The following is a 72089-nucleotide window of genomic DNA, read 5'->3' as shown; positions in this document are numbered from 1 at the left end:
AAATTGCATCCACTAAAATAACATGAAATGGATCATGTTGTAAACGACCATTGTAGCTGGAAACTGCTGATTTTTAATAGAAGGTCAGAGGCCTTTTATCACTTCCATCGCTCCTGTGTTCCAATGGAACGTTGTGTTCGCTGATCCAATGTTTAAGTTTAAAAGGTTAATTGATCGTTAGGAAATCTTTTTACAATTATGTTAAAGCTAGAAATGTATGTTTTCCCATGAAAAGAACTAAGTGACCCCAAATGTTTGACTGTTAGTATGTGTTTCATTTTTGCTTAAAATATTTTACGTAGTTTCCTTATTTTTATAGAAAAAGGTTTAGTCAGACTAGGGTGATCCATATTGTTCAATGTCAAACTAACTTGTTTTAACGTAAAATTATGGTGCAGTTAAGCTCTTTTTTCCCAAACTTAAGAAAACACTTGACATTTTATATTAAGGTTTACAAGAGTTTGAGTCGCTTCACTTACCTTGCGCTGCTCACTGTCGCCTGCCCCTTTCTACCTGCGCTTCTTTGCAGAAACCCGTATCAAACAGTGCAGGAGTCTGATCCTTAAATGTACTGTTAGAGACCGGCTTCTGGAGAGAAGAGCGTTGGAGAAGGCGCCAGATGGACATCAACCTTGGCGGCTAAGGTTTTTTTTTTAAATGTTGAAATATTCTGCAAACCTTACTCTTATTAAGTTTTATTTTCTAAGAGTTAACAAAAAAAAAACAAAAAACTACTTGCGTTGTCTGGGGCTTTAGGCCAACAAAAATAAAGCAAAAATAAAGCACACAACACACATTAGAAAGTTTCTTCTTCGAGACATTTTGGTTAACAGACAGAAGATCAGTATAACGTTTTTTAGTTCAGTACCTGTCACGCTGGTGAAGTATTTTACCTCTGGTATTGCTGAGAAGCATTTCAGAGATTGACGGTAAGTGAAAAGGGTTTAGGGCTTGAAATGGCAGTCAAGAGCAGAGAGCCAAGATACAACTCTCAATGTTAACACTGTCTTACTGTAAACCAGAGTAGTTTTCCTAGAGCTGGTAACACTGGAGCTGGACAAATCACAGGAGGTAGAAAATGCTGCTTTCTTTAGTATATTATGTTGATTCTTCTGGAAATATTGTTTTGTTTTTATTTTTGTATCATGTGATTATTCAATAAAAAAATCTAAACTTTTTTTTTTTTTTTATTACTTATGAATTATTTTTTCATCTGTAGACCAAGAGTCAGGAGAGAAGAGGGAAAATTATATTTTAATCCAAGGACGCAGCAGGCAGGCATTAGTATAGTGTCGATCTGAATTTTATTTTTTTTTGCTTAGTTTCCTATAAGCACTTTTAGAAGCTAAGAATTTTCAGAAATTAACAAATGGAATGATAAATAGCATTAAGCCATATCACCCCTTTAATTCAGCATACATTCTGCATACCTGTTGTGTACATTTTCCATTACGATGACAAAAGTAAGGATCATGATGTAGGTATACCACATTAAACCGATTCATGGTTAATGATGTTTTTATCTATATGTATTTGTGATGACCATTACCTTCCCACACAATGTGCAGAACAGTAAATATTTAGTTACATATAGCCAATCCTGGTCATTGTAGCTGTTGCAGCCTCAACATATTAGCTGTATGTATTTTCCAAAGCACCGTCTAATCCATCCCGGGCTTGTTAGGTGTGATGAAATATTGGAGATCGGCCTTTGCAAATGTGACTTTGCGGATTATTGATTCTAGCTTTTTGGTTAAGGTAACAAAAAAAAAAAGCAAACCCGGAGCATTCTGAACAGATACTTACACTGTAACAGAGTTATGGAGACGCACATAAAGGTCCCTCCCAGGTACTAACCTATTATAGCCAAATTCCAAGAGCCGTGAACATCTGCTTGGAGGTTCTGAAGAGCTTCGCGATGCACTAATTGAATTAGTCTTTTTCTAGGGTTGCAGACTACACTAATTGAATTTGAATCAGCTGTGTGTTTATCTGTGTATATTTGAAATTAGAAGAGCTTAAACCTCAGGGAGCAGGCTGAGTAGCAGACATGGCCGATCAAGTGTACTGTGCTGCTCTCTAATGGCCCAGCCAAGTATTGCCAGTTCTCTGGGGAAAATGTCTTGCTTATGTGCTTGTGTTGTGCAGCAAACCAATTTAATGGGCTTTTTATGGATGCGTGATATGATAAATAAAAGCACGAGATACATCTGTTTTTTGAGTCTTTTTTTTGTATGATATTATAAATAAAAGCATAGCTTATATCTTTTTATGTTTTGTTTTCTTCCCAAATAACCTGTAGATGTTTCGGTGCAAATCCGGACACCATGTTTTTCTTAAAGTTGTTTTTCGGTGCTACTATTGCAGTAGTAAAGAGTGACGAGGAATACATTGGAAGATATATATTAATATGTGTTTATATGTATCTCCTCTTTTTGGGTCTCATCAGGTGTTGATCATTTGTTGTCTGACTTTCACCATAGATGAGAAGCTCTAGATGCAACCCACATTTGAGGTCACAACCCCCTATTCTGTGCACTGCTCAGTCTTTGCTGCTTCAAGAACCCACTCTAGAACCCATTCTTGCTCCAGTGACCAAAATTGCTAAGTGACTACGGGTTGTATAATGGTTGAGCAAAGGCCAATTTTAGAATTGGACGACCTACAGCATTAAAAAGGGCAATAACAATAACATACGTTAAGGCATGCAGGTACAGACGGAGGTAAAGAGTTTATGTGCAGAATCTAAAGGTTACTTTTCCATATGATTATTATCAGTCTGATGCAGATCAAATTAAAGGCTGGTGGGCTTCTTGTATCTGCCGGGCAGACAGTCCAGTTACAGATATGGTCAAATTCCAAATCCTCTGTGTGTGACGCCCCCCTGTGGCAGACCCTTTAAGTCTGGATGATTTGCTTACACCTCTGTTGAAATGTTCTTCCTGGAAATGCAAGTGTCTAAGGAAATAATAAATACACAGATTTCTATACCTGTTTCTGAGTGTTTTCTGAGTGTTGGCGGCTTGGCTGTTCTGCTGTAGTTTTCAGATTCACACAGGCCAGGTTGTTCTGTAAATTAAACACTGACAGCTACCCCGAGGGAAGAAGCCAAAGTATTTATGATGATGTGCTGATTGCACAAAATACAATGCAAGCAGAAAACAGCTGCAGAGAACAAACCTCTGAAAATGATTACAATTAGGAACAGCACCCTCCCTGTTTCCAGTGGTGAAAGTAAAATACAGAACGCTAATGAAGGGTTTCTAGACTTTCCAAGAAAAGAGCTTGCTTGGACGAACTCGCTAATCAAAGCTGTTGCTTCCCGTCATGTGTTTTTATGTGTATTCCTTTAACTTCAGGTATAAAGGATTCCAGGGACAGCCCAGCCATCATTAGCATTTTAATTCAAATGATACCTTAACGTGTCCACTTTAAATTAAGTTTCCCAGTGCAAATGAATGGAGGCATTCAGCAGATCCTGCGCGTATGGACATTTCCCTCCACCCCTAGACTTGTCGGTGAAGGTTTGGTCAAACACATCTGCTTACCAGTACATACATCTCATATGTTTACCGCTAGTAGCCCCTCCAGATCCCAGGGCTCTGAGATGGGTTTAAGAAGGTTATATTAGCTTTTATATTTTACAACTGATATCCATACAAAGTCTATTTGAGTAATTATGCATGTGCATCTTTGCCTGGGCAGACACCATGGTCTTATACTGCGAGCGCCACTGACACCATAAACAGCAGCAACAACAAAAATATATATAAAACCTTGCAGATAATAAAGAAGCTTATTGAAAACCCACTTGCTCAGACATGCGTATAATCTACTCAAATCTTGCACCATGAAAAAATTGGTCCAATTTGGGGATATTCAGAATCTTATGGCATGTAGCTGTGTCTGTCTGCAAGTGCCCTACTGCTGCTGCTCTATCACCCACGTCTGTGGGATCCGTTCATGCAAATGATCTAATTTTTGGCGAGATACAGTCCCATAGCATGCTGCCGGATGTGTCTATCCATTGGTGTCACACTGATGGGCTTCCTAAGCCCTAATATGCTGCTTGAAGTCATTCTTATTGAAATGGGATTCCAGAAGATGACAGGGACCTCTCCCATTAAAAATTATTGCTCCAAATGAAAGAAAAATCCCTTCTGTCCAAACCAAAAGGTTAGGAAATTTGTTGACCAAAAACAAAACTAAAAATGTGTAAATAGGTTTTGCTCAATGTGCAAAAGTCTGATAAATATGCCACGTGTGGGGGGAAAACGCTTTTAATGTCGCAGTGTGTTACTGTCTTGAAAGCTAGTTTTTCAGGGTGTTTTGTCAGATTGGTGTTACCAGTTTACCTCCAGACAAAAAATAAAATCCCTTTTCTATGCATAGGGACCTGGTTAACCGAAACCCAACTTTATGGGTGGATTACCAAAGGTTATTATGTTATTAGATGTTTCATAGACGGTCCCTAATGTGCTGGCTGCTGATTGTTGACATCCATCCCGCGCGGCAAACAGAGTTCCGCGTAATCATCTTGCTTTAATCAATAGAATAATTGATAAACCAGATAAGATTTAAACTGATTAACTCTCTACAAACCTCCCGGGAGGCCCAGACTCACTTAATTCTGACATGTGTGTAGCGTACCCTGCAGATGGAGAGCAAGTTGAATTATCTGTTTTTATTTGCCTAATGATGGCGAGGGTGTTAAAGTCAAGTGTTTAATTAACCCAGCAATGGGTTGTGCTGTCACTTGCACCCACATGCAGCTGATGGAGATGTCTTACCCAGAGCACCAAGCAGGAATGGTAATATGCCACTGAGATGGAAGATTACTTTCTTGGTGCGTTTGCTGGGTCACTGCTTTGAATGTGTTACTAAAGGGGAAAAAAAACATTGAATTAGAGGGAAAAAGGGTTTTGGAAGTTAAGTATGATAAGCAATGCGTATTTAATAATCCTTCCTCACAGACATAAGTATTTTATATGTAACACACATAACACCTTGTTGGTTTATAATACTCCAATAGAAAAGGAGACAGAATTTTTTTATATATATATATATATATATATATATATATAATATATTACACATTTTAAATATAGTTGTCAATGTACGGTCTGTCTGTAGAGACATTCTAAATGCATGGATATAGTATAACATGTTTATCAGGCTCTGCCCACGTTACTGAAATAGCTATTTTTTTCCTCAAATTCCATATAACGTGTATACTGTTTAAGAGCTATGTTTCATAAAATATTTTTTTCCTTTTTTTATTTATGGCATATTTTAAAAGCAATATATATAATAAGTATTATATATTTCATGTGGATTTGTTTCACTGTCCCTCTCTAAGCCGGCATTTTCATGAGAAGCAGTGCTTGGTTACTTACCTCCTGGTATCACGGTTTCAGTGAATGAGCCCAGTTAGGTAGGAGTGGGTCAGTCAGCGTGTGTACAATGAACTTCTTTTCACCCTTTGCCACTGGCATGAATGTATCAGGCAGGCTGTCCTCTCTGTATAGGTTCTTGAATTCAATAGACTGGATTAAGGTTTTATTTTTTTTCATTTCTTTATATTTTTGGACAAATACAGTATGTTCGGGTTACCAGGCGAAGTGGCCTGGTGGAAATTACTCTGGCCAGTTTCTGCCATTTTTAATGGAATTACGAAGTATACCTGAAATGCCTGCCAGTGTTCTTGGCAACCGCAACTGTGATGACCACAAACCAGGAATGTTTACTTTAAATATCTGGTACCACTTAGCAGTAGTGCAATTAAGTGAACTTCAGGGCCAAGTGATGCTTCCTAAATCGCATATTGTTTGAAATGGTTTCATAATTTTGTAAGTAACACGACTGCGGGCAAATGTTTGGTGGGCCACTGGCCTGTATGTGATGTATATCGCCAGCAACCGACCAGGTCCCACAAGTGTATAGCTACCGACAATGTGAACACATAACTTGCAGCTTGCTGGCCTTAAGGCCTGTTTGCACATATTTGAGGTTGTTGGCTCCTCATCAGTCTGGTTGCAGCTTGCTGTCCAGGGGTTAAATGGGAGGAGGTTTAATTGCACCTCCCCCAACACATTAATAAGGTTTTGGTAGCCGTATAAACTGCTTTGTGTGCCCACTATGTAGGAGGTGAGAGTAGGTTCTCACCCTATTGAGAGTGTGCCTTGACGTGGCGGGTGAGCTTAATTATGCTTTGGCCAATTCATATAACCAAAACCTCTCATTTATATTATGTTTATATATTTGTTGCCAACTTTATTAGGGTGAGAAGCGCAGACAGTATTTTGTTTTTTGTATACATTGTACAGCCAACACACTGTATTTGCAGCATGCTCACACTGTTTGGTAGGCCTTATATTATACATTTGTATTATTTGAGCCTGAGACTAGCTTAGCGCACCGACATTTTTTCTTTTCCCTGTTGGCCTTAAGGTAAGTAAGGTTTAAATAAGTTACACTGTCAAAAGAATCTACCAAAATAAATAATATTCTTGGTATAAGTAAAACACCGCAGAACCTCTAGAATAGTTCTGTGCGTTCTTGTAATGTGTTAGTATAAGTGTAATACCTTCCAGTTCTAGAATCTTCTAGGTTCCTTTATTCAGAAGAATATATGCTACTTTTTCATTTCAGAAAATTTCTGTCCTGTGTGTGTGTGTGTGTGTGTGTATATGTGTATATATATATATATATATATATATATATATATACACACATACCTGTTTGCCTTGGTTACAAATATTAGGCTAGACTTTAAATGTCCCGCAACGGCCATTTCCAGGTTGGCTCCTAAGAAGTCCCCTATATAAGGAAATCTCCATAAGGACCCAAACTAAGTGCTAAAAGAGTTGACTAGTTTAATATAAAGCGCGTCTGTATGTGTACATGACTTCTTGTGTTCACTTTTTTTTTTCTATCTTTTCGAGCTGCTTGTATAATTTAAATACCTCCTTCAAACCAACTATTTACAAATTGCATTAGCCAGCACATTGAGGTATATTTTAAATATTAAACAGAGAATATTAAAAATGTTATTTTGCATTAGAACAGTGTTTCAGAAGCAATTGAAAAAATCTCTTGTTAATTGAGTTGATGATACTACGTTGCATGTGTATTAGTCTCTGCTATTAACTGTGGTGACTGGATAAATAAGTAATGCACGTTGAATATTCTTTTAAGAACTCATTTTCCTAAAATGAAAATAATTGCAATATTTTGCCTTCCAAGCTTTTTCTTGATTAAACTGGAACAAAACCGCTGTAGTATTCGTATTAGTTGCCACAGGCTCCACACCAACCCGAGAGTTTAAAGCAGAGTTGAACGTATTAATGCACTGTAAATAGTCAACCTTTGAACCTCTCCTCCAAGAAGGACTTAGGTGACCCTGCATAATGCATAGTTAAATTGGTAAGAAGACTGTCAACAGATCTCCAAATGTTAACTACGTAGTACGTGTCATGCAGGACCAACTTAACTCTTCTTGTCAGTGAGTGGTGTCTTCTGGCAACTGGTTAGCGGTCAGGCTCCTTGATATGCTGCTGCTTCGTGGGACGGTTACATGAGAGATCTCCCCAACTGGCCTGTTTTAAACTGTGGAGGCCTGTGCTGTCTTATTTTGTTAATAAGAATGGAGAACACGCATAGGGTAGGTACTGGGGATGGGGTTTGGGCCTGCATTTTGGACAGACCAAGGGCAGTACCCAAAGTCATTATACTGTTGCTCCTTGTAGAGGAAGCTCACTGGGGTTGGTCCATCATAATGCATAGTCTGAGAGTTGAAATGCTCAGCCCTCCTGCAAACCCCTGGTTTGACCCTTGGATAGATTGTTCCTTTGGTCCTACACTTGGGACGGGGCTGATTGTCTGCATGTCTACTTCAAAGACAAAATCACAGCTTAGTTTCTCACTTCGTAGGTATCCTAATAATTGATAATTTCCCCTTTCCGTCATGTTGTTTAAAAGGGTTTTTTAGTAACGGCTAGCGCCACCCTTCTAGAGCTGTATGTTTATTTATTTCCAGGGTGCAAACAATAGGTGACTTTTTATAGAGCCTCTTCATTCTTCAGCCTGGAATATGCCATTGTAGACTCCAGAATGATTTAAAACTCTTTAACTAATAGCCTGGAAATGTTAACCACTTACTTGTGAAATTGTTATTCCCACCAGAACATGACAATTTAGATCTCTTGTCTGAACGTAAAAACGCACAACTTCTAATAAACAATTAACCCTGTAGAATCACTCTCTTTACACCCAATAAGCTGCATCGATAACCAGATTCTTGGAGAAATTCTTGTAACATCGCGAGTAGCACATATTCTTGTGTCATAATATATATTGTAATTAGACACTTCAGCAAGGCAGCATTTACGATACACTGTATAGTGTAATAAATGGTCTCCTAGAATGAGCAGCTTAAAATATATATTCTTATTTCCTCCCCTTAAAAAAAATGCTGCATACCTACTTTCCCTGGAGCGCCTCATCTTTGTCAGGTTAATCAATAGGCACCGTATGGCAGAGGGTCAGTAATCAGTGTCATCATGGCTTTAAATCGTGTTGAAAATTTGCTTAAAGCCTGGGCCAATTAACATCGAAATGATGAATGGATGGTTAGATAGGAAGAGCCTGATGCTGTGGGGCTTTGTGAGGAGGAGAAGCTCAGCTGTTGAACAGAAGACACTAGCACATAATATGAGCTATTCATGTGAGCGCAGTCCACCCACTCTTAATGATAATGTCAATCTTGCAGAATATACACACATTGGACTTGTCATGACTTAATAAATCAAAGGAGTTTGTCAAAGGCATTCAGATAGATTAACGAGGCAGCGGCAATAACAAGTCAAATTTGCATAGCGAGTTGCCCGAATCTCAGTAAATTATTATCCTGTTTTTCATTTGATTATTTGCTAATGTCTCGGGAGGCTGAATGATATTAGCATGCAAAACCTACTCCGGCAGTACACATCTAAGATATAAAAGACACTCTGCGCGCTGTGATAATCCAGGTCTGTGCAGTAAAAAGGGTGAATTTAACTATTTGGCTGATTTTTTATTTTTTATATTTTTTTTCCCCCCCCACATTCCCCTCCCCGCATCTCCCTTTTTTCATTTTTTTACCGCTTTTACGGAAGCTCCAAATGCTTCAGTTTGACAGAGGCTTAATATCATTTTAACAGTGTTCGGAATTGTGCCTTCAGGCAAAATATAGTTTTGTTGCCATAACCAACCTATCCATCTGCCAAACAGATTGGGGCTCTCCTATCTAAGGCATTATGCTTCACTGACATTTCCAAATAGGATTAAAGATTTCGAAACATGCAAATAACCCCGCTGTCTTTAAATCCAGCTCCTTGCCTTCCTAAACATCGTATGAATGATGCAACAAAAAAAATACCAGTTCGGAATTACAAAAATTTCATGCGTTTGCAATAAAAAGCTATCAGATTAATATACATTGTGTTTGTTTCTTTTATCGTCCTATTGGCTAGTAACTGTATTTATTGTGTTTTATATACGTATTGACAGGTTACTTGATGCTACCGTATTCTCAAGACTGCCAGACATATTAAGTGTCAACATGAGTTGTTGGTGATAAGGCTGTTTAATACCCTTTTTTTTTTTTTTCTAGCGTTCACAACAGACGGTCTAATAGAAATTTAATTAACAGATTATACTACATTAAAGAAACATTTAGAGGACTCGATGTGACACTTCACTTGCAACACAATTTGTGGCAAGGAAAAAAAAAATCCTTAAGGAAAAAAAAAACATAAAAACAGATGGGAGCAGAATTATGGTGGCGACCAATTTAGATTCAACAAACCGTAATTGTTTGAGAAGACCATAATTTAGACCTGAGTATGCACCCTTTTTTTATCATCATTATACATCAAATGACATAATAGAAGATAATTATGACACATGCTAAACAGTGCTGTAAAGTACAAGAACAGAACATCTTGTAAATCATTTGGTCTAGAATGTTCTTGATTGTGGACAGCTTGGTGTTTCTTATGGAAACGGTGGTCCACTTACTACATTGTCACTTTGCATATTGATGTATTCATAATTATATCCTTATTTTACAGTTTTTTGCTGGTGTTTTCACTAATGTTAATTGCTGGGGACAGTGGATTATGCTATATACAAACCAGGGAGCTCATAGTCTTTGGGTAATTTGTAGGTGGCCAACAGTCTCTAGGTTCTTCCTCCGGACAGAGAAACGCCATTAGCTCTCACCCACTCCCAGCGTACTCAAGGCTGTCTTGCGTTAGCTCGACCCCACAGTTGTCTAGCTCCACCACCAACTAAACCACCCCCCAAGAAGAGGGAGTGCTCAACCTACTCTTACCTGAGAAGTTCCCGGGTATGGCCATGTATTCTACCTCCAGCAAGGGACAGTATAAATGAAATAAATGTGTATCTTTGGTGCTTTGCCTTTGTACTACATGTGCGCAATTGGAGCCCACCGTGTGTCATGTGACATTCGCATTCGGCCCCTGCTCCCAAACTCCTTTCCATGGATTTTTTTGTTTTTGGTCTTTCACTTTCCCTCGGAGACCTTTATTAAATGATTCTCTTGTTGGGATACTTGAACTCTCTCGCTTACCAGCATTCTAGGGGATGGATAAGAAATGCGCTTTATTCAGCAACAATCTGGGATAATACATGTTTGCATTTGTTTTAGTCAAAAAAAACATGTATGCTAGAGGCTGCCCGAGTTCCAAATAGTTGATCTAGACTTCAGTGCAATGTTTGTCCGCATCAGTAGATATAGGATTAGAGACCCTTTTTAAAATAGTCACAATTCTACATGCTTCACAAGTCTGCCCTTGAGAAGAATGTGGAATCATTGTTCTGTCTTTAGACTGTATGGCCTATCTCTGAACGCATTAGCGAGCACCTAGGACTTTAGATGACTTTACTTTTTATCTTTTCCAACTAACAAAAGGTCCGTGTTAATAGCAATTGCTATCTTCCTGCTGTCCCATCCTTATCCAGCTTAAAACAATTGCTAACAGTGGGGCACGATCTTCATAACTTGTAATGGTAAGCCATTGTCTCTGTTGTTGGTGCTCCATTTGTTTTTCTTCAAGCTGAGCGAGGAAATAACTACCCTAGGTTGTAGTATATAGCTCTTCTTTGTGATCGTGGAACGACTTCATGTGTTGACCTGCTAGCGAGCAAAAGCATTTTATGTAACAGCATCCATATTGTGTTTCTGTTCCGTCTGATCACACTGTGACTCGTTGTATATAACCATGTCAGCTCTTTAGGAAGTTTGGGGTTTGCATCCAGCCGCACGTTTTAATATTTCTTGTTAAGAGAAAAATAAAGCTTAATTTCCTTTTGCAGATGGCCTCAGAGAGAGAAGACTGTAATCGGTATGAGATTATATCAGAGGAGAGTACACTAAAACAGGTACTGTACATCTGTGGGTCTTCTGAACCCCAGGAAATGAAGGGCATGGAACCCCAAAGACTATGCACAAAGGAACGATGCTGGATCGTTCTTTATTCTTACCACCCTACTTTAGCCATAGTGGGTAGCTTCATAAATAGCTTGTGATTCTTTAGAACACATTGGTCCTCCTAAATGGACAGTAGCACGGTAGTAGATAACTATATATATATATATATATATATATATATACATACATACATACATACATGGAATCGGGGGGATAGGAAGCATAAATATATAGCTAGATTAGATTTTTCTTATGGAAGACTAGCCTACAAGTGCAGATCCGATCGAGAAGAAAAAGCCACCTGCATGATTTTAGGTAAACTTATAATTACAAAAAAGTTGTGCAATGGTTAACAATTCTATTACCAGATGCAGGAGTATCCAATTAAATGGAGTCTGCAAAGGCAAATGTTTTTTCAATTTTCTAGCACCTACTAAAGAAATGTTAGATGCTCGTGTCGTTAACGTTAAAACTAAAATTCTGAAAATATATTTGTAAAAGGAAATTTACTGTTTTATCCAGAAAGGAAAAAAAAAATATTTCCTCACAATTCCAATCCCTATGCCACAGAAATAGATATGTGTGAACATAATTGCAGAAGGGTTTTCTAACAATGAATTAGCCTTTCAAACGTAAACTTGGATCAGCGAATACAACGATTCGCAATTGGAGCACAGGAGTGATGGGAGTGATAAAGACCTCCGTACGTCTATGAAGATATTCCATGAAAAATCAGCTGTTTCCAGTTACAATAGTCATTTACAACATCCACAATGTCAATGGACAAAATTTCCCTTTCTTTCAAAACCAAGGACATTTCTATGTGACCCCAAATGTTTAGGTGTGATGGTCAGGTGTCTACATGCTTTTGGTCACAAGATATAAGTTGCTATTACTCTTTTCTAGAGATCCCTGATTGCATTGATCTAGGTCAGGGGTGTCCAAGTTTTTTCTGCAGTGGGCCACTTCATCAGAATTGTATCCGTGCGCGGGCCGCACTCATTTTTCACTGTGACAAAAAATATGGCCTTTAATAAAATATGCAGATTAAAATAAAGTAAAATGACACAAAACCTTTACTCTTCCTCTCACTGATTTCTGGGCCTTGAAAGTTTTGCAACTACAAATTCAGGATTCCCTAGATTTATTCTAGGGATGAACTAAAATGAAAATTCTGGACCAAAACATTCAGGGTTCACTTAGCCAAAACCGAAAATGACCCCCACCTTTAAAAATACTAATAAAAACTCACATGTTTAATAAAAGTAGGTAACACGCAATTGGACAAAATTAGCAATATGACTTGGCATGATAGGAGTGTGATTGCTGTTAGCCTAGGCAACCAGTAAATGCTGGTACCTAGGCATGATGGGACTGTGCTCGCTGTGATTGCTGTTAGCAATCACACTCCTATCATGCCAAGTCAGCCAGTACATGCTGGTACAGGGTGGCTGTAAGTGATGTGCAGACCCCATACTGCTGGCAGCATCACTACACAAGGGGGGCAGCTAGCTAGGTTTCAGCATGTACTGGCTGACTTGGCATGATAGGAGTGTGATTGCTAACAGTAGTCACAGTCCCATCATGCCTAGGTTCCAGCACTTACACATCCATCCAGTAAATGCTGGAACCTAGGCATGATGGGACTCTGATTGCTGTTAGCAATCACACTCCTATCATGCCAAGTCAGTCAATACACGCTGGTACAGGATGGCTGTAAGTGATGTGCAGACCCCATACTGCTGGCATTATCACTACACAAGGGGGGCAGCTGGCCAGGTTTCAGCATGTACTGGCTGACTTGGCATGATAGGAGTGTGATTGCTAACAGCAATCACAGTCCCATCATGCCTAGGTTCCAGCACTTACACATCCATGCTAACACACACACACTTATTCATATAATCATTAATTCACAGATTCATTCCCTCAATCACACACACTCATTCAAACACCCTCCCCACCCCCTTACCTGTACTGCAGCTCCCTCGATGCCGCTCACAGACTTCAGCAGGGGGCGCGGCCTCCCTCTGCCTTCTCTGCTTAAGCACAGAGGAAGTAGGAAGTCATGTGAACTCCGCTTCCTCTGTGCTGTCCAGAAGACCCTCCCACAAGTAAGTAGCAGGGCTTGAGGTGCGGCTCGTGTAAGATCGGTTGCCCTGGCTGCCGATCTTACGCGGGCCGCACCTCGAGGTTTCGCGGGCCGCATTTGGCCCGCGGGCCGCATGTTGGACGCCCCTGATCTAGGTAATGGTTAAAAAATAACACTTAAACTAAAATCTGTACCCATGAATACTATGATGTATTTCCTCAGCCGCCGTCCTTACTGCTGAGCGTCCGGATATGACGTTATATTCTATGCTCCAGCTATGAAGATACGCGGCGCCCCGGGAACAGCACGCTATGGAGGCTCTGCCAGCTCAGCGCCGTCCTCTATAGTGTAAAGGGGCCGGCTGGGGAGACGAGAGATCCCCCTTACATTCAGGTCACCGAGCAGCGTAACGCCGGCAAAGTCCCGGTTTGGTGCCACCCGTCTATTTCTCAGGTTTTTATTAACTGGCATCAGGTATCAGACCAACCCTGAAGGTACTGAAGTAATGAAGCATGTTATGCAAAAATAATTAAATATAAAGTGGAAAGAAATAGTAAATAATTGTAAATGTATACAGATTTTTGATAAATTGGAAATATTTATGTATATTTTATGTATAAGTGCATGCTTGATTGTGTTTGTAATCTTAATAAAGTGGTTTAATATTAGTGTTTTACTTAAGTTTGATGCGCCACTAAAATTTAATAAAAAAAAACTGGTCTTTTGTGAACTGTTTTTTACACTTGATTATTAAATGCCTTAATTATGTTAAGCTCATTGTTACAATCAATTAATTAACCCCGTTAAGTGCGTCCAGAACCAGCAACCCAGAGAGTGAAGTGTCATTCCCCGACCTGCTTATTCACTAACCAAGGGACTGTGCATTACACAGAAGTCTGAATGACAAGTCAACAACTAAGAGCTGACATTCTTCTTTAGATCTATAGTACAAGTTGTGGGTAAATAAAATTGTGTTTTAATTGGATTCAATTAAGTTTATTGATTGAGAAGCGTGATAAGAGTTGCATCATGGATACCAATGGCTTCCTTCTGACCATGCAGTGCTAAAGATGTCATAATTATGAAGAACAATGGCTTGGACTTCTTACAGTGTTTATTTAAGTACAAAAAGCAGCATTCAAGTACATCTGAGGCACAGTTCACAGCTTTTACCGGATGAACATCAGTGCCTGACCTCACAAATACTTTTTTTTGGCAGAACAGGAACAAATTCCTACACACACTCCAAATCTTGTACAGAGCCTTCCCAATAGAGTGGATGTTTTTATAGCTGTAAAAGCAGGTGCCAACTACATATTAATGCCCGTGATTTTGTAACGGGATGTCCAACAAGCTCATATAAACTACTGTTCAAAAGTTTGGGGTCACATTTAAATGGAGAACAAGGACATTTCTAGCTGTAACATAATTGCAAAAGGGTTTTCTAACGATCGATTAGCCTTTTAAACTTGGATTAGGGAACACAACGTGCCATTGGAACACAGGAGTGATGGGAGTGATAAAGGGCCATTGGAACACAGGAGTGATGGGAGTGATAAAGGGTCTCTGTACGCCTTTGAAGATATTCCATTAAAAATCAGCAGCTTCCAGCTACAATAGTTATTGTGACCCCAAACTTTTGAATGTATTTGTGTGTTGGTATGACTATTGGTTTTTGTACCAGTAATGTATTTTCCTTGAAAGTACTCGGAATAGTGCGTTTTAAGTTGTGAATAATCTTAATTTAAAATCATATGCTCTCATGATCCGTTGGGCATATTTCAGTGTAATTTGCTAAAGCTATCTGTTAACGGTGTTCACTTATTGATGGGTGTCTTTGCTGTGGAAGTTGTAGGGGATCAGAAACCACCTGTTTGCAAGTTTGTTGCCGCTTGTGTAACCGTTTAGGACCGCGGACTTCACTATGCGTCATGAAGGTGTTTCTTATATTAAGCACAATGTGTTGTAAAATTCTCACATGCGCTGGAATGTTGAGCTCACTATACGCTATGAAACGCCGACCCTGCGAGCTTCCTCTGCGAGATGAGGTGGCTGTCCGTAAGACATCTAACTGATTAAGATATAAATGATGCATTACCCCCCAGCCCAGGAGATGCGCGCTCGGATTGACCCCGTATAATGCTATAATTTATGTCTGCAAATTGATTGCTCAACTCACCAGAGTGCTCCCTGTTTAGTGAATACACCATAGTGATATGACATTCAAGAAACAATTATATAGGACCAACTTAGCCCTTCTTGCAGGAGACATTGGAGTTGGCCCTTCATTTCTGGATTTCGAAACTGAGACCTCCCGCACGCACATGCCTGCAGTAACACTGAAGGTATGACTATGGCAGTATGTTTCAGCTCTGGAGCTGCAGCTTCTCCTATAGTTTGGTGAATGATATAAAAGAACTTACAAAGTGCTTTACGACACATTGTTTGCTGGTTGGGCTGCATGGGACATTGGAGTTTCCCTTTAAAGTGATGACCCCATACACTTTTTGTTTTTGACAAGTATCCCCTCGCTCTCTCTCTCGATTTTTATAAGGTTCACTAGCTTATGTTCTAGCCTGGGTCTTAATATAGTAGCCTGATTTATTTTCCAGCTGTGTAATTATTGTTATGTGGATTGTTAAATTCTAAATGCTTAAGACTATATGCGCGAGACTCACCAAACAGGCATTATTTGATAACCGCCCTGAAAAACAATTATAAGTTTTGGCAAGTTGTAAAGTAACAAACATGTTTTTTGTGCGTGTCTGTGTGTTAGGTTATAAATTAATTTTAATAGGATAATCCAGATGGTTCATTTGGAAAATGGATTGTCAGATCAGTTGGAAATTAAACTAAATTTATCTGCATCATACTTCAAAGTGAAGTGTTTGGGAATATTGCGCATTAAGTCCGGGCGCATGCAGATGGACCAGCAGGTCACACGTGAGACTAATTGGATTCAGTTTGAAAATAAGTGATTGAATTTTTGGATCAGTGCTCCTTTTCAAACCAACAATGCATGCAGCACATCTAATTCTCTTGCTCGCTCTTTATCTCCTGTGCTTTCTTTTTCCTTCTTTTACTCTTCTAATCCTATCAGTCTTTCTTTTTTTTTTTCTCTCGTTTTACATTTTTTTCTTACTTGGCAAAGGATTCCTGCAAAATAGAACCATTTTTTTTTTAATTCCCTACTTGAGCATCTTTGATCTGGGAGAATGAAAGATTTTATCCTATAAATATTACATGAGTTTTTCAATTAAATGTGTGGTAAGTGGACTCTAAACTACCATATCTTCCTGGCAGATAGCGAAGTGAATTTATTAAGATTCCTTCGAACCAATGGAGCAGTGATTCAGAGAAGCTCCGCTTTCGTTCCCTTTCTCGAGACGGCCCTATCCAGAAAAGCTATTTAAGAGGCGGACATTAAGGAGTCTCGGGGGGGGGGGGCTCCCAGCCTTTAACTTCTAAATGTTTAGTAAAGTCATGAATACAGCTTTGTAAATTTATTGTGGTGCCATCTGTTTTCCATGCTGTAACAATGGTGATCAGCGTGCTCTCTGAGGCTATTGTGGTGGTCCCTCCCTTGGTGTCTGACCTTTTTCAGGCTTCGTGGTAGCTCTGAATACTATTGCTGATCCTGCGCAGGTCACAGGGCAGCTGTTCCCAGTTACCCTCATCATGACTACTCTAATGGCTTAATAAAAGGCAGTAGCCATGTCACTTGTTTAAACGCCACCTTCATCCTTTGACACATATTGTTACATATAATATTCTGGGCATTTTGTACCAATACAAATATTGGTACATCCTTTGCGCCTCTGGTCCATTATTCGGCACACCTTTACATCAGCCTGATAAGTGATGTTTCTGTATGTTTGGAAAATGTTGTGCATGTTGTTGGTAAATACTTCAAGCATTGATAATTATTAACCATTGTTACCTTTTATCTCTGTGAATTAATACCTTGCTTTATTTTCTTGTTTTGTTACTTTTGTGGTTTCCTTGGTACTTGGACTGAAGCATCATTTATTTTTTTGTTTTTTTCTGGAAACCATGTTGATTGAGTCTACCAGATATTTGTTTTAACCCAGTAGGCTTGCTGCTTCCCAGTTGCTCAAGAAAATGTCTAGGAAGACCATGTTTGAATGTGAAAGCTGGATTTGTATCAAGTGTAAAAAGTGTTTGAATTCAATTATTTTAAGAACGTCGGTAGTTCGAATATAAAGTCACTAGAAGGTTTCCCCCAAATTGGAAAGAGTTAAAGATTTATGGGCAAATATTTGTAGGTATACATTGTGGCTTTATGAGATGTCGCCCATTGATATATTGTCTTAACAGTTGTGTTTTTAAAAGGAAATTTCAAATTTACAACTCTGATGTCCATTACAGTCGTAATTGTTGGGTAGTAGTTCAGGTTCAAAAGGCAGTAGAGATTTCGGGCACATCCTATATAATCTAGTAGTCGTTGGCCTTCTTTAGTTGCTATCACTTTAATATTGACTAAGTTGACTTTCTACTGGAAATCTTTTTTTTTCTTTTCTCAGTCTCCAGACTGTTTTGCTTTTGTAAGGAAGAAGCTGAAATAAGTCTTTTATAGAGACAAAATGAGATGCCACGAGCAGCTATTCCAGATCAATAACACTTTTAAAAAATAATAACCCAAGCGGTTTTGTTTGCTGTAACAATGGAAAACATGACACTTCCATACATTTAAAGGAACACAAACAAAAGAAACACATTTTTCTCGATATTTTACTTCCAGAGGGCCAGTAATCTTTTAGTTTATTAAACTTTGTTTAAATTCACAGCAGCAGCATACCCAAATTGGTGCCGTCTATAATATATAGATCTTTATTATACATAATGCATACCTAATATAACTTTATTTAATATTCTAGAGATAAGTAGGATGTTTCCAAAGAATAGTAATGCTGTTTGTATATTTTATCTGTATGATTGAATTGCTCTAATATTTTTTTTATTTTTACCTTTTGATACTCAGGACTGTTGAGACATAGTGAACATGCTCAATATATAAACATGTCTGTAAATAGTAATTATTTATGTATTGTAAATCAATATTACTAAGAAAATGTGAAGTTACTTAATCTTTCAGGGCCTAAGTGGTCTCTTCTTTAGATGTGATAAGGAAGAGACCTCTGAGGCACAAAAAGCTCATGTGGCTTTACGTGGGCCCCGATTGGCCATCTGAGACTCTGGGCAAATGCTGGCCGACATCACCATATACTCACCCGATCTGCTTCTCCAGGGGCAGGCCAGGTGCTGCAGCATGCGACCAGCAGCTGGAAATGCCTGGCCACACGCTATGTGAGCCGGCTTTAGAGCGCCAGGGCCACCTGGCCATCCAGCCCTGACTCTATGTCTTCAAAAGTTACCTACTTAGGCAAACTTAGCCAAAGACCCCAGGAAGTAACTTGGCATCTGTTGTGATCCTTTTGGCCAGAACATATTTTAAATTCTTAATCGGGTGAAAAGCAACTTGACTTTTCGAAGGCTTGCTGGACGGCTCAAGTTGCAACATATACTGTTCTTTATAGGAATGTGGTGGGTTTTTTTTTCTCCCACTTAACTCTTTGTGCCATGGGGTCAGCAAAACATTGCAGAGCACATGAAGGCTAAAGACGATAAGTAATTGTATTTGCTTTATCCATTGTTGTGCTACAATGACGCTCTGTGCCTTACTCTTAAAGAAGTAGCTTTTTCTCCCTACTGCTGCACGCAGACAGATACCGGCAGTTAAAGGGATCTCCGCTAAAATACTGTTGTTCATTGATAAATAGGTCCTGTCAGACTTTGAGGGTTTTTTTTTCTTCCTTCCCCCATTTGTAACATGGTAAATGGTAGACTTTTGTTTATTCTTCCATTGCTTTTGTCTAAATGTCCACTTACCATCCTAACAATGTAAGCAGCCATAATAAAACCATTGAGCGGAGTTAGACCCTTTGAAAAAGCAGAGTCCCAGCCACCCCCAAAGTTATATTTCTTTAAGTACTTAGGGTTTGTTTTCTGTATTCTTTGCAGACTTAACAGGAACCCCGGGGATTTAAAGGCATGAGAGAGAGGCCAAGAAATTAACAAAGTGTCTGTCGCCCTTGTTAGCTTTTTCTTTTTATTCAGAAAACCAAGTGAAAACCATCTGGCCTGGCCTGCGATTTTTTTTTCCTCCGCCGTGCACCTCTATAGAAGGGACCGCTCACCTGCAGTGAAGGGGATTTCGCTGGGATGCGGGTTGAGCCGTAACTCAAATTCTGTCTCTTACGTTGGCTACTTTGTAGCTTTTTTTTTTAAGGTCCTGGCCCATTGAGCTGAAGTGTCGGGCAAGGATAACGCGTAGCCTCCTCATAGGAACCGACAGCTGCCATGTTTTCAGCACCTTGTGAACGGCTGGAGAAATGTCATGGGTTGTTAAATAAAGAATTACTTTGTGGGTTGGCTTCCTTATTACCTTTACATCTGCCCTTTTGACTTTCACGCTAAAACAGTGCTTGTTGTCTTTCTGTACAGGCGCTTTTGTAGCTGACCTAGAAAGGGGGCTGAATATGGTATATGTGTGGACCTAAATTTATCTATTTTTATTTATTTTTATATCATGTTGGGTTATCATAAAAGACCGGCTTTCCATAACCCAACAAACATATTATTTTATTCAATTACAGATTTGTACTTAACACCTAGAATAATTTAGTATCTTGTTAAATTGTTCATTTTTATTAGGTTTCCTAATTATGTTTCCGGTCTCCAGCGTTGACGATGGAAATGATATTTAATCTGTGTTCTGACTGCTATTTAATGTTGGAAACGCTCCCTCTAGTGGTCAGTAGGGCTCTTAGCAGTATTTAAACTAAGACTAGAGATAATGGAAATAATCAACTTTCGTACTCTATAGCTGTAAAACATCAAACATTCAGGAAATATTGACATGTATTTCTGTGAGTAGAATAGATTGTAAGCTCACAAGAATAGGACCCTTTTCTCCTTCTGTACTAATATGTCTTAACATCAGTTAATGTTGTCAATTTTAAATTTCCATTGTTAAATATTTTTATGTCCCCTAGAATCTGCTGACGCTTTATAAATGTAATGTAATCTTGATGTGTTTTCCTTTGTCCCATTTCTTTCTTTGGACATGGTGTCATTGGTTGACTTCAAGACTTGTGTTTATGGCTCGTAGGGAAGTTTATTTTTTATGACCTTATCATATGACAAACTTTACAATAACCCACCTGCATATCTTTCTATTAAATGTACAAATTACAACCAGATGGCATAGGCGCTGATCTGAAAGTAACCAAAACATGCTTATCACAGATTTACAACAGTGTCTTACTTACTGCCAGATCCAAATTCTCAAATCTAAATGTGTTGTATATTTTTTGTTTTTATGTGCAGAAAAAACCCTTGTACTGCAATTTGTAGAATCCAACAGTTGTAGGTAATATAATTTCCTGGACATATGTAATTAAGTATCCCTGCTTAATGTAAGGTGTCCTGTTATAAGAATCCCTTTTAAGGTGAATATATATATATATATATATATATATATATTTATTTATTTATTTTTTATTTTTTTTATTTTATTTTTTTAAATGTTTAAAGTGTGATCAAAACCATTACCATTCAGACAAAAAACATCTGTACATATTTGCAGATTGTAAACTGGTTTTAGCGGTCTTCTATAACTTTTGTTTTGTATAAATCTGTGCGATTCACTGCTTGCTATGTCCTGTTCACCCATTGTACAGCACTGCGGAATATGATGGCGCTATATAAATAAATATTAGTATCTCAGGCATGTGTTGCTCTTTCTGTAGTCGAGAGATTATTTCTCCGATAGCCACTAACTTTCGTTTACTCCTGAAAGGTAATTTCTGGTTAGGTATTCGTTTTTATGCCTCCTCCCTTTCGATTCATAAAACTGATCTTTACACAGAGGAAGATGTTTTGGGGGTTTTTGCCTACAATAAAATAAAGTAATAAATGACCATATTATCATTGATGTATAATTATAAATAAATAGCACAGATTTTTAAACATTGGGATTTTCTTACTTTGCATCTTATATCCTCTTAATGCTCCCGGTCTGTCCATGAATTGATGACAGAATAAAGGTGTTACGATATATATTCCAGTGCTCCAGGGATATTTAACACGCTGTCCAAGTGACATGGCATGTTAAAAATTGGCATTCCGAAGAAACTTTGCATGGGTTTAAAATGATGTACCCGCTTATAAGTGAGGACGTCTGAAGTAATCAATCTCTTTTACGGTGTGATCACTTTCGGTTGACAACTAAACGTGTATTGATTAGCAATTACTTTGTTGGTTAATCTTGTGTCATTGAACGCACTTTAAAAATTCGAGTCTTTTAGATTTTTTTTTCACCCCAGCAGCGCTAGTAAAATTGAAAACTCTTTCAGAATTATAGGCATCTTTCCAAGAATCATTACAGCACATCAGTATTAGTGTTTTGTTAGCATGTGTGATGTCTTCTAGCAGAAGGCAGGAATCCCATCTCCTGGAATAATGGCCACCAAGAAACTCGTATAAGTAATAGGCTTATTGTGTCCCTACCAAGTCTTTTATCGGCTTTAGCTGCTATAAGCGTCCATCTGACCTTCAATCGAGTCGTCTGCTTTAACTCTGTAAGCTCTGGAGGGGGTCAAGTCACGCATTCTAGAATAACATAGTTCTCTAAAGGGTTAGTAGTAGCATCTCGTTTCTACTCTTACGTTAAATTGATTACTTTGACACCCCTTGCTGGCACCAAAAGGGTTAATACTCATACCCTTTTCTGCCCCGATGCCAAGCTGTTGCCACACCAGTAGCTGACAGACATATTATGTATCATTTTTGTACTTATCGAGTATCAGAGCTAAAGCCACATATCAGACCCCTGGTGTCATCATGATTATGCACTGTCTAATTATATCGAGGCATCTTCTGCATCATCCGGTCATGATTTAGACGGCTGGGGCAAGATGCCAGCATTCCAGAACGTTCTACTGTAATGCTCCATCTGACTAGCTGTGGAAATGCAGTCCAGACAGTTTCTAAGGGCAGTCTTATGGGGAGAAAATCCAGCTTTGTATACAGCAATTGAGGTCAACACTGACAAAAATCTTGATTGTACATCTTTTTTTTTTTCCCCAATAAACTTTTATCTGCAGAGGTGGAGGCCGCCATTGTTGTCAGTTGTGTGATATTTTGGGTGGCTTTCCCGGCTCAGTTGATTCTGAGCTGATTCTTTATGACAATGCTAATGAAGTAAATAATTTTAGTAAAACATTTGATACCTGTCCGTTTATATTTTTCCTTGGGTCACGGCCCGATTTCTGCAGAGCGACAGATAAGCAGGCTGAGCCCTGCCCCAGTGGAGGACACTTTGTAACCCTGTAATACTTTACCCACTTTGAACTCTTCTTGGAACTCGTAATTAGTCTTCAGTGCTACTTTTAGTATGATTCTTTGTAGAACATGTTCATCTAATCGTAAATAATGCTCGAAGACCAGGCAACTGATGGAGGGGAGGGATAGAGATTTAGTTTCAATTTAACGGTATTACTTTATTACTGCAACTCGTGACAACTTACTTTGTTATAATTATTATTATTTGCCTGTACAAAAGCAGAATGGGGTTCCTTTTGCTTCTATCTTTCATTATTAAAATGGCGTTGGATCTCGGTATATGGCCTGCCATTGGCAGATTTTATATTTCTTTCTTGGTAACTCTTACATATAAGTAACGTACCTAGCTGTGCACTTAAACTGAACCGGCACATTGTCTCGTTCCAGACCTACAACAGCTGTGCCAGACTGTGCTTAAACCAGGAAACCGTGTGCTTATCGGGGTCCACCATGAAGACAGAGAGCTGTGTTGTTAAAGTAAGTGACACCATAATCCGTTGATTTAAACTGGATTTAGAGTTAATTTTCCTTTTTTTATTTTTTTTATTTTTTTTTTTCAACTTTACTGAAAACACACATATATAATAAAGTGTGTATATGTATATATTACACACACCCCTATGGGTGAAGTAACAGTTTGAAGGATGAGATTTTAAAAGTATTATCATCCTTAAAAAACTAAATATTTGCCTGCTCGTAAACTCCGCACGCCGAGTGCCGTCGTAAAGCCAGCCATTTTGCCTCTTTGGAGTGTATTGTACATCCATGTGCCACTGTTGGCTCGACCTTTCTCATTGCGCGCGGATTTAAGTCATGTAATATCTACATGTATTAGTTCTGCTCGAGTCAAATCATTTCCATGTCATTTGTATCTTAATTGTTTAATTTGGAAGTGTTTGCATAATCGTCAGGCCGCGGTTAGAATTTAGGATCTGTGCTCCGCGATCCAACTTCCGCTTTTTATTTAATGAATTTTAATAGCTTAGTTGTTTAGTTTGGAGAATTATATCTACAGGAAGGAAAATATTTCAGTTCAGATTATGCTGAAACAGTGTGATTGTGGTGTGAGAAGCTCCGTGCTGTTTAATGATCACAGAGTCCTTTTCTCATAAGTGATAGTAAACATTTTCCTGAAGACTTATTGCCAGGCACAAACTATGAAACCATTTCATTTTTTCATGTATTTGCTTTCCCAGCTTTTATTGGTAATTAAAAAAAACAAAAAAAAACAAAACAAAACACCTTTTATAGCATGCTTCTAATATAATATAATATATTTTTCAGACATGGCAGCATGGTTTACATTTGCAGATATTTAAGCGTGCTTTTTATTTTATGCTATAATTTTTATAGTGTTAATATGATTAATTATATGCTTTACTTTATTCTAAACTTTGAGTACTTTTTGGACCTACCATGAATCCTGAAGAAGTCTCTTGTCATTGTCTACATTTAAACCAAAACAAATATCAAGAGACACGAGCAACTACACCATAACATATTTCAAATAAGTGTATATGCAAGAAAAAGGGGTATAGCTGTACATGTCCAGGTGGAGGCTTTAGTTGAAGGTGAAACCTTTTATTGGGGCAAAATAACAGATGTAGGGTTGCGTATCTTTCTGGAATACAGAGGTTTGTAACCATGTTTGTAATAAGATTGTCACCACCACGAAACACAGTAGATGACAACGGGCTGAACTTTGCAGTATTCAACCGGAACCATCTACAGAATGAGATCGTGAAGCTGGAAAAAGAAAAACAAGCAAAAGTTAAAAAAAAAAACAACAAAAAAAAAAACCCTTCATTTTAGGCCAAACTCAAATTAAGTGCAACTTTTACCATTATGTCATAAGTTGATTGCAAATGAATTAAAAGTGCTTTAAACCAGCAGCAGGTTTCTGAACTACAGCTCCCTGAAATAAAACAATACCAACATGACCAGATATGTCATTCAAAAAAAATACAATATTTATAGCAAAAGTGTCGGCATTGAGGGCCAGAACCAAGCCAGTCATCTAGAGCCGCAAGGACCAGAAAAAAAACAGACATAGGTTTTTCACTGTATTTGAAAGATGAGCAAAAAGATAGTTATTATAATGTATCAATCATATGTAAATGCAGAGGTAGCCGCAGTTCCTGCTATATACACGCTACCAAAAGTTTGGGGTCAATTATAAAGTTTCTTGTTTTTGAAAGAAAATTAAATTCTGTCCATTAAAATAAAATAACGTGAAATGGATCAGAAATCCAGCCCATACGTTGTTAATGCTGTAAATGACTATTGTAGCTGGAAACAGATGATTTTTTATGGAATATCTTCATAGGCGTACAGAGGCCTTTATTGCTCCCATCACTGCTGTGTTCCAGTGGCCCTTTATCACTCCCATCACTCCTGTGTTCCAATGGCCCTTTATCACTCCCATCACTCCTGTGTGCCAATGGCACTTTATCACTCCCATCACTCCTGTGTTCCAATGGCACATTGAGTTCACTAATCCAAGTTTAAGTTTAAAAGGCTAATTGATCGTTAGAAAACCCTTTTGCAATTATGTTACATGTCCTTGTTTTCCATGAAAATAGCTAAGTGACCCCAAATTTATGAACGGTAATGTGTGTAGACCACTTATGCACCTATGTAGCGCTTTTGTAGTTACAACATATTCTAAAGTAAGTATACAGTATGCTTCTTGTTTATTCAGACTTTATATACCCTTAACAGATGTTTAATAATGGAACTGTGATTTACATCCCAAATAGCTCTTTATCACTCACTTATAGTTTAAGCCCCCTCCCCATCATACGAGTTCACTGCGAGGTACCAGAAAGTCGCGCACGCATGTGTTTAAAATGTAGGTGTGTACTTTTGTATTCATTTTTGTCCCTAGCGAGTCCATCGGAGAAACGATCCGGGCTGAAGTTGTCTATCCGCAGATAACGGCAGGGGTAACCGCTGATGCGCGTCCGATCGCCCGCACTCAGAAGATCGCATGGCTTCTTCAAAAAGTCAAACGATCAATTTGCCTCGTTTTGGCACTGTACTTAATGCACAAACAGTGCGATCTGCGGGGCTGTAATTGCATTGTTAGGGCCAAGAAACAAGCCTTTGCCTCTTCAGCAGACAGCTGGCAGGGAGAGAGGCATGTTGTTAGGAAAGAGAGAGGCAAGGCAAATAAAATTACTGCTAACGCTCAGAGATCGGCAGGAGCCCTACTTGCCTAATCTTACCGGTGGGAGCAAGCGGCTGTTGTAATCCAATTATAGCAGCATAAGCAATTTGTTAGACACTCCGCATAATGTAACAATTTCCCAATAAACTCTGACTTGTAATAACGTCGGCAAGAGCCCACATAAATCTGCCCGAATGGTGGGGGCTGGAGTATCCGGCTGGGGGCTTGTAATTGGCATCATCAGCACATTTTCTAGTGCAGTCTTTTAGTGCGGCGTTTTTACAGCGCTTGTCAAAGTGCACCCTTTAACCCTTTCGCTGATGGAAAGGCTTTTCGGCGCGCTGCATGGGAATGTCTAATTGTTTAGCCTAATAGTAGGCATCAACACTCCTCCATATTTATTTATTTATTATTATTATTATTATTATTATTATTTCTTTTTGTATCGGCAGCCCAGAGAAAAATGTAGAAAATTATATATATACGTTATGTTTGTTGATGGCCTATTTCTGAAAAATGCTATTAAACTGATGTTCGGGACCCATGGCAACAGTGTTTCTGATCCAAACTTCTGCTAAACTTTATGGTTATCGAGCCAGAGGGAAAAAAGAGTCTGGTTCTGTACCTATACATTAACCCCTGCAACATGTGTTAATCTGTTGGCTTTGGTTACCTAAAGTATCTTTTGACTGCATTCTATACTCACATCTCAGAAAATTAGTTATTTATTCAGCTTAGTTCTTGGTTTATACCATTAGATTGTAAGCTTGCGAACCGAGCTCTCTCTACCTAATGCATCGGTTCGCCTTAATCTGTGAGTTCTAGTTTTGTCAGACCCTTTAAATGTATGGGCTGTAATAAGCAATACATTTATTGACACCGCTATAGAAAAAGAAGCTGCTAATAATAATTTATCATTAGTTTTTAGTGGGTGCTGACCCTTTCAGTGCCGGATAGTTTTTGCATGTAGTTGTTATTCCCCCCCCCCCCCCCGTGTTCCATTCTTGCAGCTACATTTTCTGTTTTGTGCTCTTAGTTTTCTTTATTTAGCTGCTATTCTGATGTTAAACATCGAGATGAAGAAGCCACACTGTCACTGCGATTATGATCGTAATAAATTATATTTTAATGCACGATCAGAAGAGAAATCTCCGGTTTACTATGGGCACATTAGCGGGCGGTCGTGCCCCTGTTAAAAGCAGTCTTTGTCTTTTCTGTAACTAATGACTGTTTCTCATTGTTCTGACAGCGAGCCGCGTGTGTTATTTTCTCCTGATATTGTAATAATAATGAGAGCAAATTAGAACAATCCGTTTACACAGATAGCTCTTGATTGGAGAATAGAAGCAATATGGCAAAAGGCAATCCATCTTCTGGATCCTGTCACATTAACTTCAGCTCGGAGAAAGGTTCAGGCGGGGGCATCGAGATCCTGCCCAATCAGAAGGCAGAAATTAATGAGGGCAGTATTGTTCTGTGATCAACCTTTTAATTAGCAAGACAGGAGATAGAGGGAATGTTATCAAACCCCAGCTGCCAACTGCCATTCATGCTTTCGGAAAGAAAAAGAAGGGAGAGGCGGAAGAAAAAAAAAATCCATTGGATGGAAATTACATGCTTTGTCTGCTAGCAGCGCTTAAATCTGTTTCTGATTTGGCAGATACTATATGTATATGTCTGCTGAGTATCACATATTGCCCATGCTAATGAGCAGGAGCCTTTCTGTTCTCATGGACACAATAACATCTTCATCCCCAAGACATTTGGACAGTGGCATAGATATATATATATTTTTTTTTTGTTATATATATTTTTTTTTTCCCTCGTAGCAATGAAACAAACGATCAACTTACTAAAGGTTCCTTCAAACCAAACAGCTTTTTTACCCAGCTGGTTATGTTTTTGCGAAAATGCTCTTTTTTTACTTTAATAACGCTGGCAGAGTGTTTAGTACATTAGCATTTTAATAGATGAATAAAAATTGGCTTATTAAAAAGGTTGCTTCAGACGTAACATTTGGAAACCGCTTGGAATTTAACCCATTTTTTGTCCCTCTTTTCTCTCTTGGTGACAGTAGAGCTCATTAGGTGGCTTAACTTCATGTTGTACCACAATCATTTTCAAGAGTCTTTTTTTTGACCGCTTTTCCGAGATTTTAGAACACGGAACAGCTATAGAAGAAGCTACATTGGTGTTTTTGAGTAAATGTGGCTGACGTTCATGCACCATTCGTGTTTGAGCATAATGTAGGGTAGTGGCTTTGTTGTCTTCAAGGCCTACATGGATGGGTTTATGAGGAACGTCGCCTAAGCAACTTTTAGTATCATGACGTTTCTGCTCTGTTGTTAGTTTATTGAGTGATTGTTTTAGATATATAGAAACATGTAATTTGATTGCAGATCAGAACCGTTCTGGTCTGCCTATTTTTCCTGTAAAGACCCAAACCTTAATCAGTCATTGGTCTTGTCTTATACTTAGTTTAGCTTTATGTGTATACATACCGCTCGATTATAAGACAAGGTTTTTTTCAGAAAAATACCCCTCGTCTTATAATCGTGGTCGTCTTATAATCAGACCTCAAATAGGTCTGACTATGAGACGACTAAGATCCAGATCCCCCGCAGCTGCAGGGGACCCGGATCCTCCTGTCCCCCCCCCCCCCCGCCCCACTTACCGGTACTTCTGGGTCTCCGGTGTGTAGCTGGGGCAGCGTGTAGATGTCTATGCGATTCGCTTAGACAACTTCCGCTGCAGCAGGAAGGAGGTGTGGCTAGCAGCGGGGGTTGTCTGCGTCCAACCCCCGCTGCTAGCCACGCCTCCTTCCGGCTGCAGCGTAAGTGCGTGGGATCTACACGCTGCCCCAGCTACATGACAGGGAAGTCAAAAGCACCGGTAAGTTGGGGGGGGGGCGGGGGAGTGTTAAATGGGGGGGCATAAGGCATTTCTGGAGGCAGAGTGCTCTGTGAAATGCCGTTTAACCCCCTTAATGCCACTCTGCCTCCAGAAATGCCTTTTTAACCCTCTATACGCCACTCTGCCTCCTGAATGCCTTAAACCTCCCTATATGCCACTCTTCCCCATAATATGCCTTTTAACCCTCTAAATTCCAGAGTGGCATATAGGGGTATAAGGCATTTCTGGAGGCAGAGTGGCACATAGGGGGTCAAAAGGCATATCATGGGGCACAGTGGCATATAGGGGGTATAAGGCATTTCTGGGGCAGATGTGCATAACTGGGGGGCAGGTTGGAAAATAGAAGGAAATAAAACCAAAATATTTTTCTCAATCATAGCTTTTATTAAAAAAAAATAGTTTAGATGAATTAGCATTTACTGGTAAAACTTTTTTCCTTTAGGGTCGTCTTATATTCAGGCTTTTTCTTTTTTCCCTAAATTAATATTCAGATTTGGGGGGTCGTCTGATAATCAGGGTTGTCTTATAATCGAGCAAATACGGTATATATATATATATCTATATATATATAGAGATAGATAGATATAGATATATAGATTCTCCATCTTATTTAATGGAGGCTTAATTTAGTGGCATATGGGAACAGAACAAGCATAAGTGATGATTTCCCTCCCAGCTCTTTGCTCCTCTTTGTAAAGAGATGGTCCAAATCCAATCATCTTCCACCTAAGAATAGAATTAAGCTAATGGGGAGGAATAATTATGCAAATTCCTCCCACTGTTCCCACCTAGTTGCTATCACTGATGGTATTCTGGTCCTCTGTGTTAAGCTTTTGTTTTTCCAGCACCTTATCTCGCTGTTAGAGGATGGCAGTTCTTCTTCCAATGTGCTATATTAGTGCTGGCTTCAAACAATATCTTTCTTTCTCAAAGTACTATTTTATTTGAACCAGTCACGGCTAAAATCTATAGGTACAACATAAAGAGTATGGCGTTTGCTCACGTTTAAAGATAAAGCACATGGTGTATTATATATTTTGTTGAAGTCTGGCTAAAAGGGAATATTCTAGGCTAGTGTTATCCATTTTTTTGTTATGATGCAGAAGCTCAGGTTGGGCAGGTGGCAGACAATGCACTGCTAGATATGGGATTATTCAATTAGGTTAGAAGCTATACAAAAAAAAAATCAAGCTTGTGGACTGCCAGTTGGACGCATTCTGCTAAATAATTATGGAACTTTACCTAAACTTTGCTATGGATACTCCGTCCTACGCTGTTATGAATAAAAAACAAAAACAAATCAACCTTGTCTTCATCGTCTGCACCTGTAAAACATTTTTAGGTCGTGTTTTAAACACCCATAAATGTATGAAATTGTTATGTATGTGCAGATCAAAATTGATTGTATCAACCACTTTATGGTTATCTTGCTAAATTGGCTTTGTTAGATTGAAAAAATAGACTGATGTAATGAAGTTACGGTAACTGGCTGGTCTACACCTAAGATGCGTTTGCTCCTTATATAGACCATTTTATAGAAAGCCTAATAAGATCAGGATTCTGAACGTTCTTCCTGGTTAATGACGCTGCACCATGTTGTGAACACCTAGAACCGTGTTGGGTCCCATCACTCCCATGGGGTGACATTCAATACATTGCCCAGTCTACTCCTCACTTGTAATCTGCCAAAGGTTTTGTTGAATCTGCATTTGGACATAGAGCATAGCTGAGTGCAGAATTATATTGCTTGGAAACTTGCTCCTTGGAGAATATGTTCCAGTGTAGTACGATTAAGAGCAGTAAAGCTCTGTATTGATCATTTCATTGATCGTTTGGACGCAAAGGCTGTTGTACTCAAGTCTGACACTTCAAGCAAAGGAGGCCGGAGATACCGACTGTTACTGGCACACACTTCCATAATACATAGCTCTCTTACATTCAAAAGGCCTGATAAGGAGCGCCGGGAACGGCAGATTACCTTCCGGACCTACACAGCACAAGGAGTTTTATTCACCAAAGGGATAGTTGTGGTTTTTAACTCCTTTGCATTACTGTGCATTCATTGGGTAGGGCCGGCTCTAAAAGTATCTCCAGTGTGAAGGCTTGAGCAGGCCCTGTATAATGCATTAGTCAGTGGCTGATTTAACTACACAATATACAGGGCTATCCAAGCTCTTCCTGTAGCTGAAACTTGCTAAGGTTAGCCTGCCTTCACAGAGTATAACAAAGCAAAAAAGCTGGAACACAACTCTCCCTTTAGTGAATAGACAATAGGAACTCAGCATTATGTAGCTCCTAACTCACTTGCGATTAATGGTTAGTTGGAGAACATTAGTACCTGGTCTTTGGCACTGTATACGCCATAGGACTCCTGTCTGCAACATATGCCTCTGCAACCAACACCATGACCCTATAATAAACTCTACTCACTTTTGATAGGCTCTAACACTGACTCAGTGAAGGTTCTGGGGGGTTTAACGAGACCCCCTGTGCCCCTGTTGGTTTCAATGAGAATGCTTTCCAACCACTGATTGGCTGCTTTAATATGGAACCGTGGAAGGGGGCATGGCATTGAAGCTTCTCATGAAGGTGATTAAGTTATTATTACTTTAATGGGTTAAATTAATAAGTATATGTGCTTTCAAAATGTATTTTATATGCATCTATTGTTGATGAGGCTACACGTGGAACTGGAGTGTCCCTTTAGTGGTATATGTGCTGTCAAGTTACACCAAACGTTCATGGTTTGAACCTTCTGTGGTTTGTTTTATTCAGCATGTAGAATGGGGCTTTGCTGGGGATAATTGAATAAAAGTATAATTTCTGCAAGCAGCACACGCTGGTAATTCTACGCAAACTGCTTATTTCCTTTACAGTACATCTGGCTTCTAAAACATCACATCTAAAGAAACACATTTAACGATTACTAAACAAAATGTTACTTGTTAATGACATGAGTCAGCAAGTTTCCTAGAAGACCTGTTTACTAATGTCTTCTGAAAAAGCTCTGAAAATTAGCAATAAAAGCATTGGTTAATTAATGTCACTTCGGTATTTTCAAACATGAACGTTCCACAGCTGAGTGAACCAATACTTTTTCTTCGGTGTTCCTTCTATGTATTGTAGGGGAAAGTATCACAAACGGCAATAAAACAGATTAAAATACTATGTTTAAATTGTGAGAAGAGCACTGTTATAGTGTTAAAAAGCTTTTGTCTTTGCCTGTCTATACACACCTGGTCTATGAGACCAAATCTATATGCATTATCATATTAATTATTATTAATTATCAGTATCATTAGGAAAACCAGATCTCTGATGGAGTACCAATAACCGACCTAAACTTCTCCCTTGGTAACACCGCTAAATTGATCAGTTGACTTGATCAGATCTTGACTCTTAGAGTTCTATTCATGTATGATGCCAAAACTCCCTTGCCCTACTTAATTAACTAGGAATTAACGTTTTGAGATACTTTCCTTTCATTCAGAATGTGAGAGTGTCTAATTAGATACATAATTACATAACATCTGAGTATAGCCATTTCGTCACTTTTGTCTGTGTTGATAGACGGAGTTGTATTTCCCAAAGTGTAGGCAAGATAATTATGCATTGTTTCCATGCGATTCTGGTGATTGACATCTCTGCTTCGTGTTGCATTCAGCACCGCATTTTATATCTCCGATGTGTGGATCTCATGAGTAATTCTATATCTTCTTTAATGAAGGCACACATCTGCCAGAAAATATTAAACTGTACCCGCCATGATAAAAAAAAAAACTTTCCACTAATCCGTACAGCTTAAAAATTAAAAATCTATTTGTCCTGTCTGCATTTTTTTTTTAAATAAAACATAACTACATCTACTGTTTTTATTAACATTTTTATCTGCATGTACACTACTATTACAAAAGTTTGGGGTCTCATACAAATGTCCTTATTTTTGAAAGAAAAGCAACTTTTGTCCATTAACATCAAATGGACCAGAAATACAGTGCAGATGTTAATGTTGTAAATGACAACTGTAGCTGATTTTTAATGGAATATCTTCATAGGACAGGAGTTGACAAAATTGGTTTGGAACTAGGAGCCAGGCAAAACAGTTAAGAACCAGCATTTTTTTCTCCACTTCAATCATGTTTTTATTTTCCTGGTCCCTGGGGTTTGGCAAGCCATGCCGTACGCTAACATACATTCACACACTCTAAAGCCATACGGTGACAAACACACGCTAACATTCTACGCTCATGTAGACAGGTGCTAACACCACACACTAATACACGCAATAAATGCTGACATATACACTCTTGCTAGCAAAAACACCATACACGCTAGCACCACACTCTTATACACATGCATACACATACACTGGCTAATACTATACATATATAAAATTACACACTCTTAACACTATGGACACATACACACAGAATCTGGAGCTACAATACAGTAGATATACTGACTCTATACAAATATGCTCGTATAAACTGATTCTACAGTATACATACATCCACACGCACGCACGCACGCACGCACACTCACTCACAGAGTAACTCCAGCACTATACATATACACGCATACACACAGACTCTGACACTACAGTATACATACAGACTCTGACTCCAGCACTATACATATGCACACGCGGACTCCAGCACCAAACATATGCACACTCGGACTCCAGCACTATACATATACACATACTGACTCCAGCACTATATATATACACACGCATTCACATACTCGCCCCCCCCCCTCACCTTGTGGACACAAACCGTGACACTTCCGTCTGTCTTCTGCTATTGTTAATATGACACTCTATGCATTCCTTCTGAGACATTGTGAGCGCAATTCATTACCTGACCCCACTGGGACCGGCACCCGCAACCCCACGTCCCACAGGGAAGCATAGAGTGCCAGATTAACGATGGCAGACCTGCAAAACCCTGGCACCCAGGGTTCCTCGAGCCCTGTCATAGTCCTTTTATTACTCCCACTCTCTAGTGTTACAATGGCACATTGTGATCGCTAATCCAAGTTTACATTTAAAAGGCTAATTGATCATTAGAAAACCATTTTGCAATTATATTACAGCTAGGACTTTCCTTATTTTCCATGAAAACAGCTAAGTGACCCCAAACTTTTGACTGTTGTGTAGCTCCTTGAGCTTTATAACTTGGTAATGATGTTTTTTTCTTTTTTGCATTTGCCTGCCTTAAACAATACACTGTTTTATTCTTGACTGCTAAAATATTGTCTTTGTAAGAATGTAATAATCTTAACTTTTTGTTGCTACATGGAAGACATTGCTGTCGGCCCTTAACAATTCAATATTTGCGTGATCTAAAGCTAGACTCCTTAAAGTGTCTCACTGCTTTGTCAGATGTGACGACATTGTAATGTATGGTATAATGGATTCATGCAGCAGTGAGAGAAGACAGTCTTACAGGTTTAAAAGTTCTCTCTCTACCATCTTAGATCCAACGCTGAAGGTCTGGGGAAACCCAATATTTCTGTGACATTTACACCACATTAACCACTGCCCGGTTTATACACCGGTCACTTATATCGTATTCCCGTATAATGACCAATATAAAACAATGTTGAGCGTTTTGAACTATTTCACCATCACCAAGAATTGTATTAAGTTTGATCATTTTAATGAGACTTAAAACAGATAAATGGATTGTCCTAAGAAAGAAGAAAAAGAGTTGCAGAAGCAATTGTAATATCTTGGTGCTGTGGAACATAGAAAGCCAGAAATCAGTTTGTATCTCCCACCTCCCAACGAAGGCACGGTATTATAACTCTGGAATTAGAATGTCCAGTGGAAGTAGTAACTCGAGACCCTTGTGGCCTCAACATCTCTTGAAACAGAACGTGGCTCTCCATTTGTTGGATTCCCCTTTGGCTGCAAGACATCATCACCCCTAAAGAAACTTACCAACCATCCAACCAAATCCACGCTGAAGCCTAAAGTTCTCATATTCCAGATAGTGTGATACATTAAAGCCTTTCATTCCATTTGACATTGAAGAGCATTAGAAGTCCGCATCTTTGCCAAGAACCAAAGTTTTGAAAACTGCCAAAAGTCAAGTGCCTAGAGTCTTTTAAACGTAAGCGAGACAGACCCAGTAATAAGCCCTCTGTTCTGCAGCCTACATAGTAACAAACACAGTGCTGTTTTGAGCCTCTCTCTCTTTTTACTGTCAGAGTTTCTTCTATTATATTTATCTTACAATTTGCCGTGGGGTGAAGTTATTAAGTTTTAGCAGCAGCCATCTATCAAGTTCACAAGTTAACACGATAAAGGCTCTGTGCCGCTCTGATCCGGGGAATGATGAGCCTCACACGGTAATTAACTAAATGAGAAAGTTAAATCTTACTCGAGAGCTCCAAGAGATGAAAGAGAGGTGTTTGTCAGTTTCTCTGTGGAAATTAGAAGCGGTTTTCTGCAATTCCCCATACTGCTGCTCTGTCATATTTTACATAACCACTGGGAAAACGTCTCGTAATTAGTGCTGTCACCGAGACTTTTTTTTTCTGCTGAAGGATGTTAGAATAATTCATTAGGTTATCAAGAAAGGCTTATGTCCCGAAATGATTAGCACGGTGAAATTTAAACCATTAACGGTAACAAGTTTAACGCTCGCTGCAGTGCCGAGGTACCCAGGTTATGTTTGCGCGTCTCTCAATAATTTCTTATAATTAAACATTATGATTGTTCCCTTTCGCAACGCGCCGGATGATTGCTACTTTGTAAGCACCCGTTATTTTATCTTTTCAAATTTACTATGGCAAAACACTTTTGGGAGGTCTTTTTTTTTTTATTGCGTTTTCACGAAGCAGAAAAGTTAAAGGGCTAAACAAAAAAAAACTACACCGCACATTGAAAGCACCGCAGCGCTTATGGAAGCTCCTATTCTAAAATTCAGTTGGCTGATGTCATCGTGATATCTTTTTTTGGCTGATTATGTTATGGAAATAGCAAAACCAAGCCCTCATTTTCTGGCAGCAGGCTTCCAGGATGCCAGATGAGCCGCCTATCTTCTGTTTGAAGTCCATTTACCTTCACTATTAGAGGGCCGGTTGTAATAGAGATTGTATGGTGGAAATCTAAGCAGATCTGAGCATTCCACGCATAATAATTAAAAAAAACAAAACTTTTCCAAGCCCCAGAAGTGGAAGATTATCCAAAATGTACGTGGAGAACAAAGTACCTGTCAGATGTCATCTCGAAAACCTTTAGAAGAGAAATATGGACATAGCCCTTCAGAGCATGTTTTGGTTCAGAAAAATCCTAAATATCAGTACGATTAATGTATGGCTGTTTGGACTACAAATGAGTAGAATAACATCGCGCTGATTTAAATCATGATTAGGTGTTCGTGGAAAAATGGTGGAGCGCCACACCAAAAGTAAATGTTCAAAAAGGTCTGTCAGGAAGGTTTTTGATGGCTTTGAAAGTACAAATGGTCCATACATAATGCGCTCGCATTGTAACAAACCTTTCGTAATAGTGTTTTATCATATAATTGATTTTTAGGATTGCTTTTTGGGTCTGTGTTATATGAATGATATTGTAGGTCATTGTTTTAGATTTTTCTATAGTGTCGTGTTGCACTTTGCTCCTGAATTAAGTCTGATTGAATCTGACATACTTCTGAAGCACGTGTATATGTAACAGTGTGCAGCTGCTACAATATGTTCTCATTTACTTTCCTGTTATATACTTACTTTGGGTTTAGTGTCTGAATTGGAGACTGTCACAATGATATTCTGGTGCAAACTACTTTTACAATGCGTCAAATCCGTTAACTTACACCTTTGAGGTACGGTGATACTTGGCCATTAGCAGCGTCCTAGAGCAGAAGAGAAAATACAATGGAAACCATCAATACGTCTAAAAAAAAATATATATATATATATATTAAATAATTACGTTATTAAATATATGGTTTTATAAAGATATACAGAACCTATTAACCTATTCCCCTGATGATGATGATGATGATGATAGATAAAATGTCACCCTTACTACTGTTTGTGAAAAGGCAAATATTTTAAAAAATAATTCTATTTTAGAAGGTTGACTAATACCATTATGCCCCAACATAAAAGAAATTCATGGTTAAAATGTATTAGTATTGCATACATTAAAATGCTGCATTATGTGTTTATGCCCCCTTGATCTAGATTTGTTTTTCCTATAAAATGCTATTGACCATATCCACACTGGGAAAACTTAAATATTTATTTTTTTACACTGAATTTTTATGCTTTTTTTTATTTTATGTTTTCAGTTGTGGTATAATTATAGCGCTGCCATATAGCAAAACCATAATGCAAGTCTGTCCAGCATAAGAAGGGTTTTATCCTGTGGCTCCTATCTTAGTTAACATTTTGAATGGCCGAAAAAACAAAACACTTGTGGAATATCAATTACCATATGCAGAAATGCTCGCATTAGGCTCGCCAGGGATGTTCTTATCACCCGTTGCTTGTGGTTGTATCCGAAAGCAATACATTATCCAAATAAATAAACGAGCTGAGTCCTAGGGCCATTTACCTTTCTGGAGAATCATTTTACCTAGGGATCCTGTGCATAAATATTTAACATGCATTCCATTTTTACACGTGTCTAGTTGCTGTCTTATGGGTCCCAAGTACAAAAACAAGAGTGGTAGAGGAGGATATATCTGATTATTGATGCTACCGGTTCCTGGACTCGCAAACCCAATCATTACGGTTTCACTTAAGGGACGCAAGGACTCCTGTTCTCAGCTTATTCGCACTTGAGTCGTTAAGCGCGTGCTTACCCCATATACATGGCTTACCCCTTTGGCACATTGTGATTTTGATAGGATTGTCATTTTTTCCTCTCTGCATTTAATAAGCAACAGAGAAAGAACCATGAATGCCAGAAAAAACATTTTGGGGAATTGGGGATAACGTTTGTTGGTCAGATAGACTAACCCATTAAAGAGGTTATATCGAGATCGGCGCAGAAGGGAGAGATGTTACCTCCTTTTGAGATTACCAAGATATAGTTACAAATCTGTTTATACATTATGAATTCCACTCGTGTTCATCCACCCTACGGTTTTGTGTGTGCATAGTGCATGTGAAATGGTGGAAGGGTCTGACCCAGACCTTAAGATGTCCTAAGCAACATGATTTGGGTAGCCTAAACCAGGGCTCTGCAAGCCATCTCCACTAGGGCTTGCATCCTGGGATCTAGAGTTTGCTGTCCTGTACCGGTGCTCTGTACAGAGCCAGTTCTGTATGCCAGAGATTTGCCTCCATGTTGACTGGATTTGCGTGATTATATCTCCCTTGGTTAGGTTTACTCCAGGAAGGGAGAGAACTTTAGAACAGTAGAACAGGAGATTAAATAGTTATGAGTTTTTTTGGCACCACCTCCTGGTTCCTGGGACATCTCTTCTAATGTCATCTATGTTTCTATGAGTCCAAAACAAATGAATGCATTAAGATCTGTGAACAAATATTACCCAGCAGTTGACCTTACATTTGTTGTTGCGACTTAGTTTTCATGACCCTCGGCCAACAAAAAAAACCCAAAAAAACCCACATTCATATGAAAGATGGCCAGCCGCAACTTGGCGACCATCGCTTTTAGGTATTATTGGCTGGAACCTATTACTCATATTGCGATTAGTGTCTACGCAGTGTCTGTATACTGTAAGCTTTAATTTGCTGCACCAGCTACTGTATCTGTAATTGAAAGTTAGATCGTAAAATCTATTCTCTAACACTACTGTCATTAACATCCTAGATTGCTATCATCACTAAAACTCTCTGAAGCATTTCCCACAGCCATCGAACTCTGTGACCTGTTTTATCAGTTAAATGGTGCCTACCCCTCTAGCAAGGAAACCATACATTATCCCTTTCACTACCTGTCATACAAACAGGGTGTTGGCATATATAGTATTTCATCAGCATCAAGGAGGAGTTCACTAAATGATCCATTGCCCGGAAAGTGTCTACATCAAAGGCGCAGTAACACTTTCGAGAATCGTAAGCCTTTCCAGGAAAAAAACACTTCCTTTTGCCTGTTATGTTATACATTCACATCGGTTTAAGTGGCCTTTATACCTTGTAGGATACCTAACCTTGTTTAGAGCTGTTACTTGTAATGCAATTTATAAACTATAGCTCCTGACTATATTGTCAGCTTACTTATTAAAATTGCCGCTTCTCTTAAGTAAGGGACTATTTCATCTCAAAATATAGCAGAATTAGCATATTTCATCAATTTCCTGTACAGAGGTTCTCTCCTTTCTCCTCGCCTTCTCCTGAACCACTCAACAACAATCAGCAACTTAACAGGGGGGGGATAACAAAGGAGAAAAATCATGCAAATCCACAGAACAGGAGGTTAAGATGGGTGTTCCATGTGGCATAATTAAAAGAGGATTACAAATTGTATATATGTATTATGTTAATTAGTAAACAAATCTATTAATTTAGTGTATGACACTGTAAAATATAGGATAAGGGAAAAGTCAACAATCCACTTAGGTTTTCATAGCAGGTTTTCCTTATGATATATAACATTTTCTCATTAATGCGCAATATAATTTCTGATTACATACAAATTAAAAAAGCGTAATACTGCACTTTATGCGTTTGTGTTAAACGGTAAGTAGAGCCAAGCATACTTGGGGCGGCCATAAGGCTATCCTGAATATCTGATCCGGATTGTTGCTTGAAGTCGGGCTGGCATTGTTCCCATCTGCAATCACTGTTTGTTTCTTCGCTGTCTTCCACCTAAGCGCATTCGTAGCCCTTCGCTAAATTATTGCAGCCCTCACTGCGGAAGGACAAGAAATTCATATGCGTACATTAAAGTGTCACTCGGCTTTCCCATTTAACCGCCTCTTGTATTTTATGCCCGGCTCCAGCATGGATGATAATGTCCTCTCGGAGTTCCTTGCGAAGATGTGTGGCTGTTCACAGACTGACAGTAGCAAATGGATATTCTCCGTCGGCCAATTTATATGTCTGAATCTTTTTTTCCCCTGTTGCGAAGCAGATGCATTTCCTGAATTTATGTGTGTCAAGACCGTATCATGTGCTACTGTTTTTTTTTATGTTTTTTTATATATATATGTTTTTTTTTAATTTTATTTTAGACAAAACTTGTCAATGGCAACTCAAGCATGATTATGTCCAAGCAGCGGAAGCTTTCGGCTAACTACGAGAAGGAGAAGGAGCTATGCGTTAAGTATTTTGAACAGTGGCCGGAGTGTGATCAGGTGGACTTCGTGGAACATCTGATTTCTCGAATGTGTCACTACCAGCACGGGCACATCAACACATACCTTAAACCGATGTTACAAAGGGATTTCATCACTGCGCTTCCAGGTAAAATCACATCCATACCGGGCTTTGTAAGAAAAACAACAAAAGCATGCTCACTCCTGGGTTCGTGTTACATTCGTGGCCCCCGTAATATCCGTGGTGTGTGGGCAATGATGTTCAACAAACCACTGCTAGAGCAAGAACCTGGGCTTAGTTTTTTATTAATTTATTTTTCTGTAAATGCACATTATTCACAATAATCAAAAAACTTGTCCCCAAACGCACCTTTGTCACAACAGATCACTGGCCAAGCCTATCCGGACCACACACAATCAATCAATAAAGCAGTGGGTAGGTAGAACTGTGTCGAGGGAGCACAGAAAGGATCCAGAAACATTGTCTAAAGGACTGAGCTGTGGCATGTCCTGGATGCACGTTTCTTCCCTTTGCTATTCCTCAAAGTTTAAAAAAACTGTGTATGTATGTGTGTATATATATATATATATATATATATATATATATATATAAACACACACACACACACTCACTATATGGACAAAAGTATTGGGACACCTGACCATTATCCCAACAGGGACTTTGATGATGACTGCGTTCTAATTACATAGACAGTAATATGTAGTTGGTCCTACTTTGCAGCCATAACAGCTTTCACTTTTCTGGGAAGAATTTCCACGGGATTTTGGGGTGTTTCTGTGGAATTTTTTCCCATTCATACAGTAGGGTATTTGTTAGGTCAGCCACTGATGTTGGATGTCGCAATCTCTGTCCTAGTTCCTTGAGAAAGGCTCATTGAGAGCCGAAACGTTGGACCTTTACTAAGCCAACAAACTTTCTAAAAAGAAGACCCGCTGAGTGCATCAACTTTATTTGCATGCTGTATGTATGTGTATATATGTATATATATGTGTGTGTATATATATATATATATATATATATGCAAAAACATTTTCATGTGATTTCTTTTCTGTTCTTCCAAATTTGTTTTAGAAACAAATCATTTTATTTTGCTCATGTCTGTCACAATAATTTGTAAGAGTAAGCTGGTAATTTGAAGACACTAAATTGATTGAAGCAAAGTGCACATGAGTTTCCTCTGGGCTGATCAGAATCAGATGATGGTGAGCGTCAGCATGTGACTCCTGCCTGCGGTGTGCTCTGCGCTGGTACAGTCACTAAATTCTGGAGGCCGGGAGGCTGACACTGTCCCGTATTCTCCAGATCTTGTGGTCACGCCACTGAAATCTGACATTTACAGCAATAACTCAACTTTTTTTCTTTCTTTCTTTCTACGCCACTACGGCAGAACAGTCTCACGCCGAGGTTATTAGTCCAGCTATCTTTTTCTGTAGGCAGTTGTTCCTTTGAGAATAAAGTGTGGATTAGACCCGAGTGGGTGGTTAAGAATTTTTATTGCAAAAGCTATCTATTCTAAAAAGTGTATGACGAACCCCCTGCCGTCCTTAAATGTAAATCCAATAATACGTCCAACGTGGCGTTAATCAAGCTTCCGGACCGTTCATTGTGTTTTGGGGTTATTTCTTGCTTGTTCTTCTCAAACCATAAATTGCTGTTTGATTAGCGGGGTTCTCGGAATATTTTTTTGGAATATTCTTTGTTATACATGTATTTTATCTTCATGTATTATCTTATGGATTCATAAGTTTAGTGGTAGGTTACCTCTTTAGGCTATAACAGTGGGGTATTCCTGCTTAAGCACAGGTGTTATAACACAAATCCTCGGATATAAGAATAGAACTGTATCATTTTCATGTAGAGTCTTTTAGAATAAACCCTTATCTTAGTGCTTTTATTTATATATTATTTACACAGCTTACAGTCCATGCATTCAAAGGGTCTGACAAAACAAGAACTGACAGACTAAGACAAACTGATACATTAGTTGTAGGGCCGGCTCGCAAGCTTACAGGTTTCTTTTATTATTTTAGTTTTGTTCATGCACTGAGGTGTGTGGATGAACCTATTTGGTCCGATACAAACCATTCCTCTAAATACCCCTTTTTCTTCCAGCTCGTGGATTAGACCATATAGCGGAGAACATACTTTCCTACCTCGACGCCAGATCTTTATGTGCTGCCGAGCTGGTGTGCAAGGAGTGGTACCGAGTGACGTCCGACGGCATGCTGTGGAAGAAACTCATAGAAAGAATGGTCCGGACCGACTCTCTTTGGAGGGGGCTAGCAGAGAGAAGAGGATGGTAAGCAAATACATCGCTCGGCTTTTTGTCTTTTTAATTCTGTGTCCGTCGCGTTCACTGGTTACCGAGCAATATAATCCCTGTTTTCCTTATAAAAGGCTGCTCTGCAGACTCCAACATTGTCAGATATTTTAATTTCAAACATTAATATTTATTTGCCGTCTGGGACTCGGCCTTAAAAACGCGAGTGGCTGAATCCACTCCAAATGTAGAATTAAAAAGATCGGTTCATACTCATCTATTCTGCGCCTGGGTGATGGGAGTTGTAACAAAGTAACAGCTGGGGAGCTGCCTAGAGGTGGGTTTCCCATTAAGCCACGCTTGGCAAGAGCCTAGGGACGCCAGCGAGTTGGGAGGCTCCTGGCCAGCATCTGCCACAGCTCCAGGTTAAAACTAAAGCAGGTTCTCAGTTCAGTCCTATAGATTTGTTCAGAACCCCAGTGCTGAGAGCTCCCGGCCTCCGAGAATATGGCGTAGATAATTCTTCTGCCCCTTAGAGATGCGGCTTGTACTTGTGATGAGTAGGGGGGCAGATATCCTGTGCTGGGGGGTGGGGGTCACATGAAAGATGCCCCAAGGTTACTCTTCATGCAGCATGTTGGCAGGTTTTGAAGCTTTCTTCGGCTGAGCATGCTGGGAGCTGTAGTGCTCTGGTGGTCTTGTGTTTTAACACAGCCTTGCAGTCGCTATGCTTGGGGACAGTAAGGCCGGACCATCATTTTTTATATGAAACGCGTTCATCTTGGGTTAAAGTGCTAGGGTCCAGAAGGATAACTTTTATCATCTCGGATACTCAGAAGGTTAACGTTCGTTTTTCCGACGCGAGGAAGGCGCCTTCACTGAATCTGCCAGTATTAAACTGTTTCTGCACTGTCTTATGGGCCTACCGAGCCCTATTACATGGATCCCAGAGCCACAAAGCAGTCAGATTTTTAGAATCTCCTCTGTAAATATGAATGAGGAAATTTGCATTGAACCATCTTTCTTAGAGCTCTAACTTATCCTAAGACGCCCCATTACTTTAAGACACGAGCTGCCTGTGTAACAGATGATGAGCCAATGTTCATTCTTATTTATTGCTGGTCCTACTTTCACTCATGATTTACTGAATCGCTGCCACGTAAAAGTTTTTTTTGTAGTGGTTTTCCACAATAGCAGCTGTTTAACTTCCATGATTTGGATATATATATATATACACACAAAACTAAATACAAAATATTTTGTAACGTTTAGCAAAGCATGTCAATAACATACATGAATATGGTAAATGCGCCTCCTCACCTTTGCTTCTTTTACTCTATTATTAATCGTCCTGCTCGCAGAATTGAAAGCAAATGTATTGAGCCACAAAAAAGACAACGTAGTATTCGTGTTTTTTTTACGTTTATTATTATTATGAAACCAATTTTTTTTTATATAAACCTACATAAAGTAGAATATATTTAAGCTAAACCTTCACTAGGAGTTACTGAGCTCAGTGGGTTGGTGCATGTTATTTAAACGTAGAATCTGACGGCAGATAAGAACCGTTCGGCCCGTCTAGCCACCCGTTTTCCTGATGTAAATAAAGACAGGAGCCATATGCTTATCCCATGCGTGTTTAAATATCCTCACTGTATTAACTTCTACCACTTCAAATGGGACCCTGTTCCCCTTATCCACCCCTTCTCTAAAACTTTCTTACATTGCATATAAGCGTGCCTGGGAACTTCTTCACTTCGGCAACCCAGAGCCTTCCCTTGCAGGAAGCGGCCAGGACTGCCCGCTGACGTCGGTGGGTGGTCCCGCTGACGTCGGTGGGTGGTCCCGCTGACGTCGCCGGGCGGTCCCGCTGACGTCGCCGGGCAGCACCCCCTTCTAAAGATGAAATGGGTGTGGAGCGGGGCGTGCCAAGACCCCGCGACCCGGAGGCGGTGCTTTACCTGGAGATCTTCGGGTGAAACCCGGAGAGTTCCCAGGAATGCATATAAGCCTCTGACCATCTAGTTTTAGATCTCGTTGTAACATTTCTCCACCTGTACTTTGTTAAATCTCTTTATATATATATTTAAATGTTTTTATTACCCCTCTCTCTTCAGTCCTCAAAATGTATAGCTTTGAGACGGGATTGGGGGAGCAGTAGGTTAGAGACATTTAAATACATTACAGTACCAGGGCAAGAAATTCTATTGTAAGAGGCTATCCCTCAAATCAGAGGGTGGTAGATAACTGAAGAAGCCTTCCAGCAGAAGTGGTAGAGTTTAATACAATGAGAGAATTCACTGTCTATTTAATATGGATGAGACAAAGCAGGACCCACGTAAAAGAGGCAAACTTTTACATTTGGTCAGAAATACGGACCAGTAGACTATGTAGACTTCTGTAATTTCCCATTTTAAATGTTTATTCACACGTTCTAGCCTATATGGATCAGTAAATCTGGTACGGAGAGTTTTAGCAACTCGGGGCTGTCTAATTTATACATTATATTTCGGGAAATATGTAAAATATTTTACTAAATATCCTATTTTTATGTTTATGAAGAAACTTGTTGCACTTGTTCCCGATGAATCAATAGGATTTTGCATTTCACCCGGTTCACATGGCAGGACCCAGATTTAGCTGTTTTAATACTCGTAGAGATTAGGGGAAAATGAGATTACTATATCACGGAAGACCTATATATTCCGTCGCAGACGTGTGCTACGAGTGATATCCCTGCGCAGTCACTCGCTTATTGTTTGTAGTATGTTTTTACATTAAAATGACAAGGTATTTGGGATACAGTCATGGGGCAAAATGAAAGCATAAATATTGCCTGTGAGTGTAGTTTAACACTATAGAGCAGGGTATGAGTTGGCTTGGGGGTATTGGCAGGGATTGTAGATGTCACATACCTGCCGTGTGTCCCGCTTCTCCAAACAGCTAAACTGGTTCTGAAATGCGTCTCCGATCAAAGTATCGTTTTCCAGATCATCACTGATTGTAATTTTTTTTACAGCTGTTTATATTGTTAATTTGTGATTTTTTTATTTTTTTATTTAAGAAAAAAAACTTTAATTTTCTGTTTTGCTGGATGTGGGATCTATCATTTTAGTGCTTCTTCACCCGAAGATATTTGTCGTGATAGGGTTACAGAGGAACCGCACATCTCCAGATTCTTACACGATGTGCTGAGTATGTAACACATTTCTTCTTGAGCTGTGAGTAGGATTGAAATGCAACGTTCATGGAGAGATCAGGGGATGAAGGATAATTTACACGGATTGGGGACATTAGGTATACATGAATAACGTAAAAACGGAATAGTAAATCAAGATAGCGTAATTCTTTAAGTAGCCCCCAAACATTTCGGGTGCTCGAAGCATGACACCCTACTTGGGGCGCATTAGTTGGGGTCCAGGTAAGCGAAAACTATGAAGCTCTATTGCTGTGCCCAGCTTTGATACATCTCAAGGTGGCTGCATAAGGGTTACGAATGATGTCTCTACTGCTAAACCACAGATTCAGATTAATTTCACAGCTTGGTGGCTGGTCTCTGACCTCCGCAACTGACCCATCATCCCTGCATTGCCCGCAAAAACAGGCAGTTTGGTGGGACTGTGCCGAAAAACCAAGACACTTGGGAGGTATAAGAGCAAGCTGACCAGCATGCTCACTGAAAGCTTGATTCAAGGGCCACAGATCGTACACTAGGAAGATGTGGGAGGTTTGCTGATCGGAGCTCTTGAGAGTAGATGTTGTCATCAGATAGCTCAACATCCTTGGTTTTTCTGTAGCTCTGAAATAAGTATTTACAATAGAGACTTGTGGGTTGGGATAACAGGAATCCCATGCGCTGACAGGGGCATATGATTTATAGGCAGTTATGGGTTCGCTGGGAATGCGTTTGGAAAGAATGAATGTTCTTGTTTGTCAGCCAACTTGGAATGTGATCATCTAAACTGAATGTGAGTGAAAAGGCATATACCGGTATGTACCGTTCTATCAATGTATACATTTACATTGTGCATTAATACAATAGCAGAAACTGCAGCAAAACATTCAATTTCACATAGATTTAGATTTGTATTTAGATTTTTATCTTTAGATGTGGATGACATTAGGGTTATATGATTTGGTAACCTTTTTTTTTTCTTTCCTCCAGGGGCCAATATCTATTTAAAAACAAGCCTCCTGATGGGAAAACACCCCCAAATTCATTCTACAGAGCACTTTATCCAAAAATTATTCAAGACATAGAGGTGAGTGATGTAGAACTCTATTGCCTCCAAGAGAACATTCAAACAAGCATGTTGGTTCCACACATTGTTGGTGATTTTTTTTTGCTTTAAATATAAGCTTAATGGCTATAAGTATTTTGGACATTCAGCAGCACAAGGAATGATATTTAAATGTTGTGTTTAGAAGTCTTATATTTAGCTGAGCGGGTAGAACAGCACCTTTAATTTAAGTCTAATATACAGCAGCAAAAAGTGTTGTAGTGGCCCATTCCCTAGAGCAGATTCCTTTGACAGACATTTGGGTAAAGAAAACACTTGTTTCATTGACTATTCATGCCAGTTATTTAAACAAGAAGGTTTTTTTGTTTGTTTTTGTATCTCTCTCCTTGCCTGGCCCCAGAGGCTCTCATCTGAGATCAGCTCAGGAGACCTGGACAATATGGACCTGTAGATGGCCATTGAAGACCTTGGTAGAGAAAGAGGTTTAGCTGATGTTGCACAGGACAACCTGAGTGTAGTTTTTCTTTTTATCTCTTACATCAACTCCCAGACGATAGAGTCCAACTGGCGTTGTGGGAGACATAGCTTACAAAGAATTCATTGCCGCAGCGAAACCAGCAAAGGAGTGTACTGTTTACAGTATGACGACCAGAAGATAGTAAGCGGTCTTCGAGATAACACTATCAAGGTGAGCTTGGGAAGGATGGAAAAAAGTTAATTACACCAACAACATCTTTTATGACCATACATCAGAAGCATTCGCTGTTGGTAGCAGGTGACCTATAATTTTGTTTGTAACAAGTCACTTTATTATGGTCCCAAGAAATAGGCATAATTTGTTTGGTACCACAATATAATATAATCAGGTATGGGTTAAGAAAATGGGACTAAATCCTGGCCCTACATGTTTTGTTCTGGGATTGTCATCTTCTTGGATCACTAGTTTTTATTTTATATTTCGTCCACCATGATAAAAAGGCATTATCTGGTTATCGTACTGTGCTACTTGCCATACGCTCTATGGGATTTACTCCAAAGTAACACTATTGCATATTGGCAGAGTTGGGAATCTATGCCTGTCTGTGGGTGAAGAGCTGCTTAAGTCTCTAGGTGGGGGATGCATTTGGTTCTCCCCACTCCCACTTATGCCCCTTCACACCTCCTATAAGGATCAGTAGAGGGGGAGCTCCATGCACATTAGATATTAATGTTAAATGTTTATGCTAACAAAATGTTTCTTTAGATCTGGGACAAGAACACATTGGAGTGTAAGCGAGTTCTGACTGGACATACTGGTTCTGTACTGTGCCTACAATATGACGAGAGGGTTATCATTACCGGGTCATCCGACTCCACCGTCAGGTATTCTGATTTTATAAGGTGTTTACAAAAAAAGTTAATTAAGATGCGTTAAGGTACAGCTGTCAGTGAGTTGCGGTTTCAAATCTCTCATTTCATCATTCATAATAAAGCGCCAACCCTAGCTGATCACTCCGGAAGGGGTGAGCTCACTCGGGATAATATCGAGTCCTTCTGTACGGCGAGCCGCCCGAGAACTCCTGGCGCACCGATGGGCTGCTTGAAGCACTGATGACATCATCATATAACTGGCTTATCTTTGTGCAAAATTGGTGTCATGCGATTACGAAATGTTCCTGAGCAGAGCCATTCATGCCCAAGCACCAGTTTCCCATGTGTGCAATGAAATGTTTCTGTAGAAAGGCACTTAGATGCCTAAATGTTTACATACATGGAGAAGTGGGGCGCTGGCATTTACTGTTACACCATCTGTATAATGTGAAAATATCTGCTGGCACGTGAGACGTTTGCATTAAATAATCTTTGTATAAACTCATCCTGGAACAAAATGTGTGGTTTTTGTACCATGGCATGCTTGTGGTCATTTACATTTCCGAAAGAGATTAAAAAGTCTCATGCTGCAGCTTCAATAATCCTGAAGTCACAAACTACAGGGAGACGAGCAAAGCCTCTTCCAGATTGCTGCCTTTTATTGCACAGGCCTTCATCTATTTACACCGGCTGTAAAAAGGCTAAGGAGACGAACGTAAAAAGACTAATTAAGGAAAAAAAGACATCATGCAGCCTTCAGAATGTCTTAGATGGGCAGAATGAGACAAGCAACCCTTCTAAAACATATCGGTTATTTAACCTCTCAGTCCTCCCTTCCCCTCCAAAAAATGTTTAGTGTTTACATTTGGAGGATAAATTGGAATATTTTTTTTTTCACAAGGGACTTTCTACGGAAAATATTTTTTTTTCTGCTTAAGCATAAAATTACAGTGCTGTAAACTGTAATGTAGGTCAGCATTCATAAAAACCGGGAATCTTTTTTTTTTTTTTTTCTTCAATAAACTTTCTTTATCTGTAGACCTGGAGGCAGCCATTGTTGTCAGTCATGTAGGGCTGCAACTAACGATTATTTTAATAATCGATTAGTTGGCCGATTATTTTTTCGATTAATCGATTAATCGGATAAAAAAAACAATATGCAAATTTTAAGTTTATTTAAAATAATTTAATGAACTGAACTTAAAATTTACATTAACATTCTTATTTTGTTATGATGTAATAAAAAAACAATATTTTCAAAGTACAAAAACCCAAACACAATATTTATGAAACAAAATAACCCCAAACATTCTGAAAAGAGGTGGACTATTACTGTTCAAGAAACTTTGCCCCAGCCCTGGCACTTTGCACCCAGCACTTTGCACCCAGCACTTTGCACCCAGCACTTTGCCCCACCCCTGGCACTTTGCACCCAGCACTTTGCACCACCCCTGGCACTTTGCACCCAGCACTTTGCACCCAGCCCTGGCACTTTGCACCCAGCACTCAGCACTTTGCCCCAGCCCTGGCACTTTGCACCCAGCACTTTGCACCAGCCCTGGCACTTTGCACCCAGCACTTTGCACCCAGCACTTTGCACCCAGCCCTGGCACTTTGCACCCAGAACTTTGCACCCAGCCCTGGCACTTTGCACCCAGCCCTGGCACTTTTCACCCAGCACTTTGCACCCAGCCCTGGCACTTTGCACCCAGCACTTTGCACTGTGCCCCTGCACCCAGTCTCCAACTCTGCCCTGCACCCAGCCCTGCCCCCACATTCTTCCCTGCCCCCACACTCACACCCTGCCCCCACACTCACACCCTGCACCCACTCTGCCCTGCACCCACACTCACACCCTGCCCTGCATTCACACCCCCACTCTGCCCTGCACCCAGTCTCCCACTCTGCCCTGCACCCCCACCCCCACTCTGCCCTGCACCCAGTCTCCTGCCCTGCCCCCACACTCACACCCTGCCCTGCATCCCCACCCCCACTCTGCCCTGCACTCAGTCTCCTACCCTGGCCTGCCCCCCCACCCCCACTCTGCCCTGCATCCCCTGAAACCCCACCCCCGCGAATCGCTCTGTGCGAATGGAGCCACTCGCACAGAGCGATTCGCACAGACATGAAGAATACTTACCTCCGGAACGCTTCACATCCGTCACGCAACTAAAAGAAGACGGAGAGTGCAGAGCGTGTAGCGGAAGCGGGGAACGCTCGCGGAGGTAAGTAAAAGGAGCCAACAACGAATCGATCACTCGATTAATTGATAATGGAAATCGTCGACAACGATTTCCGTTATCGATTATTATCGATTTTATCGATTCCTTGTTTCAGCCCTACAGTCATGTGATATTCTGTGTGACTTTCCATGCTCAAACACCACACTGCTAATTCTCTATGGCAGTGCCAATAAAGTCTGTTCCTCCATTGGATTTTATTAGTCAGAGTGGTTAAGACCAAGCCATTCTATTGCTTACCACAAGACAACATAATTAGGAGTCGAGGTGTTTGTCTACTACATTGGGCTAACATAAGGGAGAACACATACAACACCATGGGCATTCATACTATCCATTTTACCATGGGCGTAGGAACCGGGGGGGATAGATCCCCCCCAGTAACTCATGCGGGGGGACCGATAATTAAGAAATCCCCCCCAGGGCCAGGGCAACCGATCTTACGCGGTCCGCACCTCGAGCCTTGCTACTTACCTGTGGGAGGGTCTTCTGTACTGCACAGAGGAACCGGAACCCAGCAGAGTTCACGTGACATTACATCACATCCTCTGTGCAGTACCAGAGAACGCAGAGGGAGGCCGCGCCCTCTGCTGAAGACTGTGAGCGGCATCGAGGAGCTGCAGTGCAGGTAAGGGGGTGGGGAGGGTGTTTGAATGAGTATGCGTGATTGAGGGAATGAATCTGTGAATTAATGAGTGTGTGTGTGATAGAATGGATGTGTAAGTGCTGGAACCTAGGCATGATTGGACTGTGATTGATGTTAGCAATCACACTCCTATCATGCCAAGTCAGCCAGTACATGCTGAAACATAGCTAGCTGCCCCCCTTGTGTATTGATGCTGCCAGCAGTATGGGGTCTGCACATCACTTACAGCCACCCTGTACCAGCATGTACTGGCTGACTTGGCATGATAGGAGTGTGATTGCTAACAGCAATCACAGTCCCATCATGCCTAGGTTACAGCTTTTAACGGTTGGATGTGTAAGTGCTGGAACCTAGGCATGATGGGACTGTGATTGCTGTTAGCAATCACACTCCTATCATGCCAAGTCAGCCAGTACATGCTGAAACATAGCTAGCTGCACCCCTTGTGTATTGATGCTGCCAGCAGTATGGGGTCTGCACATCACTTACAGCCACCCTGTACCAGAATGTACTGGCTTGGCTGCCTGGGTATGATACGAGTGTGATTGCTGTTAGCAATCACACTCCTATCATGCCAAGTCATATTGCTAATTTTTTTGGTCCAATTGTGGTGTGTTACCTACTTTTATTAAAAATGTGAGTTTTTATTATTATTTTTAAAGGTTGGGGGTCATTTTCGGTTTTGGCTAAGTGAACCGTGAATGTTTTGGTCCAGAATTTTCATTTTGGTGCATCCCTAGAATAAATAGAACTATTTCATTTTTAATTATCCTGAGTCCTGAATTTGTAGTCACAAAACTTTCTAGGCCCAGAAATCAGTGAGAGGAAAAGTAAAGGTTTTGTGTCATTTACTTTATTTTAATCTGCATATTTTATTAAAGGCCATATTTTCTCACAGTGAAAAATGAGTGCGGCCCGCGCACGGATACAATTCTGATGAAGTGGCCCACTGCAGAAAAACCTTGGACACCCCTGGGGTAGACAGTGAGAAGGGGGGGGTAGGGAGAGGGTAGCTAGTGAGAAGGGGGGGTAGGGAGAGGGTAGCTATTGAGAAGGGGGCGATAGGGAGAGGGTAGCTAGTGAGAAGGGAGGGTAGGGAGAGGGTAGCTAGTGAGAAGGGAGGGTAGGGAGGGGGGCAGATAGTAAGAAAGTGTGAGAGGGGGTAGATAGTGTGTGAGAAAGTGGGGATCTGATGGGGGAAAATGCTGTCCCCCCCAGATTTTTAGGGGTTCCTACGCCCATGCATTCTACTGCCAATGCTTGTCTATGGAGATGGCTGTCTGTCTGGTTTTATACACCTGTCAGCAACGAATGCGGCTAAAACATCTAAACTCAATAATTAGGGGAGGTTTCCACATACTTTTGGCCATATAGTGCAGAACTATATAGTGCAGGAGGGGGAAATATATTTAAAAGAGGATAAATGGTATCACAGGGCAGTAAGATGTTATTCACCAAACTGGCAGGAGAGTTGTGCTTTCACACCTCTCACCAGATTTACTTTGCATTTTTTTTTTCATCTACGCAGCTTGGTTTTTTTCTGTGAAAAATGTAACTTACTTTACATGAAATTGGCTCTAAAACGCTGTTGCAGAAAAAAAAAACTGGCTGGTCAGCATTAACCACTTTTCTCATAATCCTTTCCTTTCTTGCATGTAAAATCTGAATTCCTAGTAAATTTGAAATAAGTGACCCAAAAGTAATAAGCTGCTGCATCAAATCTGTTTTTCCGCTCCTATTTTACGAAGCGCTCACATATTCATGCGCATCTAGTCATAACATATGCATTGCAAAGCGTCTGCACCACATGGGCATACGTGTCAGCTGGCGTTACATAGGGAATTTGTTCAATCGAGGTGTAAACAGATAAAACTATACATTTTTTTTGCTGTTGTTGAGTTGGCTGCAATAATAAAAAAAAAATGCGCACCAAACGGTTAATTATATTCAGCAGCGTATCATTTTATTTATATTTCTTTTTGTACCTATGTGATATTTGGCAGGCATTTGTTTTTGTTCATATACTATAATAGTGTTTTTTTGTTTGTAAATGTAGTGAAAATTCACTTGTGCATTTAAAAAAAAAATATTTAAAGGACGTTAAAGCTCTATATCCACTGTTGCGGTAACAAAAATATGTTTTTAAAGTTGTATGCTTCTTAGAATGTGCATACAACAAAAATTTCATTTGCTTTTTGTATGTATTCTTGAAACCTGCAGAGGTTCTTCATGCGTGGCAAAACCTTGAACCTGCATGCCTTCTAATAACCATGGTTAATATAATATTTTACTGTGGTTTTGTGTCGATGTTCATAATGTTTTTAGATTTATTTTTATTTATTTATTCACTGAAAGCGTAATTCTTTTTTTTGTTCCCCCAGAGTTTGGGATGTAAACACGGGAGAGATGCTAAACACACTGATTCACCACTGTGAGGCCGTGCTCCATTTGCGATTTAATAATGGAATGATGGTCACCTGTTCCAAAGATCGCTCCATCGCTGTGTGGGACATGGCCTCTGCTACAGACATCACTCTGCGGAGGGTCCTGGTCGGTCACCGGGCCGCCGTAAACGTGGTGGACTTCGATGACAAGTACATAGTGTCTGCATCTGGTGACAGGACTATTAAGGTAGGACACTTTTGTTGCATTTCTTTTAGTATTATATGGATTGTTGCTTTTTTTTTTGTTAGATGTCTAGAGGGTCATGGCCATTGTAGGCTACCCAGAGCTCTCAATCTCTAGGGGAGTGGCTTTTTTAGGGGTGGAGCTAGCCCTAGCATTAAAGGTGTTTTGAAATTAGTGTCTAGTGGGTGTGGCTAAGCACTGGTCCCCTCCCCCGGAGAAAGAGGATAGTGACCTGGAGACCTGGGGAAACATTAATTCACCTTGAGACTCAATCCCAGGGGGTTCCCAGGTATGATCCTGATAATAGCTAATTGTATCATCCATTTTTTTTTTTAGGTTTATGGCATATTTATATTGCATGTAGGTTTTTGTTAACTTGGAGCAGGAGATCGCATTATCCCCACGTGTTCATTTAACTCTATGGGGTTTATTTACTAAAGGGAGAGTTTGCAGGGTTGGGGTGTCAGGTCCTTGATTTCATTGTTTGTTAAGAAGTTCCAACCCCGGTGAGCTTCTGCCACAGGAAGGGCTTGGCTGGCCCTGTGTAATGTATTGTTAAATCAGTGAGATTTCTTCCCTTTTCTACTTGCCCATTGAATTACACATTATACAGGGCCAGCTCAGCTGTTTATGCCGGAGAAACCTGCAGAGGTCTTCTGCTTACTCTCCTTGCGACTCTCCCTTTAATGAATAAACCCATTTTTTGTGAGGTTAACTGTGTAATGTACAAATAACTAATACATTGTCTAATTTCTACACAATTCTACATAGATGCTGGGGGGTGTATAAAAAGTTATTCTATTTCTCTTTATACAGAATCTGCATGATTCCCCTTCTTTGATTCCTTCATCACTGCGCTTGGTACAACATAAGAAACATACAATTTAATAATCGTTTATAATTTAGATTTTCAGTAATCGTTGCAGCTTTAGCTTCCAGTGTCATTCTAATAATGTTATTGAGAGAGAGAATGTATTATATACATTTTCTAAAACCCATGCCTCCTTTTCGTTAAGGTTTGGAACACAAGCACCTGCGAATTTGTACGGACCTTAAATGGCCACAAGCGGGGGATTGCGTGCTTGCAGTACAGAGACCGACTGGTAGTGAGTGGCTCCTCTGACAACACAATAAGGTAAGGAATACCGAAGATACGAGCTTTACAGGGGTGTCCTAAAGTAAAATTAGCCTGCCAGACTCTGAACTGCAAGCCAATATGTGGCGACATGTAGGTGAGGGTCACGTGTGTTACGCAGAGTTTACGTGACCCCACCACCACGGGAATGATCTGCTACATAATCCAGCATGATCTCATACAGTCCTGTCAGTCCATATACCTTTTGACAAGTTGTGGAGGGGAGATGATTCAAATAGGGGGCATATCTTTGTCGACTACATATCCCATGACTCTCAGGATGCCTTAAGGTCATCTGAGTGTGATGGTTCATGTGGTTCTTAAAGATGTGCTACTTATCCATAAACCACTCATTTTACCCGTTAGGGTTATGCTATATTCAGGCCTTTTTTTCTTTCAATAAGATCGTCTTATAATTGATTAATACTCAGTCTAGCACGCGGGGGTCGCAGGAGACTAGAAGAGACGATACCTGTACATGCAGAGACTGCTGGAGGAGTGTGCAAGCTTCTGTGCACCCAGTTACAGAGACCCCAACATGTTGCCTGATGATGCCTCTTGGAAAGTTAAAATGACCGTGACTGCCCATATAATAAGTATTGCAAACAAAAAAATACCAATGTTCCACGTGAAACAATCAGATAATAAAATTAATACTTCCCCACACTAAAAGCAGCTTCCATAAACACTCTTCCTGAAGTGTATACGAAAATCAACAGCAAACAATGGAGCGCATATACATGGGGGAAAGAAACAGACACCAATAGTGTAATATGTAAATCAAATAAAAATAAAATCAAATATAAGATCCACTCACAAACGGGTCGAAAATATGAGGCTCATCGAAATACGGACTCTGGATAAACTTGAATGTGGAGAGCTGTAAAACCAAGGAGAACCACAATGGTGCAATATCTTAAAGCCGCAAAAAGATGAATCAAACATGCACTTACATTAAAGAAGTAGCACAACTCAACGAGTAATGTGCAAAAGCCTGATGTATAGGAAACTCCGGTAGACAGCTGTGAAATATCAATATTTATTGGTCTCGACGCGTTTCGCCGATAGCACGTCGGCTTCTTCAGGAGACAATAAGCAAAAAAGAGTAAACTCAGCTTAAAAACAAATTAAAATAATCATATAAATGTCCGTAGTCCGTATTATATAGGTGCTTCCGGGTACGTCATCGCGTTGTATGCATCAAGGGCAAGTCCTGGCAGCGTCATCCCATCAAAGTGCAAGTCCTGGCAGTGGGTCCCAGCGGCGTCGTCCCGTCAATGTGCGGATCCTGCGGCGTCATCGCATCAATGTACGGGTCTCGGCGGCGTCATTACGTTGATACGTATCATGTTATTCCCTGTAAGTATCTATATTTGCCGTTGTGGTTATCACAACCGGCTAACGAACACCATTCTCCGGTTGGACAAAGAAAAGGACACAATAGCCTGCTTGTAAGTTCCGGAACGGAACGTTCCCAGGGCACAAAACACGGACATATTCCCTTTGGCATCCCACATATATAATATATAATATATAATGTTACAAAAAGAATAAAAAATTAAAATCAGAAACATGCTTGGTTTATCTTTTATACCTAAAATCGAGTGTAAAGAATAAAAAGGAGGATTAGTCTATAATAGACAGTACTAATATAAAGAGGATAATCATTACAAGTCCAGGTAAGTGATAGTGGGTGTAAATTTAATCATATCTATATAATATAAAGTGCAATTTTTGTACGTTGGACAATTCATCATTGTCCATATTTAATAAATCTTATAGACTGTGAAAAAAACTAAAGTGCTACATGCAAATTCAAAGCTTATAAATTCATATATTAAAGTGCAGAAGTGTTCAAATTTTTTTTTTTTTTTTTTATTCATTAATAAACGCGAGAATGTCAATATCGATGTTTAAACCTCCTCTTTTATGTGTCTGAAATTTAAAGATCCATTCAGTCTCTTTCTTTGCCAACACTTGTTTCAAATCTCCCCCTCTCCAATGGGGTGCCACAAGATCTATTCTGATCACCCTAAAATCAGCCAAGGAAAAATCCTTACAGGCATTACAGTGTTTAGGAACACTGTGTTTCACACTATTATTGCGAATACCCCCAAGATGTTCGAGGCCTCTGACTTTCAATTGTCTTGTGGTCCGGCCGATGTACTGTATACCGCAACTACATTCCAAAAGATAAATAACATTTTTGGATCCACAATGAATAAATTGTTTGATGTTATATTCTTTCTTGGTAATCGAGCATTTAAACTTGGTGACTTTTTTATCTTGTTTAAAACATGTCCTGCATAGCTTGCATCTTCCACATCTATAAAACCCTGGATTTTTCTTTAAAAAGGAATTGTCTTTCCCTGTGATTTCCTTCACTGGGGGTAAAACACTCGGAGCTAAAATTGATTTTAAACTTTCAACTTTCTTATAAATTATGTTCGGTTTTTCTGGGAGATGGTTTTTTAAGACGTGATCTTGATGTAAAATAGGCCAACATTTTTTAATTGCCTTCTTAATCGCAAATGCCTTATTATTATATTTTGTTAAAAACGCAAAATCAAATGATTTTTTAGATCTAGGTTCTTGGGGGTATTCGCAATAATAGTGTGAAACACAGTGTTCCTAAACACTGTAATGCCTGTAAGGATTTTTCCTTGGCTGATTTTAGGGTGATCGGAATAGATCTTGTGGCACCCCATTGGAGAGGGGGAGATTTGAAACAAGTGTTGGCAAAGAAAGAGACTGAATGGATCTTTAAATTTCAGACACATAAAAGAGGAGGTTTAAACATCGATATTGACATTCTCGCGTTTATTAATGAATATAAAAAAAAATTTTTTGAACACTTCTGCACTTTAATATATGAATTTATAAGCTTTGAATTTGCATGTAGCACTTTAGTTTTTTTCACAGTCTATAAGATTTATTAAATATGGACAATGATGAATTGTCCAACGTACAAAAATTGCACTTTATATTATATAGATATGATTAAATTTACACCCACTATCACTTACCTGGACTTGTAATGATTATCCTCTTTATATTAGTACTGTCTATTATAGACTAATCCTCCTTCTTATTCTTTACACTCGATTTTAGGTATAAAAGATAAACCAAGCATGTTTCTGATTTAAATTTTTTATTCTTTTTGTAACATTATATATTATATATTATATATGTGGGATGCCAAAGGGAATATGTCCGTGTTTTGTGCCCTGGGAACGTTCCGTTCCGGAACTTACAAGCAGGCTATTGTGTCCTTTTCTTTGTCCAACCGGAGAATGGTGTTCGTTAGCCGGTTGTGATAACCACAACGGCAAATATAGATACTTACAGGGAATAACATGATACGTATCAACGTAATGACGCCGCCGAGACCCGTACATTGATGCGATGACGCCGCAGGATCCGCACATTGACGGGACGACGCCGCTGGGACCCACTGCCAGGACTTGCACTTTGATGGGATGACGCTGCCAGGACTTGCCCTTGATGCATACAACGCGATGACGTACCCGGAAGCACCTATATAATACGGACTACGGACATTTATATGATTATTTTAATTTGTTTTTAAGCTGATTTTACTCTTTTTTGCTTATTGTCTCCTGAAGAAGCCGACGTGCTATCGGCGAAACGCGTCGAGACCAATAAATATTGATATTTCACAGCTGTCTACCGGAGTTTCCTATACATCAGGCTTTTGCACATTACTCGTTGAGTTGTGCTACTTCTTTAATGTAAGTGCATGTTTGATTCATCTTTTTGCGGCTTTAAGATATTGCACCATTGTGGTTCTCCTTGGTTTTACAGCTCTCCACATTCAAGTTTATCCAGTGTCCGTATTTCGATGAGCCTCATATTTTCGACCCGTTTGTGAGTGGATCTTATATTTGATTTTATTTTTATTTGATTTACATATTACACTATTGGTGTCTGTTTCTTTCCCCCATGTATATGCGCTCCATTGTTTGCTGTTCATATAATAAGTAACAGTATGGGTTTGGTGGTATTAAAGCCACAGAGAGCTCTTGGGGGCCCACTAGTTCAGCAAATGCAATTCTTATTCTTATGAAATCCAACACTTCTTTTTGCTTTTACAAAAGTGCTTTTGTTACAGCAAATACCAGAAAACCATCCGGAAGCAGCCCTTAAAGTGCCGCCAGCCTCAGGCAGTATGAAGTAGTCAGGGCAATTAGGCAAACCCGCACCCTTTTTATAATGTATTAGCATCCTCCACGGTTTTGTTACATTGTAAAACCATGTGACGTGGCTCAAACTTGGGCTGTTTTATTCTGTGATATAGCCGAGTCCTATGCATCTATTCCAATCTGTCACTATCCCAAATCACGGTTTACTTAAGTATTTTACCGATTAAAATAAGCAACTAGAAAACCCCTTTTGTGTGGAAACAGCCATCTTACCTTCTTATTTAAAGAAGAAATATATTTTTTTATTATTATTACTTTTTTCAGGGGGGGGGGGGTCCAGTCCCTCTTTGGAACCCAAATCCCGCTGTATCACAGGGTTCTACAGCCCTAAAAGCTAATATGATATATATACAAAAAACAAAAACTGTCTGCGCTTCTCACCCTAATAATGTTGTTGGCAACAAATATATAAACATAATATAAATGAGAGGCTTAGGACACCGATTTTTTTATTTTCTTTTTCTTTTCTTTTCCCAATATGATATATGTATGTGTGTATTTATTAATAAGCACAGATGTACTTGGTGCTTTACAGATTACAATATGATAAAAAAGGAGGTACAATAAGTGCAGTAGTCTATGGGTATCTTTATCAGGGAACAATAGGTAAGACTACATCTTCCTGCCCCGTAGAGCTTACAGTCTACTTACATCAGAATATGTGTGTGTGTGTGTGTGTATATATATATATATATATATATGTGTGTGTGTGTGTGTGTGTGTGTGTGTGTATATATGTGTGTGTGTGTATATATATATATATATATATATATATTAAACTGCTTAAAAATAAAGTACATCGATTATTCTTCTAAATGCCTTACCCGGTTACATAAACAGATACCAATATATAACAAAGTCACCCAACAACTCCTCTAACCCCCCAAAACAAACGTCTCCCTCTGGCCATTTGAAATGTTATTTAAGCGACTAAACAGTACCAATACTAGAATTGTTCCTAAGGAAAATGTTTAAATCATTACGTGCCTTTGAAACATTAGCGCCGTTACCCATTTGTAAATACCGTTATGTTTTTATATTCCTTCCGATGCACAGATATGAATTGTTTTAAGGCATTCTAGCCCCAGGTTGCCGAAGAATAAAAATGTTTTATCTTTACTTTTGTCAAATGAGAGTTATTTCCAATTATTAATAACGCAGCAGGAGGAAAAAAAAAAGTTTTGAGTCTTTCTTGGGAAGCAGCCAGTGAGTTTCTTGAGGGAGCTGTTACTTTATACGCAATATCTAAGCGTAAGAGAAACTACTCGGTCAATAAAGAAAACTGATACAGCTGATTGTACGTGAATGATGAATTTCAACGTCTGTACGGGTATAAAAAAACTGAGTATATTACTTGATTCCGTTAAGTGTCTTAAAAGGAACAAAATCGGCCTTCTGCCGGAACCCACTTGGTTGCCCTCCTGATGATAACCAAATAAGATGATTTCTGGATCCATATAACTGGGTCTCACTACATTGCCTTAGTGTGTGAGCGTCAATGTTATTTTGGTCTCCTTGACATATGATGGCTGTTTTTTTTATAAGTTAATAGATAGGGGTTTTCCTTTTTTTCAGGTTGTGGGACATTGAATGCGGTGCTTGTTTACGCGTTTTAGAGGGACACGAAGAGTTGGTTCGGTGCATTCGCTTTGACAATAAGAGAATAGTCAGCGGAGCATATGATGGGTGAGTGGGTCTTCAGTATTTGCAAAGGAGTATTGCATTTCTCATGAATACCGGTAAGATCCGACGTGTTCAGTACTGCTAGACATTTTTAGCAGCGTCAGACGCTAAGGTTTGTATTTTACTGAGGGGTGGTAGGTAAATGGAACAGCCTCCAGTCAGAAGTGGCATAGGCTAGTCTAAAGAAACGATCAAGGAGTGATTCAAATATGAGCCTTTACATCAAGAAAAACAGGCAGACGAGACGGGCCAAATGGTTCTTACCTGCCGTCAAATTCTATGTTTCTGTATCCCGTGCCGTGGAGAGATAACTATCACCCACAGCCCTGTCCTTAACCTAGTTTGACGCGTCCTCTGCGCCTAAGTGTTGTTCTTTACAGGAGGGATGGGAGTGATAAAAGGCCATTGGGACACAGGAGGGATGGGAGTGATAAAAGGCCATTGGGACACAGGAGTGATGGGAGTGATAAAGGGCCATTGGGACACAGGAGTGATGGGAGTGATAAAGGGCCTCTATACGTCTATGAAAATATTCCATTAAAAAAAAAAAAAATGAAGCTTGTAGGTTTATAGTAAATGGTTCATTACGGGTGATTTAAGTCCATGTCTGATTCAATAGGCTTTCACCTTAGGGATTTTAAGTAAAAACAAATCTGGTTTTGTGTGAAGTCTTTAGCAGTCGGAGGAAAGGGCTAGGCTGGCAAAAGGCTATGTAAAATCAAAATACTCAATTTTTAACATTCCTTATGTTTAATGGAAATCACAAGGAGAGAAGTACAAGGTAAGGTCGAGCTCTGGCCTGGAGGTCAGCCCGTGGCAATACTTACATTAATAATGTAATTTAAAAAACAAAACAAAGCTTTTGTATACATTTTCTAAATAAATGTATTTTAGCATTTTATAATCTTGTACTGTATGCTGTCCTAGGACCAGTTTGCCTTGTTTTGCTAATTTTCCTAATGTATTTCAGATTAATGCAAATATATAGCTTAGTGACGGGCTAAACTAATGAGCATAATCCCTATTTTAATGTATAATTTGCAAACTCTTAAGGACCACCGTATTTTAAACCGCTCTTTTATATACTTGTCTTCGTGGCATGCCCCATTAATTCATGTCACCTGTTCTTCTGCAATTTATCTTTGTTAATTTTAGAACTGCGCTGCATAAATATTCTTACTTTTCACTCATTTGTAACAATGCCAAAATACGTTTCATTAGTCACTCCATTTATCAAAATATCTCTCCTGATCTGTTCTCCGCAGGGTTCCATTATTTAAAGGCAGCGTTCTAATTAGTATCGGTGCGATGATAAAGGCGTTCACTCATGCTTTGTCTTATGACTTCTAACGATCACCAGTGAATAATGTCCCATTCACTCATGATTCATAATGGAGTTATTATATGTGTTGTTATGACGCATCCGTCATGTATCCCAAAGTGAAAGAAAACTATACCTTATTGCTTAAAAAAAATAGTGGAGCTAATATCCTAATCAATTAGCTTCCCTTGTGATAGATGTCATTGTAATGTGAAGCACTGCTTGTTATGTCCTGTTTATCTATTGTACAGCGCTGGGAATATAATGACGTATAAATCAATCAATAATACTATGATTTTGATGAATGTACAGTTTCGTTATTGTCTTGAGCCAAAATAGTTATATATATTAATGTGGCATGAGGTACAGTTAACTTTATAACTCATAAACGTTGTGTGTATATCTTCTAGCATTTTAAATGATGGGAGGAGGGATAGGGAAGCAGAACATCAAGACTTCTATAGAAGACTTCTTAACCTATAGAGAGATGTTTGTATAGGGGACTCAATGATCTCTAGAGATGTGTTTGTAAATGGCTTAAATAGTATACAAGAAATGCAGAGTATGATGTTAAAACTAACATATATATATCCCAAGCCCACCATCCAAGTGTTGTTTATGTTGTTTATAGTTGGTATTATTTATTTTGTTTATAAAGCACCAGCATATACCACAGCATTGTATCATGGGAAAACAGGACATAAACAGTTAATCATTTGTAACGGGACCCTGCTCAGAGCAATCAAGTAAAAAAAATATATATATATATATGTGTATGTATATGTATGTATGTGTGTGTGTATATATGTATATATGTATATATATATAGTGATTTTTGCCGGTACCACATAGGGCCTGTCATTGGATGCTTACAATAGCAGGCATTTCACAACTAATATAATGTATTAGGACAGGTCTAGTAAACTAGGGATGTACTATATATACTATATATATATACTATATATATATATATATATATATATATATAGTATATATATAATGTCATCATGTTTTCGGATTAAATCTCTGTAGCCAAAGAGGGAATTTGTCACCTACACAACTTTTATGATAAATTAATTCATCTAAATGACCTATAGCTTGTGTAAAGAAAGATTCTTATGTGATGCTGAAAAGCTTTAAATGCCAGTAAGGGTAAAATTTTCACGCGTTTAACATATATGTACCGAACAAGATTATTACTAAAAGATAAGTCAAGTTGTATCCAAAACTTGAAACATGGCTTTGTTGTGTATTCTTGATTAACGCATCTGTACAAACCAAAGGATCATTCTTTGGACTGTCTTGCATGTTCCGGTTTCATTTGGGTCTTATTAACCTGCCTTGTGTATTGTCATTCTTATGATAATATTAAGGAGGTGAGGAATTCCACTTGGTTTTCCCATATTTATCTTATCACCGTAGCAACCAGTAGAATGGTCGAATCAGCGGGGACATTCTGTTGGTTGCTGTGATAATACCGCTTTTAGCAGAATATAGATAGAATATTATATAGCACCCCACGGTGTAATTAATGTAGATTGGCGAGCAACAAAAAACATCTTAAACATAAGTCATTTTGTGCATGTATGTATGTGTACGTGTACACACACACACACACACACACACACTATAAAATAATTACACAGAAAAATCTCATTATTTGAAGTTTAATTCCCTGTCTAAGTATCTGAAGGATCAGTTCCCTTTGTCTGGAGTACAGCGGTATTCTCTTTATTGTATTGTCGCATCTCTTACAGTTCCCAGCAATCCATAACTTACTGTTTGACTTGCAGGAAAATTAAAGTGTGGGACCTTGTAGCTGCTCTGGATCCTCGCGCTCCCGCAGGGACCCTTTGTCTGCGGACGCTTGTGGTAAGCATACAAAGATTTGTTGCGTTTTCACGTTCAAAGCCTAGAAATAGCCGTTTTCAATCCACAAGAAATGTTTCCTAAACCCGGATCAAAAATTGCTAAAATAAGGAAAAAGCATGGCATTTATGTAAATTTCAGCAACTGCAACCACTTAAGTTTTAGATCAGTTGAAATAACTTCATTATGATTTCTGTTTCCTCTTTTTTTTTTTTTTTTTTCTTTTTTTTTAATAATTGCACTTAAAAGTTTGTAGCCATGGTTGTGACTACAGGGGATTGTATTCCAGCCCACCAGACTGCTACCATTATGTTCGTCCAAAATTAATCCTGGCTTAAAACCAGAAACACAGACGCCTCCTACAGTTCTCGTTCAATTTGCGAGCAGTAGGAAAGAGTTCACAGTTCACGGCTGTTCACCGCAGGCGAGGTTTCTTCCACTTTGCAGTCACTAAAGCGTCTCAGTAAACACTCAACGTCTTTCTAAGTATACATGAGATCTCTGATGCCCTTTACATTGAGGGTATGCTTAATTATTTTAATGCGATATGAGGCATGTTACACATTTTTTTTTAATACATTTGTTGATTTTCGTTTTTCTCATCACCGGGAAAGATATTTACAGACAACTCTAGAGAGAGGAATTGAAATCTCTTTGTGGCGTAGCCTCTGTAAAAAGAGGACACAGTGTTCTAATCTGTTGGTAATTTTGCCAAACTTTAAATCCAATTTATTTTTTTAGTTCATTTAGTTTTAATATCATTTTGGTAAATTTCTTCATTATTTTCGTATGTTATAAATGTATTTTTTAAGAATATATTTTCTATTCCAGTGTTCTATTTTTAAAGGGCAAGCCTCATGAAAGTATTATTTCTGAGTATACTGTGTGACACACTACATGGGTTTGACCTGGAGTCTCCGGGCAAAGCCCTTCTATCCCTCGTCTCTGAGGTCGCTTTCTGCAGATAAGGGATTGGCCACTCCCAGTCCCCCCACCCACTAAACACTGTCGGGGATTAACCACACCCCTTTGTCTAGCCCTGCCCCTACACACCAAGCCCCACCCCCATCATGAAGCCATTCCCCAGGAGGGGGAGAGCTCCAGGTATTTTCCCTGGTAGGGTAATCTAGAATGCCTTGGTGACGTATAGCTAACCGTTTTACTTTGTAATTTTGATATAAGTCCCTCCGTTCTCCTGTACACCAAATTATCTAAAAATGACCTTTTTGGGGGGTTTTCATATCTCTACATGTGTTTTGTGAGGTTAGTATTAACATCTCGATGTCCCATTGCTTATCACGATAAAATCTGATAAGGGCTGTTTTGTCTCTGACTGAGCCAAGGAAGAGGGTGTCAGAAAAAAAATACACAATTGGAGAATTAGCTCATTTGAAAATGTGCAAATTTTCCCTTTTAGAAGTCTGTGTGCTGCTTTGGGCTGTGTTGCTTTATCTTTGTGTATTATAAATATTACTTTTTTCCATTTGTTTTACATCCAGCTTTTTTAACGGATATTGTTTTGCCAGGAGCATTCTGGTAGAGTATTTCGCCTGCAGTTTGATGAGTTCCAGATAGTGAGCAGTTCCCACGACGATACCATCCTTATCTGGGATTTTCTTAATGATCCAACTACACATGCGGAGTCTACGCGTTCCCCGTCTAGAACATACACTTACATCTCTAGATAAATAACACTATAGAGTACCTCACTGTTGCACAGGGTAAGTGCTGTTTAATGGTTGCTCTTTACATGTTTATTCTTTTTAATAATAATAAGGATGTTTGCATGTTTATCTGTTAATATTTCAATACTTGGAAACTGGCCAGGTTTGGCCCAGAGGGCACAGGGAGGAGAGATCATTACCGGGTGTCTGGGGTGCAGCATTCGGACTCTGGGAGGGGAGAATGGTGTTTTGCCCGGCCTACTCCCCCACCCAGGTGGCCACCCTCTCCCCACCTGCTTTCCGGTCTATCGGGGTCAGCCCCGCCTCCCTGACATGACCCAGCCTTTGCTACCGCCCACAAGGTGCAAGCGAGGACTCGTTAAGGAACTGGAACTGTCCTGCTTTATGATTAGTTTTGTTTTTTTTTTGTTTTTTTTTTAACAAATATGCCACTTTCAGACTATTGGGTCAAGATATGGTTAATTTAAGCAAGATGACCTTGCTTTTTCTTCAAGAATTGTGTTAGTAAGTCCATGACACACAAGCTTTCACCACGATGCTTCACCTCATATTCAGCAGGAAGGGCATTATAACCATGAACCATAGAGCTTTGTTGGCTTTAAATTGCATTGTTACCTTGTGTGTGTGTGTGTGTGTGTGTGTATATATATATATATATATATATATATATATAATGCTAATGCGATTAACCCTCCCCCTCTTCTTCATGTTCAGGACTTATTTGAAGATTATGGTAAATGAATCACCTGTGAACGCCAGGAAATTCGAAAATCTACCTGATCAGTATTTGACGGAAAAGAGAACTGTTGTCCTGACTCTGGAATAACGATTCTCAGGCAGCTGGATGCAGCCCGAGCCAATCAGCACAGCGGACTGCAGGGGGTGCTGCTATCAGAAGGTTTTTTTTTGTTTTTTTTCATTGCCACATGGGCCTCCAACTTTCTGCAGCGCAGTGGATTTGAAGACTCCTGTGCCAGTGATTTAGGGGATTAACAAACTGATGCAACGTAGAATGGAGACGGTACACGTCACGCGATCCTTCAACTATATATCTCAGCATCTTGGCAGGATTTCTGTTGCTTTGTCTTCGGCGAATAAAGAGCGATTTCCACCGTGTCCCGCACTCCCGCGCACCGCTTTGAAGTGTGACTATGTTGGAAAATCCACCGGACCCTTTCTCGCAAGTAGTTGTGAAATCGAGTGGGTATTTGCATTTACGTGAATGACTAAGACATCACCCCTCGGTGATACGAATCGTATGTTTTTACCACAGTCTGAAAGATTTTTAATTTATTTTTATTTTTTTCATATTTTTCATTCTTTTGTGTTGTTCTGTGTACCCATTTCTGTATCTTCTTAAATAGAGTATTGTAGACATCACAGGACATTAAAAAAAAACTAGATTTAAAAATAAATTGATTAGATACGTTATTAGAACACAGCACGTGATACTGGTAGGAAAAATCCCTGATTACTCCTGTCAAGCAGCTCAACATACGGTACTTAAAGTAGACTGCAGTCTAAACATAATAAAAGGGCAAACCTCGAGAACTTCAAATACATAGAACATCTCTCTGAGACAGACAGCGCCATTAAAAGAATATTTTTGTCTTCTGTGGCTCCGATGCATTGGAATTCTCACTTATCTAAACAAATTAGCTGATATGAAAGGCAAGAGCCAATCAGAATGGAGCTGTAATAAAAATACTTGTCCATCCCCTTTAAAATTTAATTATTGGCCATAATGGCCAGCAATGTGATGTTGTTAGAAAAATGTTTTTTGGAGGGGTTTTCCCCCACTGTGTGCTGTCCAGTTTATATCTAGGCGCATATCTGAAGTTATACCTTTTTAGGATCACCCCATGAAATTAATATTTCTTTATCATCTCAACCATAACGTCCCACTCAGAATTGGCTGCATGTATGTGAAAATAAAGCAACAAGCTTTACAAAATCAACGATTTATGTAAAAAAAAAGTGTTACTTTTTTTTTTTTACTTTTAAAATAATACTAACGTAGAATTGGAAGACTACATTCATTCCCTAGACATATTCCCTCTACGGCATACAATTTGACAATCACAGTGACAAAATAGATTGTTCTTTACAAAAAGAAAAATGATTGTTTTTATTTGTCTTTTTATTACTGATCTCTTTAAAAGAAAGTTTGATGTAGCGACATACAAGGTACTCGGGCTTCGTTCTGTAGGTCCAAGTAATCTTCGATAGCTTTATCAGTTTTCTCCATTATCTTTTGACAACTGCAGGGTAAGAAGAAGAAGAAAAAAATGTAGCTCTCAAATTATATTTCGACCCATCTCAAAGAGGGCAATGTACTGACGAGCGGGAAGATTCATTGAGAAACTTGAAGCTTTACTTCAGCGTTTTTATATCCTTATCTTGACTTTATTCCCCGGCTTCTGTTAGACATGTTCTTCTGCAAAATAACTGGAAGTAGAGCTTCATTAAGTAGATTTGACCCTGAGCATGCTTTAATTATAGTAAATACATATATATCCCCAGCATTGGATAATGTGCTGTTGTTTATAACAACATGTTGTTGTACCCAGTTTTAATGCCTGTTCCTAATCAACTATGACTAGTCTCACTTGAATTATTAAAATTCAAAATGCTGTCGACACCCCGTTTGTATTTAAAAAAAAAATAAAAAATAAAAAAAAAATCTTTAAATTAATGTAGTAAATGTGTATAACAGAGTATACAAAATGCCCAAAGCATAATAATTTTCCCATTATGGAAGTTAAATAAATAAGTAAATAATATTATGTTAATTAAATAAATTTAAAGTATCATGTCATGCATTAAAAGTATTAACATAAAATTAATTTTTATGGTTAATTAAAAAAAAATATATATTATTATTGGTTTTTTTTATGACAGGCTGGCCATAACTTTTTGGATTGTAGATGAGAATTCAATCATGAAAGGAAAAGATAATATGTTTTTGGGGAAGGTGTGTTTGTTTTTTTGTTTTTGGGTATACTTGAATCACTTGTGCTCTTGAATAGCAGATTTAAGTGAATATATTGTTACTACCATAAGAATAATGCATATCATTTTATTAAATGTAAGGGAAAGTACTGGAATTTGGACCAAATGTTGATATATATATTATATATATATATATGCAGTCTTAAAAGGGAAGGCTTGCGTGCCAATGATTTTCTTTTAGAGCTGAATGGGATGACCGGGTCTTTTTGTACGGCCGATAAAACTGTGACTGTTGAAAATTCAATTGAAAAGCATAACCCCAAAACCCCCCATGGCTCAGAGGAGTAAGACTGTGACCACCTTACCCAAACTGTTTATCCTTTTCTGACCAGATCACATTGGTTTTTACGCTCAGACAGAAGCTCCCTGGCCCTCCGTGATGCCGTATTTAACGCTCGTATTCCTCTAGGCCCCATCACAGAAAAAGAGAAAACATTGACGTTAATCAGCGTAGCAGAGTTTTTTATGCGTTAAGATTCCTGCCTGTTCTACGAAGATGATTCTGTTTCCCAGCATGCAGCTGACCAGGACCCTTTCTGATTGGCGGCTAATTTAAAGTTTAAGTTACGTTTTTAGCTACGGTAATGATGCAGAAAACAGGAAATTGGAGATTTACATTAATGCTGAATGAGTTCCAGATCAAAAAACACCAATCTTAACAGATGATATGGACAATTTATTAGGCTCTTTTATAATGACCTAGGTGATAGGTCTACTTTAAACAGGGGTTAAAGGTTCTTTGAATTGCAAATGTCTAAACTATAGCGTTTATTCACTAAAGCGATAGTTGTCTAGAGAGTAACTTTACTATTCATGGGCGACCGCTGGCGGGTTTCTCCAGCAAGAAGGGCTGAGTTTGCTTAATACAATGCATAATTCAATGGAAGAAACATCTCTGATTTAACTATACATAATACAGGGCCAGCCAAGCTCTTTCTGCTGCAGAAGCTCACTGGAAATTCTCTTTAGTGAACTGACCCCCATGTAATGTCTTGTATTAGCTTTTACATTCGGTTTATCATATAGCATAAGGGGTAAACCGAATAATGAAGCTCCATACTCTTAAACTGTGGGATTTATATGGTCTAATGGCCACATTTTTCTATTATTTTTTTCCACTGGATCTTTTTTACGTTATCAAAGAGTGATAAATCTGGGAGAAAATGTTTTGTTTCAGCTCATCAAATATTATCCAACGTATGGGGTTTTCCACTGGACGACAATGACGGTTATAAAGTTTTTTTTCAAATGACGGACAACAGTGATTTGTTATGATGTCGTGTGATGTATGCCTTGTATCGATGCATGGAGGTATATTTGGTATCCTTTAAGAGTTTGGTGTCAATAGGGTAAACATGTATGTGTTCAAACATTGAATTTGGTGTTTCATCCCTAAATCAGCACTATAATACCGGATGGTAATGTTCACAGCTTTCTGTGTTGACTATTGGACGTGCTTTGTGTGACGTGTTTATGAAATCAGGTATTTTCCTCTTCGGAAATAAACAAGGATTGATTTTCAAACCAATATTTACATGTCTCAAACCACTTAACGAACTAAACATTTTGTGGATCCGATGACTAAGGTTATATGACCTAAAAACGAACTTGTCTTACAACTCACTCGTATAACGGCGGCACATTCTAACCAGAGGTTCTGCTGCTGAGGACCTCGATTCCTTGGGGATGCATTTTATAGACAACCAGAGATGCAATTTTCTTACTGCTGGTCTGTTTAAATGGCATTTAATGCTTATGTTGACTTAAAATGATGACAAAAATGAATAGAACACTTTCAACACCCGGGTGAAGTATGAAAAGGGTCACATGGGCTAAAAAGGATATTCTTATGGTGGCGGTCTTGACAAATGAAATCGTTCTAGCAATACGCTATTGTGCACTTTGGCGCAAACTTGGGTTTTCCATCTGAATTTAAAACATGCAAAGAAAAAAATGCTCAAACCATCACCACATTTCTGCAGATTGGCACTTTAAGAATATCTTTTTTTTTTAATGATTTTACCAATTGTTTTAATTTTCTCCCAAGTTGGGTAACAAATGATTCTCTGCGTTTCCAGACTGTATAATGCGAGTTTTTCAAGAATGCTTTATTTGCCCTAAGCACTATTAAAAGTCATTGCCTTACTCATAAACCCAATTTAAATTGTTTAATATATTTGTCTTTTTTATATGTCACGTAATTTCCCAAATCTGGAAAAAAAAGAATGAAAAAACAAAAATGGAAAATTGTGATTGTTCATGTGATGTATTGTACACTTGCTCTCGGATCTTGGTATCTTTTTTTTTTTTTTCTTCATTTTTCAACTGGAAGTTTAAAATAAATAAAAACTGTACTAATTTAAGTTTTCTGTTTTGAATTGTGTCTTTTGTTGAGTGTGGTTGAAAAGTGTGATCGTCAATGAAAAGTATTGTGTTAAAGAAACATTTACGATTGGATGCAGCTAACGATAACCAGAAGCGCAGTCTTGGTGGTGATAAACTTCAGGCTATGGGGTGCCATCAATGATGCAGTTTCAGAGAGATGATTTGAGAAGAGAAAATTGCCAATTTTTTTAATTCATGTCTTTGCTTAATATTACCAAAATACTTTCCCCATACGCCACTGTTGATCTTAAAACAGCTGACTAAGCATTACGAACCATTTAATATTAGCAAATAGCAAGGCAAACATCAATAAAGCAACATATCCTCTACATGTGGGTACGGGCACTTGCAGTTCCTTAAGTTAGAGCCCCAAGAAATTATTTCCTTCATTAATATTTTTTTTTTGCGCTTGTCTAAAGAGAAAACAAATGGAGGAATAATATTTAACTTTAAATCCTCAATGAATCCCCAAAGAAGCCCTTTTATATAGCCTCTCCAGTAATTGTGGCGTTCAGACTCATGACATGCTTGCATGTTGTGTAATTACCTGCTAAAGCTCCCAGTCCAACCCTTTCCGAGTCTGCTCTGCATTCCGAGGACAGAATGTTTCTTTATTATCAGTTACTGTAGCAGCTGTAAGACTTTTGCTCTTCTGTTTCTAACCCACGCAGACGCCGAGCACTTTCTACAATGTTTCTCTTGGTAATTTCATAAATGTAACTGGGGAAATGTCAGATTTGATTTGATGATGACCTCCATTGTTCTCCATTCGTATGTTTCAAAGGTGATCGAAAGTTACCAAATGCAAGTTATTACAGACCCAGACTGATTTCTTAAAAATAAGTTTAAACTTTAAGGTTTCAAAAGAAAAATCTAATTTGAGAATGAATTACCACAGTTGATTGCCTCATTGGTATGAAGAGATGCACACAAAATGCTTGGACTGAGGCTGGATATACTCTGTATGTGGCAAACATTTCAATGCGTAGGTAATTCTTCTAGCACAGGGGTGACCAACTGAGGCCAGAGTTTCTGGAGCACTGGTGGCTCAG

General features: G+C 39.1%; 1 protein-coding gene across 1 annotated transcript; it reads left to right on the top strand.

The window, feature by feature from the left end:
- Positions 1-23396: 23396 nt before the first annotated feature.
- Positions 23397-65643, top strand: LOC149288618 (F-box/WD repeat-containing protein 1A-like). The gene is made up of 11 exons (XM_089491481.1): positions 23397-23489; positions 40254-40485; positions 42472-42658; positions 46785-46881; positions 47411-47548; positions 48104-48222; positions 53478-53727; positions 54741-54859; positions 60658-60768; positions 63880-63958; positions 65482-65643. The coding sequence occupies exons 1-11, from the start codon at positions 23463-23465 to the stop codon at positions 65641-65643; spliced, it is 1521 nt and encodes a 506-aa protein (XP_089347607.1). The 5' UTR covers positions 23397-23462.
- The last annotated feature ends 6446 nt before the right edge of the window (positions 65644-72089 follow it).

The sequence above is a fragment of the Sceloporus occidentalis genome, unplaced genomic scaffold (assembly GCF_023333645.1).
Source record: "Sceloporus occidentalis isolate IW3139 unplaced genomic scaffold, rSceOcc1.0.p SCAF_50, whole genome shotgun sequence".
In the NCBI taxonomy this organism is placed as follows: Eukaryota; Metazoa; Chordata; class Lepidosauria; order Squamata; family Phrynosomatidae; genus Sceloporus; species Sceloporus occidentalis.
This window is presented reverse-complemented; position numbering and strand designations above follow the sequence as displayed.

Bases quoted from the DNA above. Each gene is read 5' to 3' on its own strand.
- LOC149288618 (XM_089491481.1), top strand. From the start codon at position 23,463: ATGAAGACAGAGAGCTGTGTTGTTAAA. The intron at 42,659-46,784 runs GTAAGCAAATAC...TCTTTCCTCCAG, and splicing joins CTAGCAGAGAGAAGAGGATG to GGGCCAATATCTATTTAAAA. The intron at 54,860-60,657 runs GTAAGGAATACC...CCTTTTTTTCAG, and splicing joins TCCTCTGACAACACAATAAG to GTTGTGGGACATTGAATGCG.